At 36.4% G+C, this 72,089-nt stretch overlaps 2 protein-coding genes across 2 annotated transcripts; both read right to left on the bottom strand.

The window, feature by feature from the left end:
• Positions 1-11,364: 11,364 nt before the first annotated feature.
• LOC109045698 (fibroblast growth factor 10) lies at positions 11,365-26,023 on the bottom strand. Its single transcript, XM_042748228.1, has 3 exons — positions 25,017-26,023; positions 13,527-13,630; positions 11,365-12,281 (listed from the first exon to the last, which is right to left on the bottom strand). The coding sequence occupies exons 1-3, from the start codon at positions 25,321-25,323 to the stop codon at positions 12,087-12,089; spliced, it is 606 nt and encodes a 201-aa protein (XP_042604162.1). The 5' UTR covers positions 25,324-26,023; the 3' UTR covers positions 11,365-12,086.
• A 20,079-nt stretch (positions 26,024-46,102) lies between these two features.
• On the bottom strand, positions 46,103-70,923 carry LOC109045516 (ankycorbin-like). Its single transcript, XM_042747858.1, has 17 exons — positions 70,897-70,923; positions 70,112-70,230; positions 65,800-65,888; positions 65,625-65,689; positions 63,554-63,611; positions 61,421-61,491; positions 55,501-55,607; positions 54,781-54,968; positions 54,029-54,054; positions 53,570-53,650; positions 53,308-53,397; positions 50,784-50,912; positions 50,346-50,447; positions 48,519-50,060; positions 48,277-48,426; positions 48,047-48,112; positions 46,103-47,889 (listed from the first exon to the last, which is right to left on the bottom strand). Exons 1-17 carry the CDS (start codon positions 70,921-70,923, stop codon positions 47,812-47,814), a joined length of 2,988 nt encoding a protein of 995 aa, XP_042603792.1. The 3' UTR covers positions 46,103-47,811.
• Positions 70,924-72,089: the final 1,166 nt, after the last annotated feature.

Here is a 72,089-nt window from a genome sequence, read left to right as displayed (position 1 = left end):
AATACATTTTGAGGTTTGTATCACATAACCAGCTCCATATGTATGGCTTTTCTAACACAGTAAACTTGCTTGATAGCTCACCTGGTACAGCACTGCACTTGCCAAAATCACATTAATCTATTTTGGATCAAATTAAACATGCTTTAACTCCACTGACTGGACATTTTGCTTTGAAAAAGTCATGGACAGTGCAAGAAGAAACGTAATGTACAAACCCGATCCCAGAAAAGTTGGGACACTGTACAAATTGTGAGTAAAAAGGAATGGAATAATTTACAAATCTCATAAACTTATATTTTATTCACAATAGAATATAGATAACATATCAAATGTTGAAAGTGAGACATTTTGAAATGTCATGCCAAATATTGGCTCATTTTGGATTTCATAAGAGCTACACATTCCAAAAAAGTTGGGACAGGTAGCAATAAGAGGCTGGAAAAGTTAAATGTACATATAAGGAACAGCTGAATGACCAATTGCAACTTATTAGGTCATTTGGCAACATGATTGGGTATAAAAAGAGCCTCTCAGAGTGGCAGTGTCTCTCAGAAGTCAAGATGGGCAGAGCATCACCAATTCCCCCAATGCTGTGGCAAAAAATAACCAAACAATAACAGAAACTAGAACAACATAGAAAAATAACAAAGAGTTTGAAGATATCATCATCTACAGTGCATAACATCATCCAAAGATTCAGAGAATCTGGAACAATCTCTGTGCGTAAGGGTCAAGGCCGGAAAACCATACTGGATGCCCGTGATCTTCAGGACCTTAGACGGCACTGCATCACATACGGGAATGCTACTGTAATGGAAATCACAACATGGGCTCAGGAATACTTCCAGAAATCATTGTCAGTGAACATAATCCACCGTGCTATTTGCCGTTGCCGGCTTAAACTCTATAGGTCAAAAAAGAAGCCATATCTAAACAGGATCCAGAAGCGCAGGCCTTTTTTCTCTGGGCCAAGGCTCATTTAAATGGACTGTGGCAAAGTGGAAAACTGTTCTGTGGTCAGACGAATCAAAATTTGAAGTTCTTTTTGGAAAACTGTGACGCCATGTCATCCGGACTAAAGAGGACAAGGACAACACAAGTTGTTATCAGCGCTCAGTTCAGAAGCCTGCATCTCTGATGGTATGGGGTTGCATGATTGCGTGTGGCATGGGCAGCTTACACATCTGGAAAGGCACCATCAATGCTGCTCCCATCCAGACATCGTCTCTTTCAGGGAAGACCTTGCATTTTCCAACATGACAATGCCAGACCACATACTGCATCAATTACAACATTATGGCTGCGTAGAAGTTTTATCCGGGTACTGAAATGGCCAGCCTGCAGTCCAGATCTTTCACCCATAGAAAACATTTAACGCATCATAAAGAGGAAGATGCAACAAAGAAGACCTAAGACAGTTGAGCAACTAGAAGCCTGTATTAGACAAGAATGGGACAACATTCCTATTCCTGAACTTGAGCAACTAATCTCCTTAGTCCCCAGACATTTGCAGACTGTTATAAAAAGAAGAAGGGATGCCACACAGTGGTAAACATGGCCTTGTCCCAACTTTTTTGAGATGCCATGAAATTTAAAATCAACTTATTTTTCCCTTACAATTATACATTTTCTCAGTTTAAACATTTGATATGTCATGTATGTTTTATTCTGAATAAGATATTAAAATTTGAAACTTCCTCATCATTGCATTCTGTTTTTATTCACAATTTGTACAGTGTCCCAACTTATTTGGAATCGGGTTTGTAATTTTGCCAAAATGTAGCCATTTTTATTTTTCCATAAGCCTTGGTTGGTTACCTGTATTTTTTGAAGGAATCTTTGAATAATTAAACTGGAATGATTGGACGCAGTTGTTAGGTAACGTTGCATTTTTGCGCAAGTTGCAAATATTTGTCATCTTAAAGGATTTCTGTCTGAAAACATAGTATTTACAGTTTTAGAGGTGTCAGCATGCTAATTGGCACTGGAATTAAAAACCAAAATGAAAGAAAAAACCTTTGACAACCATTGATTAGTCGACCAGCATGACCCTACTTTGTGTCGGTTAGTTTGTTTGAAGCATCAAGGTAATTCTGCCCTTTAAATGGACAAAAATAAGCAAATTATGTCCTTTTAATTTCAACCTGTAGGGCCATAGTTGCAAACAACACCATAACAAACATCCTGGAGATGTAGTTCTTCCGTGACTGAAACTCACAAGCAAACTGCAGAGTTGGCGCTCTCGCTAATTAAATGACATGGCACCCAGCTTCTGTTCCCTTTGTATTGAAGGCTCGAAGTCTGGTCAGACATCCCCCCTTTCCCGTTCCCCCTGGTTTCCTCTCTTGTTTGATGTCAGACCCTCCACGGTTATTTAGCTCTTTTAAAGAAGGGTTGAGGACACTGGCTTTTAAGCTTTGCTGGCCAAGGTAAACTTAATTTGTATTGTGTACATATGGTTAAAAGTGCCTTTCTTGTAAAAACCAAGGGTGATGCCGTGGGCCAATAGAAGCGTGTGTAAATGAGAGCAGCGCACTAAGACATGTGTGATGAAGCGTCGCAGCCCTGCTGAGCCCCAGCAGGAGAGCTCTTATCAAGGCCCAAATGAGTGGAGGTGAGAAAAGACAGACCAACAGAGCTTGCAGGTCCACATTTCACAAGGAGAGGGGAAGAGACGAGGGAGGGGAGGCCGTCTGCTATAAGAGACTGCATTAAAGAGTTTATTGATAATAGTTCTAAAGGAACGATGCATTACAATATTGAGTAACCTGTTATAAACCTATAAAAACTAATTGTTTCATATGTCAAAGTAACACATAACGTTGCTTTCCATTTGCTTTTTCTTACTGAATGTGCACTCACACAGAAATTTTGGTGACATTTTGGAAAAAAATTCAAAGTGAAAAAGATGCATTGTCAATAATGTAGTGATTACAGTATGAGGATGTCACTTTCAAACCAAGCAGTTATCTGCTGGTCAATGTGATGAATCCAATTCAAACCAACTCAAAATCAATGCAAGGAAAGCTTTTGCTCTCACACGAAATTCCTGGTTCCAGATTCCTGTTTAAATTACTGGATTTCACTGGTGAAATTCTTGACAGTGGTAAATTTGGTTGCACTTTGAGACTCTTTGTCCTCCAGAATTTAAGCTTGCCTTTATTTACATGCATTAGAAGTGATATCTTTACTGTAGACAATCGTTTATTGGCTACAATAAAAATAGCATGCAATAACATGTCACAAATTTTCAAAACGTCCATTCAAAACAATTTTTTTTTTTTTATGCAGCATAGGTGTATTTATATAGCAATCACAGTTGCAGAAATTACACATTTAACTTTTAGAACAACTTTTAGAACAATTTAGAGCATAATGGTATATTTCCTGATATTATAGTGTGCATTTTTATTTTTTATATGAAAAATCTGTAAGTAATCTATTTCTTACTGTGGCATTTGTAATTTGTTACCCCCAAGACTGGTTGACAAAGTACAAGATAAAATCCACTTCTTGGTACATAGGAAGTCAATAAAAACGGTTCTTGGCAGACGAGTGAGTTCAGAGCCAGTTTTGTGATCGGACATTAAAGTGGGCAATCTGATTTAAGGTTTTCATAAATATATCACATATCAGGACAGGAAAGGGACTTACTGTATTATAATTAATGCCTACAGGTAATAATGCAAAGCACTACATTTGTGATTGAGATACAAGTTTGCATGATTAGGTCTGTATGCTGCGTGTTTGATGTCACCTGTGTCAAAATATGGCAGAACATTTGTTACGGTATAAATTTAATGAAAGACACATGATTGATGTGATTGGCCTAAACTGTACAATATGGACGGCTGGAGGGTCTAAAATATTTAGGCTTAAAAGTACAGGATTCAACTACACATTGCACTGATCAATCTAAAAAAAAAAGACTACAATTCTGAGACATATGGGATTTGTTACCATGGCCAGACAGTATGTTAGTTTTTAAAGTGCTTGTTGCAATGACTTTGAGTCCTTCATGAGAGGCACCATAAAAAAATTGGAAGAAGGATATTGGAAAGAAACCAGAGGAGAAGAGATAAGGAAATTGAACCCAACGAGAGAGACCTGAACAGGCTTAGCGGTCCTTTCCTCTGTCTCATGTCTCACTGTTTTCTTTCAAAACAAACCTATGTTGCAGGCCAGTCTTTAGGAGGCCTTTATGAAACATCCCTCTCTTAACCTTTCACCCATCAAACTGTCCTTTCCCTCACCCCCACTGACAGAAAGAAACAACATAAAGTTGTTACAGTAAGTTTTTTGGGTTGATTTTACAGCATCATTGCTGTGCGACACAAAATGTTGAAATAATACAAGTCAGCCCTCCCCTTTAATTTGCTAGACCAGAAAGAATAATGACTTGCAGTTGCTCGTAAGAGATCAATACGTGCCACTTGAAATGCAACTTGCACAGAATGACCACACAAAGCGAATGCTACTGCTAGTGCACTACTGAGGGAGTGACAGTGCGGTTAGGAACTTTTTATACAAAGGAAACAAGGCCTTATAAAAAGTGAAACTCTGTAATTTTATGTAGGGCATGCAATCTTTCTAAATAATGTGGTACGCTTGTGTGCTCGTACAAAATGTTGTGTCGCTTTTATTTAATATAGTAAGCTATGTTATTTTACATTATTTCTTTAACCAATGAACTGACTAAGATAAAAGTCTCCAAAATGGGTCTGAAAAGATGTAATTTTCACTTTGAAAACTGTAACTTGCCAAGCTACAAACTACTTATAAAGTAGTCAGGTAGTTAAACTAATCAATAAAATTGAATAGCAATAAAATTGAATACATTTGAGAAGAATATAACTGTTAAAAACATAACTGGCAATATTATTCATAAAAATGATTTTTTTATGTTTATTGCCATGAACCGTCCAACCAATTCTCTAGAACGAATCAGGCTTCATACCGAGAGAGTTCATGTTTGATCAGCTTGCAAGGCTGAAGGCACGTATGCAATACAATGCTATAAAAACGAAACAAAACAAAACTACTAAAGGCAAGCTACTAAAAAATTTACTTAAGTAGAGTTATATATTTTTTTTTTTTACTCCCCAGTACTGGGTTTAACCTATTATTTCTTTCTTTACTGACCTTGTAAAAAAGGGGGAAAAAACTAAATAAAATAAAAATGTTTTGGGCACTCCCTATAGCTATTATCTAAACTGTGATGGCTGAAATTGGGGACATAGGGCCAGAGGATGTTTATTGCTTGCATATGTGGAAAGCATATGTTTTACATTTTCCAAAAAGGCTTTTAAAATGTGTACTCCCTGGGTAATTTTAGCACTAAAGTGTCTCAAGACAAGGAGATGAAGTCCGACACATTTCGTATTATTTGGATGTGCAGATGGTTGTATGTGATACCTTTATTAGTTATAAAATGTTATGCCATAGTCAGCAGAGAAACATACCATAATAATATATTAAAAGCGTCACTGCATGTCATACAGGGTATGTTAAGTATAACCATTCCTCAAAACAGAGGGCAGACAGAATGTGAAATTTGTGTACACTCATATGAAATCTCAAGACGGCACCTGCTGTTTTGTTTTTCTTCTTTGAAATTTATATTTAAGAGAGAATGATCTGCGCTATTTAAATCTTATTTTGAATGGGATATGAATGCTTTTCTAAGCACATGTTTGATCCTCCCACACATCAGGCATAAATGAAAAATGCACATAGTGTTCCAGCAGCATTAATGGACCTCATCATTTCTCAGCCCTTAAAAGATGTTGCCAAATACTAGCAAAAAACACTTTTTTCATTTTTCTTCACATTTTTCATAATTTCAATAGGTTCAGCCTCAACTGTTGGAGATTCAACATATGGTGCAGATTTTTAAGTGTTTGGCAGTCACGCCACTTAAAATGAAAATGAAATATTAACCCTGTACTTGCCACAAATTTTTGCTGCATTTCCAAGGAAATCGAGCGAAGCGCCCAGTTTGCAGGGCCTGCTTTATTTTTCAGTGAACACATTGGAGTGTTTGCCAGACATAATCATTAAAATGATATTTCATTTTGCAGGATTGGGATATTGCGCTGTCATACTATACGAGATGGTGCGAGTCCGAATGATATTGTTGAACTATCACAAGCAAACCCATTAAATTGACTGTGACATTTCAAAACCCTGATTATTAGCATTTGGTGTGTAGTCTGAGGGAGGTCAGGCCTTATTCATACAGCTCTGGAAAGACTCCAGGGTTAAATTCAAATTCCATGAAGCTCTGTTCAATATCCGTCTCAGTAGGCAGACTGATAGAACATCAGGATTTCTGAATAAAAGTCACGGTGACAGATGTTTTATTGTAACAGGATGACCGGGATTTAGTTTGTCCTATGAAACCCGAGCTTAAACACACTTTATCACTGAAATTCTCCATAATCTGAAAATAAAAGGATCCGTGATGTTTCACGTTTTGTGGTCTAAAGACAATATGCTTGCCCCCAAATGCCAAAGACGAGTGACTGATCCAACAAAAGTAAAGAATTCTTATTCTTTTCCACTCTTTTTTCATCACTTGCGGTATTCCCAACAACTCCAACTCCTAAAAAATGTTCATTTTACACACCGCAAACTTTCTTTTGACATCCACTCTTGTTGATTCCTTTGAAATTCTGCCATTAAAACCACGGATAGTCGATCATAAGGAAGGATAGGTGTTGAAATGCTCCAAAAGCCGGCAGTCTCTGATTTGAAAAACTTCCAAGTCTTCCACACAGTAAGAAGTAAGGTAAGACATGCGTCCTTTTGAGAGGAACCAGACTTGTTTTTCTGTCCAATAAGCAGGTGATAAAGGGGAAGTTTCATGTCAAGGCCAGACGTCCAGCGCTAGCATTTTGTAATGACGCAATGTGGCCTTGAAGACGAGAGCTCCCAGACCTCTCACCGCTGAGAGTCCTCCAAGGCTTGCAGGCAGAATCCCTGAGGTTTCTCATCACCCAGACACACGCCATGTGTGACAACACACCAGCCCACCCAGATATTACCCACAGGAAAACAAAATAATGCATGTGGATGGAATGCTGCGGACAGAGCGCCGAAAAAAGTTTGGATATGTGAAATAGCTACGTAACCTGAAGGTATCAAGTTCCTATTTCTTTTTCAGCAAAACCCAATCAAACCCAGCAAATTGCATAGAGAATGTATTATATCTCCACTTTCCTTGAACTAACGAAATCAAAAGAGTTTGTGTTCAAACACCACAGATCTGTTTGTGTTCCTTCTGTCTGTTTGGTTAAACACTTCTTGACATGTTTGATCCAATTCCATTTTTTAAGATTCCTTCAGATGTTGAGCAAGAGGAACTGGCAGGTGGGCTCAGGGTTTCTCGGGAACTTTCTCACCTCACACATTTAATGTATTATCTCTCACAATGAATGGAAAGGGTTCGTGACCCTGACATAATTTCATCCAGCAGGTGAACTTGTCGTCATTATCAATAATATAGCCCATATAGCTTTTTTTAATTCAGTTCGTCTGCATTTGTGAGGTTGTTTATTGTGAAGGACTTGTTTTGGCCGACGTGAATGCTTTCTATATCTTGACTCAAAGGGATTTAATTACAGATAACTGAGGCATTTCTGCGGTCATTTTAATGCATTAAATGTCTCATGCATCATGTTCATACACACATATACACACTCTTAGTCAATGAAAAGCACAATGGTCTGTTATGCAATTGTTCGTGATATAACCCTTTGAAATCAGAATGTGATTCAGAATGTGCTGACTAACTTTAAGGACGGTTGGTGACATAAAATCTATTAAGAAATCTTGCAGTCGCACAACAAGTCCTTGAACGTCTAGTCTTTGTTCTACTGTACATACTGTAGCTGTCAAATCAAATCAGCCCAATTTTCTAAATAAAGACTAAACCAGAGCTGTCCGTGGTTCTGAAGCAACTGTTGATTGCACAGTGACAAAGTTTGATGACTCCAGATTCACAGGTCAATGAAAAGTTCAATTCATTGCGATTTGCTCAATTCTCTGTAGGCCACAACACTTCAGAAGGAATGAAACTGAAATACAAGATTAGTTATTGACTTGTATGCTTAAAAGCAATGCAACTATACTGAAAGAAAAATCTGAAAAAGAAAAAACAAAAACATTTATGAGGAAATGGTCAGTGTGTACTTACAACCACTTAGCTTCAACCACTATAAAATGTTTTTAAAGCCTAAATCAGACCCTTAAAACAGATCACAGTTGTCTTTAATCAAGCTCATTTGCTGTACTAGAAAACAATGTTATTGGATAAAGTGCATTAATGTGGTTCACAGACCAAATAAACACCATTTTTATTAGAAGCATGTTTCCCAAACCCCATGAACATTACACACGCTTTAGTTTGGGCAAGAAAGGCCCATTTGTGAAGGATCTCATACTATCTTGCAATCTAAATTGGATACTTTCATGTTTTCAAATCACATTTGACAAGTAATGTTGGTCTTATTCCAGTACAGATGAAAAAAGCTAGGAAAATACACCCCCGCTTTGGTTGTATTAACTTACATTCAAATGCAGAGTATGGCTTCGTATTAGTTTGTAAATTCAGTTCTCTGTTCTCCTGAAGGGTCGGCATTGCCTGGAGTTGGCAGATGCCTGGTCTCTCTTTTTCTCTCACTCACTCGAGCTGAATTGATAAACACACGCTTCATCTCAGCCAAAGCCAAGGCAAATGTTTGACACACCTGCTGAGCAGAAATTGGAAACCTCGAGAGATCATAACAGATCCAAATCTCAGCCTGAACTGGCCCTGTGTTTAACACGTGCTGTAAGTGCACTCTGAAAACCACTATATTTAGCACTTTTGCTCTTTTATGTTAGCTGACATAAGGTTTCGGAGACCTGTTGATCGCTAATGATAGGAGAGCACCTCTGTTACTGGAACTCCTTGGGTTTGGCTCAATATCACCACATCTAGGTCCAAAAATACGCAGCGGTGCCGCTACCCTCGGGGCTGTTAAAATCGGCCCTGTCTATTGCTGCTCTCCAAGCAACCTTTCTGGAATGAAATATTCACAGCTGCTCCTGTGGTTTGGTCAACAAGCCGCAGATTCCTTTGGGGAAAGAGTGAAGTTGCGAAGCTGTGAAGGTCACAATATATATTTCAGCTAAAACTAACAAATGGGAATTCCTTCAGCGCTGCGCTCTGAATATGTATGATGCATCTGAATCGGCTTCTCCCTGCGAGAGACAAATGACTCTGTGGCTCTTTCATGAGTCAACAGGGGATTGCAGACTTATACAACAGGTATTTGTATGTATCTTCCTTGTTTATTTCTTTATTGGTGTCTTAATGTAATAATTTTGTAGGCTTGGTAGCTACCAAGGAAATCTCTATGTAGGCCTTTTTTTTATTAAACTGTACTTGGAATGGTAAAGAATTATGTCAAAAATGGTTGGGAATGGTAAAGAATTATGTTTTTGGTTGCTAATGGTTCCATTAAAAAATGATTTTAAGGAATAAATATTTGAAAGAAATATTTAGGAATACTTATACAATACTAAAAGTACACATGAAATCAAAATGGACTATTTATTTTGCTATTTTGGTGGTGAACAATTCATCTGTGCAAGTCAATCCACAAAAAAAATAAAAAAATAAAATAGTTTGCTTTTGTAATCTTTAATACAAATCTGAGAATGCTCCTCCCCTCTAAACCGATGGACCTTCTGTGATGACGTCAGTCTGACCTAAGGCATGCACATAAGTACGCCCCTCCAACTGTCAGTGCCCTGTTAGCTCCCCCTCTGCTTTCCTCATTCAATATTCCGATTCTCTCGGAAGTATGTCAAAATACAGAAGTAAAATCGGTCGCAAACTTCCGGTTCACGCTTTAATAATTGTGAGCTATTTTCAATAACAATTACGTTTAAATTGATTCTTGCAAAAGGTGAATTTTAGAGTCTTTTTTTTAGAGGCCGCATAAATACATTTGAATAATTGGCCTTATATTAAACAAACTTAAAAAAAAAAAATAATAATTGTAGTCCTATCTTTCTATCATTTATTTTTATAAAATGCTATTGACAAAACGAATACTGGGGTCATATGAGCAACCAATCAGAAACTGAGAAAAACTGAAAGCGTTTTCTCCACATTTAATTGTAAGGATAGTTTTCTAATTCACTGAAAACAAACGAATCATTCTTATGGCAATCGCACTGGTTGCGTTGTGGTTTTGATTCACCAAAAAGAACGAACTCATTCAGTAATCATAAGAACCGGCTCATAAGGGAATATTCTTTCGGGAATCAGACGTTGTCTGTTTTTGAGCTTCAGATTTACTCAAGGTGTTGTTTCTCTTGAACTATATGTTATTGCTGGAAACTCTTAAGTATTTTAATATGGTTCTCCGTGTTAAAGTACGTTAACGAACCGAACATCATACGACTCAAAAAATGAAACTGGTTCTCGGTTCTCAGACCTAGTCTTGAATCCATTTCGGTGTAATTGTACATGAAAAGATGTTTACAAAACATCCAAAAGAACTTCTAAACAAACACATCAATACTTAAAGTTGAAACATGAGAACTGCTTGGGAAAGTCCATGAGTCAACGTCATGTTCCCTCGAAAAAGAGACTATGATAAAAAGGTGAGACTTCAGCCCAAACCTTCAAAGTTTTTATTTTTGTTAATTGCTGGAACTGCGCCAAAGGTTTGAGGGGGAAAAGCGTTAGGCCTACAGTAGAGATAATCAGAATCAGCCCATAATCTACTGCCAATATTTACATACACATCACATGCCCTTCACACTGACTCTTTGAAGTGAGTGGGCTAGTAGAGCAGAGTCTGATGATTTAAAGTTGCAGGGAAAGTTGAAAATGAAGCAAAAGGGCATTGAGTGTGGATATAGATTTATATGTGGGTTTTGATAACAGCTGAAATATAAACAAAGATGAATGTTTTCAATTCAGAGTACCAGACTTTTTGGGGCACAAATTACCTCCGCTTTAAAAGAATCTCAAAGCACAATGTTCCTTCCACGACTGATATGTGTAGCAGTGACCGAAGACTGTGTTTTGAATTCTTGAATGCTTTTAGAGATGAGTTCATAGTTATGGCTGGGATTTTTTTTTATTGCTTTCTTTATGAAACAGTGATGTGTGCTTTCAATTATGGAATTTTATAATGTAAACAGTGACTTTTTGAAAGTACAGAAAATCAATTAACCGTATCACCCCTTCCCTTCATAAGTGCAGAAAGATCATTTGTTTTTAAAAATGCATTTATCCTCTTGGAAGTGAATAAAAGAAGTAAATGAGCTTTTCTCAGCATCACGGACACAACTTCTGCTAGGTAAGGAGAAATATATTTATTTATTCATGTGTAACCGATAGAATAGCTTTTTAAAAGAGGAGCATAAATGATAAAAAAATGTCCATTCCATGTTTTTTTTTTTTTTTTGCCTAAGTTTTTCTTTAAATATTACATAAAATAAATAATTTATTCCAAAGCAGTCAGGTAAAGAATGGAGATATCAAATACAGTGGCTTTTGCATGTTAATAATGTTAGAGTTCTTTACGCTATGGTGCTAGCTTGACTAAATTCGGATGAAAGATGCGGGGTCTCCATCTCTGCCTCTCAGCCTTGCACCTTAAGCAAGTGCTTCCAGTAAGCATAACTTTCAGTCCACTGAGTCACAGAGTTTGAGAGTCTGTTAGAGTGTTTCGTATGAGTTAGTACAGCATAAATAACTGCATCCAAAGGTTACACGCACAAATCCACACAAGCAATACACTCTGTGAAAGGTCTCTTCAGTTCATTCTGTGGGGATGCAATGTCCGATTCCTCTCCGTAGGTTTTGATCCAACCTTTCCTTTGCTAGAAAAGGGTTTGGCTTAAAAAAATGTCCCATATTTTCCCTGGTGCCAATAACTTAAAAACAAATATGTGACAACAATTGGACTCAGTGAAAAGGAGTTCTCTTAGTTCCTTTACATAGTGCCTTCTCCAAACTGTCCAAAAATTCCAAGTCTTTCCTCAGTGCAGTTAAATGTTCCCTTTTGGTGGGGTTGTAGCTACACAATAGGAATGGGGAGAAAGTGTGTGGCTGTGTTTTTTCTCCGGGTCTTTTTGGCTCTCATCGGCTTCCCGTTGGCCATCAGGCCCACGAACATGGGCTTCTTCCTGTTCCTCCACTCTGCAGAGGCATAGGTGTTGTACCTGTTCTCCTCTATCCGCTCTATCAGCTTGCAGTCAACGCCAAAATCCTTCTGAAAAAAGAAGACATACTTGAGTCAGTTTGAGATATCATATTTGGTCTTGCAGTGCAGTTTGTTGATTTATTTAAAAAGTAATGGATGCAAACCATATCAGTATTATAGTAAAAAAAAAAAATGCATTTCATGAAATGGATATAATATTATACTATAATGTTGTATTATTATATGTGCAGAATATTGTTATAATATAATATTACATTTTGACCCATTAAAAGAATCAGTCCTTACATATTAATATAAAAAAAATTTTACTTTTAATTTTAATTCATATCTATTTTAGAATGGAATGAATGTATTATTAGATAAACTGTGTCCACTATTATCTTCACCTTCTCTCATCTTAACATTATCAAAACTGTTTCCACGACTTTCAGAAAAAAATTATTCAGAAAAAAATGCATTTCATAAAATTAATATTTTATATAATTGTAATTATTTTAAATACAAAATATTTTTTATAAATATTTTCAATATAGTATTGACACATTAAAATGATCAGTCTGTACATCTGTTAAGTTTTTCAAACTTTTAAAAAATTTTTTAAATATAAATGTTAGCGTATGTCACTTTATTGATATTTCCACTGAGAGGACAACAGACCTGAGGCACAGGTGACTGCATTTTTGGACTTTCCCCTCTCACTCTGTTGATTTCACTTTTGGGAAAAGTACGGCACTATTTTTGCCTGATTCAGGTAACATTTGCCATTCATGAGAGCGGATGAATGAGAGGCGATGGGGCTGGAGAGAACTCGGAACAAAGAGCGAGCAGGGGATTGTATGGCTGGATTGTGAATGCAGGAGAACGCATGCATGGAGCAGTTTTGGAGGAGAGACTACAGTGTAAGGAAGAGAGCCTTCTCGGCTTACTTTTTCAAAGATGACAGAACTCTTTTGCTCAAGCCGACTTTTGCTGGGGGATTATTTACAGGCAATGGAGTGGAACTGTCCTTTAAAACAACCCCGGGCTTTTTAAGTGCCCTGAGACATGAGAAATAGAGCAGGCTCTCTGACATCAAAGCCTTTGAGAGGGACTCAAGGGCTGACGGATCTTTCTGGAAGCTTGTGAAGAGCTGAATTTCTATAAATAGTTTAGAAATTCTGAATGTTGTTTAACAGTTCCCGATAAGAAGGACGTCTTCGGCTTGGACGGGATCATGAAACGTTATCATTATTTGCTGTGGAGTCCAGTCATTAACTATAATTAAAAGAGAAATGAAGAGAAAATGATGCTCACCGCCCCGTAGACCACCCCTTTCTTGTTAATTGCAAGGTAGTAATTGCTTTGAATTCCCTTGATGGCAACGATGCCCACATCCACAGACTTGATTTCGAGTGTACCTAGAAAACAAACGTAAACGTATAATTTACATAATGTCCAGATTAAAACATTGCAGGTTTTAGAGTTTTCAGAATTATGCAAATACTTATTTTACATTAAACAAGGTGCACTGCTGGTGTTATATGAAACATGTAATTGCATAATGACATAGATTAAATGCAAGCCTAAAATTATAGAACAGGTAACAAATATAAACATGTAAATATAGGTAAAATCATCAAAGAAATGACCTCCTCGAACTTTACCCACAGTCCACCTCATAACCCCAGTGCTACAGTCAGTAATTCTCCATCTTCCCATGCAGGAGTACTTATGTTCAAAAGTGCTCATTTATGACATGAAAAGTCATATTTTGCTGTCTTTGTAGGAGTTTTCAGAGCTGAAAGGCATGCTGGCAGAGGTTTGTAGCCATTAGTGATTCAAGTTGTGGTAACCATTACTGTTTTGCCTTTTAAAAGGCAATTATGTAAACCCATAAAGCCATCACGCTTTAGATGGGATTAGTCCCAGACCAAAGCATGTCCTAGTAGCAAACAGGGCTATATGATCCTATGTTGTTTGTGTATGGGGTTAAAAGAGCTTTTGCCTGCAGCTTCTGGCCTTTGACGAACACGAGCAGTTCAGTTTACCTCACTGCTTTAGTGAATTCAGTGCTTTTATCTGCAACTATTCAACAACACATCAAAACCATAAAAAACCAAGCTTCTAAAGCAAGTGAGCAGCCTACCAATCCTGCTGGAAAGACCAACATCAACCTCCTTACTAGTTTAGGGTAATTAATGCTGGTCTAGCTGGTGATGCAACACAGTTATGCCGGTTGACTTAGGAAATCCTGCTGATTAAGTTATTAACATTGACTTAATGACAGCTAAAATAAATGTCCAATAACATATTCCACTTGTTGTTTTTGGATGGTCAGAAATTCTAATCACAGAATCTATATACATTTTATTTTTCCATTGTTTTTGGAGACCAATAAATAAAATTGTAAAATAACTACATTTATTTTAGCAATTTTTAAATAATTATTTAGATTACTTAATTTGATGCTGTTCCTATCACTGTGGTATAATCTGTTTCAAATAGTCTAAGGCAGTGTTATTTTGGTATTTTATAGATTAAAAATTAGGTAAATTTTATAGGTAAAAATTTATCAAATTTTTAAATTCAGTTTTCCTTTTAATTTTAGTTTGTTTTAGTAATGTTATGTGCTTTTGTCATTTTTTAAAAATGTTTTTATATTCCTTCCTTCAAGCAATATTTCTATCTTTAATTTCAATTATTATTATTATTATTATTTTTAGATTTTGATAGATATTTTAAATAGGCTTCATTTAAGTTGTACAACAAGTTCTACAACACTGGCCTAAACAGCCAAAATAAATAAATAAATAAATATAAAGGTAAATTGTTCATAAGTCATAAGGGTCTTTTTTTTTTCGAAATTGAGATTTATACATCATCTGAAAGCTGGATATCCAAGATTTTCCACTGAGCTTTCCACTGGTGTATGGTTTGTTAGGATAGGACAAATTTGACCGAGATACAATATTTGAAAAATCTAATCGCCTTTAAAGTTGTCAAAAAAAATACTAAGAAAATCGCCTTTAAAGTTGTCAAAATGATGTCCTTAGCAATGTTGCAAGTTTTTGATATATTTATGGTAGAAAATTTACAAAATATCTTCAGTAACATGATCTTATTTAATATCCTAATAATGTTTTGCATAAAGGGTCATATGTAATTGTTGGCTATAACAAAAAACATAAACCAAAAACTGTTAATACTGGTTTACATGGTAAAATATACATATATATAATAAAAATAATTGTGGCTTTATATGTCAGTAAAAAGTAAATATATTGCATATCTACGTTCAGAACTATGTAAAACCCTCTGTATCTTGGATGGTTTGTAAATGCCTAACATTGACATCAGAGTTTTGTGACGCAAAGGAATTGAATCCACACCTGTGGATCAGGACACAAGCGCTGCTACAACAGGAGGATTAAGTGGATCTGAAGGCAGTTACTCCACATGGGCTCAGGTTGCAATCACCAAGAGAAGATGTAAGGAGACCTAGTCTTCTATCCTCTCTCCTCCCTCGCCTCAGGTTCATGAGCAAGAGCGACAGAATAAAAGGAGGGGGCTCAGAGATGGGATTAGAGACTTTGGTAGGATTAAGGGGGAATAATCCATGATCAAAGAGTAATAGAGTGGACAAAAGCAATTTAACGGCTGCCGAAAATGACACGAGCGCATATAAATTTTGACCAGAAATCCCAAACACCTATCATGCAGTTACACCTATCCCTATGCGAGTGATGTCATGTCATGTGTGCAAACAACATGTCATGTCTACAGTAAATTTGGTGGTTGCTCTTTAAAGCGTGCTATGTCAAAATAAAGCCTGAATCGTCTGGCAGAAAGCACCTGTTTGCTTTCGGCTATTTGATGTGGTCTGTCAAACCAAAACACGCTGGAGTCTTTTTTTGTACGACTCCCTCACAAGTCCCAGGAGTGTTTCTCCTGTCTGCACTGAAGCTGAAATGCAGGTCTGCAACAAAAGGCTGGATTTACAAAACCAAAACATCTCGGAGGCATCTAAGCAACAGGTCTCTCTGCATGCTTTCTTCTTCCACACCATAAACATTTAAGATCTGCCCCTCTTTCATTTCAGATTTCTGCCAAATACCAGTTATTCAATGTGAGATTTGACCTTAAAGTACAGAGAAATGTTTTAAGCCCAGTGTCTGAAATGCAGTAAGCTCTCAGGCACATATTATCTAATCAACATTTTTAAGACATTACCAAGAACAACAGCTGTGCGTGCAACAAGTCTGTTACAGTTTTATTTGACTCATTAAAGTGCGTACGCGCAGTCATGTAAGAGTTAAACCTCAACAAACCTCTACAGTAGTGGTTCCCAAACTTAATCAGTAACTGCAGACCACCTAACACCTCAAGTCTGAGACAAACCCCAACAACATGAAAACAATTACTTGCAGTTTTGAACAGCATACAAATTGTCCTTAGTTTAAAAACTATCTTATAACTAATAACTATCCTGTAGTTAATAACACTGAGTAATCATCAAAGTAGCAGAAGCCCTTCATCACAAATTAATATTTTTAAATTATTTTTAAGATGCTTAATGCTTAATTTATTTTTATTTCACTTTTAATAACTTTAATGTTTCAGTCTAACTTATTTTATTTGCCAAGGAAACATTTCTAACTTTTATTGAAGCTTTAAATCTAATATTTATATTTTATTGGAATTCACCTTTTTTTAAGATCTATTATTTATATTATTTGTATTTTTTATTATAAACTTTTGTTTTAAAAAATTATTAATAATATTTTAAATAATAATAAACGGCTTCTGCTACTACGATAATGTACTTGATGGTTTTAGTTATAAGTGATGTATTTTTTATTCTTTATTTATTATTTTATGTCAGCCAATCAACTCACAGACCCTTATTTTTTATATTTTATATGTATTATTTATTTTATATTATCAGCCAGAATATCTCGCCGGCCACTTGAAATCCCTCACACAGCACAGTTTGAGAACGGCCGCTCTACAGACAGCTAAGTCTTGACTCATAAGAGCGTGATTACTTTTAAACAGTTTTCCTGGCAGACCCAATGTTTTGTTACATCTATATCACGGCGCTCCGGTATTCTGACAAACACGATTTCACTGCATGCATTATTCAAAGCACTAGCCAAGGCATTCTCTTAAAAAAAAAAAAAAAATTGGTACAACCTAATCCTCCAAGTATTCTTGTTTTAGTCCCCGTTAGGGTTCGGATTACAAAGACTTAAAAGCCTCAGCTTTTTAACAAGCCCAGCCTCACCTTACTCAAACCCTGCCTGTAAGCAGCCATGTGTCTGTGACATTACACTGCCCATGGCCCAATGATGGTCCAGAGTGTCCCACCAATAGCCTAGCGTGATCTTCCCTCAGTAGACTAGGCTCTTGCTCCAGGCTCTGTAGGTGGCCGCCCCCCTTCCCGCTTAACGGCGTTCAATGTTTTCTTGGCAGGGTGACAGAACTCAGGTTATCGCATCTTGTGGTAATTACAAAAAACCCCACAGCCTTGTATTTGTAGCCTTGTACAACCTGCATCAACACCAAAGCCTGCAAGAGAGTGAAAGAGACCCCCATCCACTTCAAACGTGTTTGAAAATAACAATTTTTATCAGGCAGACGGACTTTTCCCTAGCAGCGTTCCGATTGGATCATTTCCAGACGTCAAAATAATAATCTTACTTGCACTCGGGAACCCTCAACTGCTTGTCAGCTCTCCACACTGGTGCAAAGACTGAATACGTCAAGTCATATATTACACTAGGGTGCTTAATTGTCCTGGGAACGTCGGACCGCCAGGTCTCTGACACGCACGTATTTTCATTGAACCCCCTGCCTACAGGACCATAAAGGGAAAAGGGTCCCCATTAAAAGGCATCTTTGCTGCTGACCCGTCATTGGCTTCTGATGACAGTGTCTTGGACCTTTGATCTGGGCTCCATGGGCCCCTGGCTCCTGGGCTAAGAGATCAGTGGACGGGTCTGGGGAGCCAGTCTCATTTTCCTATTCTATCTCTGCTGAAATACACTGCAAAAAAAAAAAAAAAAAAAGATTTCCCAGTACAAATATCTAATATTGTTTTATGCATGAAGTCACTTAATTTTATGATATTAAATCTTAGTTTTTTGGAAGTAAATGTTTCTCAAGTAAATGTATCTTGATTTAAGAATGTTTGGAAATTTTACTTAAAAACAAGACAAATACTGTGTAAGAATATATATATATATATATATATATATATATATATATATATATATTTTTTTTTTTTTTTTTTTTTTTTTTTCGGGCATTTCCTGCTCTTGATCATGTAAAAACAAAACCCATGAAGATTTTTCTTGTTTTTAATTAGCCTTTCAAGATGGTTTACAGAAAGCATATGTGGCCTCTGTAGACAGACTCAGAATAACAGCTATACTTTTTTCAGAGCTGTGTTAAAAGCTTAGTGAAGAATGATGATTTTTCTTAAAACAATTTTGTTCATTTTTTCAGCACCTCATAAACAGGCTTTCATTACTGATTTTCCTACTGAAATTTGCTAATAGAGCACAATGCAAACTCACTGGTAAAGAGAGTTATGCAATCTGTTCTCCCTCACATCCACCAGTTTTTCTTCTGAGATCTTGCAGTAACTCCATTGCACATCTGCCTCTAAATATCTGTCTTTAGGGCCCTAGACCCATATCCTTTGCCAAAACATAATGACCAGCTGGCTAAACCAAGCACACACTATAAGGTGCGAGAGTGGGAAGCAAAAGTCAAATGTTGCATTTTTGGATTACAATTGTAACAAAGTCTGCGACTGTGCACACAAGAAACAGTAACTCTTAGTGTGTGCATGCAGTCTTCAGTCTTGTACTGTGCTTAGCCTAAAGAAAAACATTGGATTGTGTTTAAAAAGCTAAAAAGGACACATGATTTAAGGCCAGTGACTTGCCCTATGGATGATGTGTATTTGAATACATGATAACATTACAGTTCTCAGGGGCATATGGTTCAAATGTGCATGTCTTTAGTCTGAGCTTAAAACATAAGAACCAGCTCTATTTCATATTACGTAATGCATCCTCGGACAGTAGTGAAAACAGTAGTGCTGTTCTCCCGCTATAAATCTGCTAAAATGTGACTCATTGAAACAGCACATAAAGAAAAGAAAGTTAGAAAATGAGTACAATTCTTCTTTCTCTCTTCCAGTTGCTAGGCTCCATACTCAGGGCCCCTATATATATAATGGGTTGTTTTGCGATTTACCATACATACATATTTTGTTTCACAGCAGAAAAAAAAAAAGTTTTTGGAACAACATGAGGGTAAATTAATATTCCTAAACTCTTCACATATTTCATGTTATTCCAGACCATCAGAGCATGTTAAGTATCATGTTTTTGTTTGAGTAACTGTTCAGGCATTTGTTAACCACCCTGCACACTGTCAGAGGACTGAAGATTTTGTGCTCAACTAATTTTTGATGACAGTCAGATTTGTTCAGTGTTTGCATTGCATGGGCAATGAAACCACTGAAACACTTTGCGCACATGCAACCTTGCATGCATCATCCCAAACACACACATACTGTAACATACCCAAACATCCAGACAACCTTCTGTGGTGGCAAACAGTTTCCAACCTCCTCCTAAATGTCAGAGCGAACACCCATCCTAATGGGAACCAATGCAAGACCACTCAAACATCCTGCTCACTTCTTTGACAGGCCAGATGCATCTCTACTCACACTGGTCCTCATCTCTCTTCAGTGCTTTGATGCGCCAACCGCCGCCATCTGTTCGAGCACACATCTCTTAGGAATTCCCCTTGGAGCTTGTGAGAAGATGTGTTTGAGGAAAGCTTCATCCTGCTCTCATTTGTCCAGTACTGTAGCGTATCAAACACTTAACAGATTTATAGGACACTGAAAGACCTTGCAAAGTCATTCCCCCTGTCTTTCCTGTTCAATGGCTTGATAAACATGTGTTTGTAGATATCACAGTTATCATAACTAAACTCCCTGTACCGGGCTTCTTACTCCTTAAACTGCTCAATGATCACCTCAAAGCTTATAGTTTCCTGAAAACAATTCCAAAACAATTGTCGTCTTACTGGTTTGTGGGCAAGTGCGCTTTTAGTCCCCGTCTGTTGACAATCAGACAGCAGAAAAGAGACAGTGTTGTTTCTCCCCAGAACATCTCATGGCACAAATGGTGCTCTGCTTTAGGTAATGGGGTCAGAGGTTAGGCATACATCTGGTCTTCCGCTCCTCCAAGTTGGACTTTCAGAAGGGAAAAGCTGGATGTATTAACTAGATGAAGACATTGAACTGCTACTACAAAATATACACGTGTTGTGGGTCTTTAAAAACATGGACTTTTACCTCATTTTACATGTTAAAATGATAAAATACAAATTATGGCACATTCATTTTTTAAATCACACTCCTTTAAACATGAGGTGCTAAAAAACAACTTTCACAATGACTCATATATAATAGTTGTAAATCAGTGTGAGCATCTGTTCAAACATATTAGCTATTAAAATAAATCAGACACTATTTTTAATAAAATATTTAGAACATAAATTACCGATCAAAAGTTTGGTGTCTGGAAGATGTTGAAAGAAGTTTCTTATCTCCTCACTAAGGCTGCATTTTTTAATCACAAACACTATTAAAAATAACTATTTTAATATATTTTAGAATGTAATTTATTCTAGTCATGGCAAAGCCAAATTTTCAGCAGCCATTACTCCAGTCTTCAGCGTCACACGATTCTTCAGAAATCATTCTAACATTATAAATGTCTCTACTGTAACTTTTCATCAATTTATTAGATAATTGTTGCATAAAAGTAATAAAATCTTACTGAACCCAAACTTTTGAACAGTATTGTAGATGGAACAAACATAATAGAACAATGGACAGCTTATAAGTAAACATGTCAAAGCTATCAGCATCTTGCATTTTTGAGGGCTGTGTATCTTGTAGTGATCTTTAAAATGTCTTGTAAAAACCTGCTCTGTTATTTATGAATCAAAAAGGAGAAAGTCTATAAGGATGCCATGGTCAAAGAGAATGAAACACTGACACTAACCTTTTGCACATCAGTTCAATCCTCATAAGTCATTTTTATTACTTGTGTGGTTGGGATTTCACACAGGAGCTATAAACGGGCACCGTAACCACAGAGAGCACAAACACACGCACACTTCTAAAGAGTGCCATCCATGTGGCTAGGGCTGGCAACATGTCATTTAAATTCACACATTGCACGTTCATTCACACCAGTCAGTCATTTTACTAATACATTTGAGCTGTAAAGCAGGAGGGAACTGAATAAACCAGTGTTATGGTGAACATGCAGTCATATAGATTATAAATCTGTGATCAGATATCATGTGAAAATGATCACTAACTAGTAAGTCTGCACAATTAATCACTGTGTCAAAATGTTTTGTTTGCAACATGCGTTTTTGTCATAATCATGCCCATACTAACTAGCATCAGTTGATTATTTTCCATTTTGTCTCAGCAGACATGCCGAGAGCTGCTTGCAGTTATCTTGTTATTGTTCCTGATTAAAGATTTCATGTCACACCAGGCCAGCAAGCTGTGTCCTTCCACGCTAGTTTCTGAGAAACACTTGACAGAATAGGCTTATTCATCTTTCTTTCTCGTTAAAATAGCAAAACAAGTTTTATAAAAGGTAATCTGACAGAAGCTGATGGAACGCAGGAAGAAAAACAAGTTATGAACATTAACATTCATTCAGCAAACAAAAGCAAGGGTTTGTTTGCTTTATAGTTGATAAGGTTCAGCCTAACGCATACAAAGGAACTAAACACCTGAAATAAACCGAGTAATTTATATTCTCTCATGAAGAAAAACAATCTTCAAGTGTGCCACTCTGACCAAAGCTAATGGAGTTTGGCCTGGAAACACCTCATTAGACCAGCAATAATCTGTATTCTTAATTGAGCCCTATTAGATTAAACTGACCCCAAATGGGGTGAGAGACGTATAATGACTGCTGGCCTGACCCTTGTTTGATCTGCTGCCCAAGAGCTGACACGATGATTGGAAAGACCCCTGCACTCTAGACCTTACGATTCAACCAGTAGTTGAACTCTGATCGGACAAATCCCCTCAATCAAAACTGTCAAAGACTAATGATCCTCATTAACAATTTCCTCCGGCCATGCCAACACCAGAGGTTTTGCGCTTGTGTCGATACTGACTTTTTCATCAGCGCCGTATGATAAACACAAAACAACTGCGGAGAAGAAAGAGAAGGCAAACAAGATCAAAACAGGTCAAGAAAGACTGAACTCCGGCTGATCCATGTGAGAGCTTTTGCATCACAGTGAGCTTGTTGTTAGGCTCGCTCAATACACCGAGGACAGCTCCGAGTTCCAGCACAGGGTGCCATTTCCAAAAATGTCTTGGGGGAGACACAATGTGACAAAAGTGATACTGAGCTGATGGATTCTGAAAGGAAATCAAACAATATGGGTGGAATAGGATTTCAAGTTGCACATAGACAGGTCTTTTGTGGACTTGAAAACTAAAGAAGGCTGGACTTGAGAACGCAAACATGGACAAAGAGACTCTCGGACTGGGAGTTTGAATCTGGGAAATGTAACAATCTATCATACTTAGGCTCTCTGCAAATATTTTTCCACATCAAATATGCAAAACAAATATTGGCCCTCTCATAAAATATGGGCTTTTGATTTACTGCAAGTGTTTATAGGGGTGTAAATGTAAATTTTGCATCAAGATATGACATTTTATATGTGCATTGCTGGTAAATAGGCTACATTAATGTCTCATTAAAATAAAATATGCCATTACTTCTACTTTATGCTCTTCCAAAAGTATATTCTGTAACTCATCCAAAACAGAAAAACTACTGACCTTCAGTTCATTCGACTGTTAATTTCAGCATAATGCAAAGTGTGCTTTTCATAAACATTGAACGTGGAAGTTAAAAAATGTTTAAAAAAAATTGAGTTTGACAAAATTCAGCTCTATTCAAACACAAAGATAATTGTCGACATGACGTCAGTCTATATACAATAACACGCCATGCTGTTCATGGGAATATTCTTTTTGTTAACTCGAGAGAAATATTATACCGCAAAAGGGACTGGTTCTTTTTAAAATGCCAGTGGCTCCAACTGGAGTAAAATCATTTGAGGATGTTTTGATGTTTCAAGTACATGATGATACATAACATAGCAAGCCACTAATTTCTGCCCTTTTTACGGGCATTTGTGGCAACAACAATGGTCTCTGATTACAGAATAAATCAAGCAAACACGCTTGTCGTAAACGCAGCACACTAACATTTCACCGTGCTGCTGTTTTAAAGCGAGGGACGCAGGGAGCACTGCTGCTACCTTGTGGGCACCAGAGGCCCTTCAAATTCAATTATAGCGCCCGCAAAAAAGTAGGGAAAGCGGAGGGATGGCAGAGGTCCAATCTGTTTTGGAGAAATGATCCATTCACCAACAAGTGTTTCCCCTTTACTATGCCTCCCGCATGACATTCCAGGCTATATCCACACTTCAGATATATCAGCACTGAAACAAGAAGTGAATCCTCACTGAAACTCAGTGCATCTGGCCAGAACATTATTAGCAGTATGCTTCATGCCTAAGGGTCATTATGGGAGCTAACAAGGACAATGCATTTTTTTACATGTGGTAAGCGAGTGGCGGGAATCTTTTAACATGTACAACATGTACATCTTTTAACAAGTTCGCTGGCATAGGGAAAAGTACAAAAACATGGCATATGATATGTAGATTTTTTTCATTTTTTACAGGCATGATAGATATGAATTTATAATAGTTTTCTATTTAAATTACATTTAAAAAAAGCTAGCACACATTTATTCATTTATTTTCAAACATGCATTAATAAATATAAATGTAAACGTTTAATGTCTACAACACTGGACCTAACAGTGTCCAGCTTTCTGGACAAACTCTTTGATGGTAGTTGAAAGCCTTCCAGAACTCTTCAAGCCTGGTCTTGGATTTATTAAGAGACTTTCTGTGCAACACATTTAAGAGGCAGTTTGGCTAATTGAAATACCCACAGCCATGTCTTGCGGAGTTCCTGCACACCCTAGTCTAAAAAAGCCTAGCAGTATGCACATGGGACCCATATGTCAAAGGCTTTTTTATTAGCGGCAATGTGTGTGCAACCTACTAACGAAAAAGTGCAGAGGGAGATTTGGGAGTGTGGTGACCAGGTGCTTCGAGCTCCCTGCCAGGTGTCTGGACATGCTACCAAGTGTAAAGTAAAAAAAATTCTGATTATTTATGAATGAACACGATAACATGTTCAACAGAAAAAAAAAACCTCCTGACGTGCTCGAAATTAATAGAATCTTAAAAGTAAGCCATTGGTTGCAGCGACTAGGGAGTTACGGCAGGAGTGATAAAGATAACTGATGGACTGCGTGATGTTCAAGAGTAACTTCCAATGGTTTGCGCATTTTACAGAAAAGAAAGACTCCCCTAGTAATTTCAAATTGGTTTCAGGAAACCTGCTTTGAATAAATCTGCACTCTGAAACCTAAGGACCAACATTAGAGCTGACTACCTCTCAGCAACGCATGCAAAGCCCAACTCCACACACAGCAGCTTGCGCCCACCAACATCAGGTAAGGTTTATATTATCTGCTGGATGTTTGACAGCAAAATCAAAGGAGTCAGGAAATAAGCAGTGCCATTTCTTCTATGGGACCCACATGTGAAAGGAAAGAGGAAAAAACGGGCGTTACTCACTATATGGATCGTCCTTGCTTTTGGTGCCATTGACTTCTCCGTTCTGATCGATCCTGAGAAAGAACTTCTGGTAGGAGAAGAGTTTCCTCTTGCGCACGTCCCCCGTGAGGTGGTTGTAGCTGCGCACATGCCGCCCCACCACGGCAGACAGTGAGGAGTTGGTGCCCCTCGGGGCACGTATGGCCCTGTGGGTGTCATGGCAGGCCACAGGCAGAGCTGAACACAGGAGCAGGAGCAGCAGCGGCAGGGAAAGACAGGACAGACGAAACCAGGCTGAGGCACCCTTAGTCACTTTCCATTTGCACATTGTCCTGGAGCTCGGAAGACTGGGAAGAGCCTCACAGAAAGGTACATGCTGAAGAGCTGGCTGGGAGAAAGGGTGATACCAGGAGGTGAAGCCCAGCGAAGTGTCCGTGGCGGTAGTGTCTGCTTGTGCTGCTCAGGCTGGATCTGGTTCTCCTCGTGTCCAGAAGGAATGTGTTAACATCCATAACTCAAAACACCTCCGCAGGGAACCGCTTCACCTCCTCCTGCTCTCCCACGTACAATCCACTGTTGGACGGGGGGTAAATGAGGACAGCAAGAGGCAAAGAAAATGTTCTGGAGAAGAATGGCAAAACGACCTGAATGCAACAGGCCAGCGAATCTGTTCTCAATGAAATGAGAGGAATCCACAGTAGGAAAAAAACCTGTAATCCCTGCTGTGTCCAGCTCTCTCAGTGTCCCTCTGATTAAGAGTGGGTTTCCTTTCTGCTCACCACTGAAGTGCTGAGAGGATCCTGAGGTGGAGCAGACTGAGCTCTGACACTCCTCTCACCTTATTTATTTGGTTCAGGGCCCCAGATGTAATCTCTTTAGCTAATAGGGAGACTATGAAAAGCAGTCGGCTTTGAAGATCCGTGTGTGCGTGTGCAAGTTTTGCTTGCATGTGTGCGTCAGAATGAGAGGCGACGAGGGGCATTTTTCCTCGCCCCTCTCCTATCTGTCTCCCTCTGTTACTCCCAATTGCCTCACCCACTCTCAGTGTCTCCCTCTCTCTCAATGCCCCTCCCACCCTGTTCCCTCCCATCTGGGCTGGGAGCCCCATGCGTCGGCCCGTACAGGTCTCCTCCGGCTAACTGCTGCAGCCCCCCCCGTGGCATGTGAGCCTTATCAGGGACACCTGGATCTGATTGCCACTTTTTCCCTCATTTACTGCCGTCCTCATCAGTCTTCTGTCCTACAGTAGGAACAACAAGACTCAGATGTACCTGAACTGTTTGTACCTTCAATACACATTCGGAATCAGTTTATAGCAGCCTAATAAACTCTTATAGCTATAAAACTAGATTTAATGGGCATTTACGACAACGAAAAGAGACATCAGTGCTGTCGTGGGATAGAGCTCACCCTGAAAACAATCTTTATCTCAAGACTGGTTTGTGTGTTAATTTCCTTTTCATATTGTCCAACAGAATCCGTATCTGGATTTTCGGTGGAAAAATCGAGCCAAATTCAACTTCTGCCAAGTAAATATCATTCATATCATATTTGGGCACATCTTCAGTCCTGAATTCCAACCTGTAGTGCAGCCGAGTGCCAAGTCAGTTAATACTTTAAACAAGGTGTGAGAAGCACATTTCTGGATTTATGTGAGGGGGTGTCCTGAAGGAAAAAAAATATTTATTGAAATTCCCAGGTCATCTTGCGTAACCATTTCATAACAGACTTATCTTACGTCAAAAGAGCTGTTGGAGTCGCGAGGAAGTCGACCACTAACAGGGAGACGTTTACTTATTACGAGTGGGGGGAAGGGCTGCAAAAAAAGAGTGAAAAGAGACATGTGTTAGTGCAACTAAACTGTGCCCAAGGCATTTGAATGCATTCATAAAACAATATGATTTTCTGTTAATATAATGTCAAGAAGTGTAAGAAGTCTCTTTGAAGTTTTGTTAGCAAACATTTCCAATGTGCTCAGAGAAACAATTAAACTTTTGCCAATTTCATTTATAGTTTACTTAGTACCTCATAATTTTTTAGCACAAAGCATTTCTTGGCAAATCACTGTCATTATTTTCTATATCACAAAGTTCACTTTCTCACATTCTCTGTGTCTGGGGATAAAACAAAACTTCACTGGCACTGGTTCCCTCTAGTGAGACAAACTTTAACAACAGGAGAAAACCTGAAACCCTAGACTAATCCTCTCAAAAGCTCATGTTTGAAGATGAATGGCTGTTTTCAATCTAAGGTGTCTTTCCTCTCTCCATAACCCCTTATGAGCTCCATCTACCCAGTGCTGGTCTAACCCAGTGCCCGGGGTCCTCAGAAGTGTTGGTTCAGCACTTAATCTCACATCTCCCTGCAAACACCTTGGTCTTATCACACACTTCCTCTGTCAGACATTTCCTTCCAACACTAGGGACAAGGATCCAATCAGGAGAATGGGATCTCTGGGAACTCTGATTATTACAACTCACTTAATTGACTTTTCCAGAGTTCTACTGGTTTCTAGTGAATGTCGGACCACCCTGGAACAGCTGATAAAAGTACTTTTGTAAAAAAGTATGTTTTATATTTTTATACAAAGGTTTTTGATAAAATGACGTTCTAATATTTGCCAATTAACCTGTTAAAACATATGAATGCCTGTGAAATATATCTCAAAATTATCATCACTATTTGCTATTTTCTAATACACCAAATAACATGTTTTTATGTTTGTTTTACTTCAAAATATTGCTGTAATTTTCAATTTTACAATTAAGTATTTCCTCAGGTATTAGCATTTATGTTTTTCTTCTTCAAAATACTGCTATTATTTTCACTTTTACAGTTCTGCATCTCATGGGATACATTGCCTATCAAGAGTATACATTTATGAATAATAATAATAATAATAAAATTTTGTTAAATAATAATGTTTGGCTTTACTTCTCAGGAGATTTAACTTGTATATAAAATTATACTGAAACCATTTAGAGGTTAATAACTGATATTTTCACATGCAAAAGTAGATTTAATAAAAATAAGAGCAACAAGAGAACACACATAATGTACATGCAACACTTTTGGATAAATCCTAGATAATTCACAGCAAGGTAAAACAACAACTGCAAGTACAGTTTGAAAGCATTTCCATAAAAATTGGCACGTTGTCTGCTTTAGTGCATTTCTCAGGGTTTGTTCAATCAAACTAATTTGATTCATAGATTATATTCTGATTTAGAAAAAAAAAACCAAAATTGTCAATAAAAATCTGCTGACCAAGTTTTTCTTTTTTGTCCTCTCAAATAATCATTATCATATTAAAGCAGAGACTCCAGGGTTACAGACTGCCATTCACAGAGATAACCTATCTATGGAGAGAAAGATTTGTGAAAGGAGCGAATATGAGACAGCCAGAGGATTTTTCCCAGCCAGCCTCTGCCACTGAATGTCCTGCAGTGTTTCTCATTGTTTGCTACCTCATAAGAGATAGCCAAGAGAGCCTGAGAAAACTAAAAAAACAGCACTATTTAACGGAATTCAATCTGTCCCAACAGATTTGAATCGCTAACTTACATGTCTGAGTGTAGATTCTATCTGGCTAATGAGGGGCCTGAATCCTTCTCTGTTACTTCAAAGGGGGTGAAATTCTACCTTTCTTGCAGCGAGGACCTTTGCCTGGGCTCTCGCTCTCTCTCAGGTGTGTCACTGTGCAAGCTAAAAGAGAGGGTTTCAGGCAGAGAACTTCCAAAGGACTGTTTGTTCCTAAGTTCTATGTTGAAAGCTAAATATGGGTAAATATACTGGCCAGTTTCAAAGCCTACATTTATCTTGCTCTCATTTAATCCAAGATTTTCTTAATGATTAATTTACATGCCAACCACAATATTTAAGAGGAAACTCCAATACCATTCCTGCATTTCTATGCAGGAATGGCATTGGGCCCCTAAGCTTGCTACCAATAAAGCAAAACGGTATCTTGCTTCTACATAGTATGCACTACAAAAAATTTGTGCAATTCACATCTGCTACAAGTGGTGCCACCACAGTGGGAAGTGTTTAAAACCTCTGACAGACTTAAATGTGAGAGTAATTTGCCCTAATTTCCTAACTAGAGTTAAAGTTTCCCACTTTCCAAACCAAAAGAAGATTTCTTTTGCATGCTATATGCTACTGAATGTGCAACAACTTCAAATTTGACCAAATTTGTGATTTTATTAACACAATGCATTTGATTTTACATTTATGTGAATCTGAAAATCTGTATCATTTCCAACCAGGTCAGTGAGCTTTAAAGTTTCTGCAAGGCCTTTGACATGACAGATCAAGACCCTTAATTGTCATTGTGCTTTTATGTGTGTGACATTGACCATTTGAACCTCTGACCTGCCACAATCCCCAAGCTCATTCAATAGCACTTAGTGATCAGCACCTCCAAGACAAAGACTCCAGCTGCCTGGTGTTGAAATATGCATTAGGTAAGTGTTCACTAATGGTAAATAATGCATTGGTTAGATTAGTTCTAGTTTCAGAGAAAGCGAAGCGGAATGAATAAATGATAACACAATCTATCTGAATTGCTCTAGCGGCAGCTAACGGGTGTAAGGTCCTCAGCTCTGGACAATGCAATGTTTAAGAAAATGCTACGCTGAGGGGAAAAAAGTAAATGAGTAGAAAAGAAAAATAGGTCAAGGATTTTGTTCAAGTAGGGTCATACAAACCATCTTATTTCAAATAAATGTTGTACATATTGCAAATAGTGTAAACAGATATTTACTGAAATTATAATTGTTCTTGAAGTAATGTGTTGTACCTGTATACCCTCATAAAGCCCCTCAGGGGTTTTTCATTCAGAAATTAATCTTTCGGTTGGCCTCAGGTGTCAGTAGGGCATTTTATCAGGTGTTTTAACTCTCAGTGAAAGATATGAAGTGTATGGAGAGGAAGTGAGGAAATGAGGCCCAGGTGGCTTTAAGTAGGAGGAGACTACAAACGAAAATATTCCCAGGCCCTTTAGGATAAAGTAATCCCCCTCTAGTCAAACCCAACTGAAACTGAGTGTATAAGTGAATTTAGATTCTTTATCTTCTTTTTAAAAGTCTTGCTAATGGGGTTTTGCTTCTCGCATGTATAAGTAATGTATAACTGATATTTCTGAAATACTGTTAGGAGTTGCTGGAAGAGGGTGAGCAATCCACAGTCATCCAGAGGTCACAAAAAGTAGAGCCGAGTAATGACACGAGCGGCTAATTGACGGGATGACACCAGAAGTACCTTTGCCCTCCCTGAGCAGGAGGTGGAGGTTGAATGTCACACTTGAACTGGTGTCAGTGTGTGCAGGATCACTCTATCAATGACTGCCTCAGGTTACTGAGCATTACTACAGACAGAAACATATGTTCTTGCCTTTGTACTAAACCAAACACACACAAAGCTTTGTAACTTTGTAAATCAGGTGTTAAAAATGCCAATGAATAATACTAATAAATATATACCACATTTTCAATTTAACAATATATGTATTTATTTGTATTATTATTATTAAAGAAATAATATTAAAACTTTTTCCATATTCCAAATTTTCCAAACAATAAAATAAAAAAATAAAAAAATAGTATTATTATTATTATAGAAATAAATTACATAAAAAATATGGAAGAGTGGAAAATATTTGTAAAAAATATTTTTACATATTGTATTTATTATTATTATTATTATTATTAGATGATAGTTTATAAAAGTGATGTATAAAATAAATATAAACAATTTAATGATGATGATATTCATAATTAACAAAATAATAATTTATAATATACAATATTATATTTGTATTACTAAAATATATTTTAAAAGTTATCATTACATTGTTGTTACTATTGTTAATAAAAGAAATACAAATAAAAATAAATATAAAACATGCAATGATAATAATAATAATATAATTTATATTATATTTAAAATATATAATTATTATAAATATATTATTATATTATTAAATTTTCAAATATTCTAATAATTGATATTATATTTGTGTTATATAATATATATTAAATTATTATTATATTATTAAATCTACAATAATTCCATTTTATGAATAATAAAACTAAGATGGAAATGATCACAACACTAACGCTATTAGTGGAGTGCATCAGTAAGCACTGCTCCACAATGACAGACTGAAGAAACTGTAGTAAATGCTATCCATATGTATAGTCCCTGATAAACACTCCCATTAATAGAGACCAGAGCAGATGCAAGAGACATTGTTGGTCAGTTTGCTTTCATGTCATGGTGTGAGTCGTCTAAGAAAATAAAGCAGTTGAAGCTTAAATGTAATAAAGTTTGCACTGCAGTTCTCCTTCCTGTTCTGCTTCTAACTATCTGTAAATGTCAAAAATATAAACAATGTATACCGAGGAGTTTAATTCGGGTGAGGGTTCCCTCTTTTCCCTAAAACAAATGATTCCCTGCAGCTTTGATTAAACCACTTTAACAAACATCACAATAAAGTTACTAGCTGTATAATAATCAAACCACTGATTTTCAATCAGTAACTAAATGCACTGGAAATAGCAATGGGTTCCATTCCCAGGGAACAACATGATAGCTTGAATCATGCACTTTAAGTTACCAAATACATACATGCACATTTCAGTCTTGACATTTTTATGCAGTTATAGTTGCCATAATATGGCTTGACCCAAAAACATTTATCACTTGAGTGTCTAACTCATAAAACACCTGATGAAACCACATATGAAATATCAGACATTCCGCTGTTTTCATACCAGACATGTCCAACAAACATATCCTGTCCAGTACACATATTGCGGTGCCTATATATACTCTGTTTCCCCTTTAATATATCAAAGAGTGCTTTCCACCTGTTGCTCCAGTTTGAACTCTCAGCCCTCTCTAGTTCAACAATTACACTGCAGTGATGCAAAGCTAGCAGACCACATGTCCCTCAACAGTTTCTGTGCCCATTGAAGCAAAAAGAAAGATGCTCTGGAACACTGTAATCATGCAGAGAGCACAACAGAGGGAAAAAGTGTGTCCAGTTTACCCTCCGGCAGCTGTGAAACACAACACTCTGTATATTCCGTTACAACGGCATTCTTTTTTTTTTCAATTACTCTTAAATGCTGAGGCCAGGTGACAGTGTGCTTACACTGGTTCAGAGCATGTGTGCCAGTGTTCTTACTGTTAACTAAAACTGTAACTGTAATTTTTTAAGTAATTGGGTTGATTGGATAGGATAAACTTTGTTAATCCCCAAAGGGAAATTTATACATCGCAGCAGTACACACCACACAAAATATATAATATAATATAATATAATATATAATTAGTGCTGTCAAACGATTAATCATGATTAATCGCATCCAAAATAAAAGTTTTTGTTTACATAATATACAGTATGTGTGTGTACTGTGTATATGCGCCCCCAGCTATGACACGACCGACCAAGTCCATGGTTGACACCCTCTCATTAGCATGTTGTGCAGAGGTAAAAATAAACGTGGAACTACATTCAGAAATAAATGAGTGATGAAAAGAAAATAGTTCAGATGAGTTCAGCATTTCCTTAAACATTTTCTATTCACCCACCAATTTATTTCATTCGCTTACTTTCATTACACGTTTAATTATTCATATACGTACTTAAACAAGAATACATGTATTTATACACACATTTATTTATTTATTTGCGTATTTATTTATTTTTAATTTCTGCAGGTTTGGTCCTCCATAACCTGGAAACCTGGATATGAAATGTTGCGAGAATTGGCCACAGTATCATATGCTGCTATTAATTAATTTTTGCTTAGATCTCAGATACATGGTTTTGTTTTCTTTTTTCCAAGGACAAAATGGAAAACGTAATTTTTCAAACTCCAACTGTTCCATCAAATCTGTGCTATATATAGTGCTATACTTCAAAACTGTGCAGCTATAATCAAGGAAGTTATAATTTACCATTGAAACAACTGTAACCGCAGAATTCAAATGTGGCTTCATTTTCCCAATCTGCTTGGACCTCATTGATTGTAGCGTGCAGCTATATTTTGATACTGATTTAGACCATATACCACACATATCATCCACTAAATATATCTTCTTGTGATGAGCGAGATAAGAAGAGGACAAGTTCTCCATATGGCGCAAATATCCTTTGATGGTCATACGTATGCCACATGTCACTCCTCTATGGAATGAACCGACAGACACAAGCCACGCAGGACTGAAGCTGAGAGCCGCTTCCATGAAACCATAATGAGCGTAAGGAGGCACCAACACATGTTAATTACTAAAGCAAGTTCCTCATCTCTAATGTGGGAAGGGGGTTGATTCTACTAAGCTAACAAAAAAAACAATAAGACGCAGTTATAAAGTTGATAACTTCCTCGTTAAATTTGCATTAAGCTGACAAGTTCCTCATGAGATGAATTATGAGTCAAGAACTTCTGATATCAGATGCTGTGCACCTCTATTGATATCGATGAGTGATTTCTAACAAAGCTTGAGTCAGAAGGTCTCCTGCGGTGTTCTCACCCAAAACTTCCTCTTAACTGAGAGACATGCTTGACAAACATACTCACTATTCTGCTAATAAACTGTAATTAACCTGTTAGCTCATGCCTTGGTTTGGTCCGTCTTAGTCATACGTTCTCATCCAGGTAGAAGGGTCTCAAATGAGCCTCTACTGGTCACAAGAATCAAAGCATGCCTGACTCTTAAAGAATGTGGACAAAGATGAAAGCAGCTGTAAAATTTTATGATTCTCACCAAGCGCATGCACGTTTTGAACACCACGTCACGCGTACAGCCGATCCCTTGCACAGAGATTTCAGATTCACAGCTACAGTGAAGTAAAAGTTACAAAAACATATAAATAGTGAAACTGAAATGACAAATTCAAATTCCAAATCCAACTTGGCTGTACCAGTGTATATTTTTCAATGGAAGTCAAAAGGGAAAATGTTGTCCATTCATTGTAATTAAATGGAAAAGTGCAAACAGACAGAAAATCAGGATGACTGAATTGACATTTTAGTGTGAACTTTCCCCGTAATGAATTACGCACAACAGTCAGCCCTGTCCTAAAGTCAGCAGAAGTGAAGGAAATCATCTCAGCCATGTCTGCAGGCTTTGGTCACACCATTAGTTTCAAAGTATTGTTCTGGATTCCTCTCATGCCTCTTGTATTTCTTCTACAGTGCATTCAGGAGATTTGCTTTTGTCTGGAATAATAAAAACACAGCAAACACTCATCGTCAGCATTTTAACAATAGTTTTCATTGATTTCCATTCCAATCGCTCTTTCAGCACATTAGCAGCCCTTTCACATTAAAATACTAGAGTTATGAGGAATATTTGCAGCAGTAGAAAAAAAAATATTATGTGATATATATGTCCTTTAAACGCAAAATATTGATTAAAAATATATGTGAAAATAAAATATGTGAGTGTGCAGATATTTCTGACTTTAAAAAATAAAGATAAAAAACATCCAAGAATTATACTAACTTGTCGCAAAGCATGGCCGAAAATATTGTAGACTATATTGTCTAATACAGCCTATTTCATTCATATATTTTTACAATTTAAAATAACTGTTTTCTATTGTTATATATTTTAAAATGTAATTCATTCCTGTGATGGAAATGCTGAATTTTTTAGAAGTCTTCAGTGTCACATGATCCTTCAGAAATCACTCTAAAATGCTGATATGCTACTAAAGAAACAATTCTTTAATTTCATCAAAGTTTAAAACAGTTGTACTGCTTAATATTCTTGTGCAAACTGTGATGGTATGTATACATATTTTTTGCTAAATTTAATGCACCCTTGCTGAATAAAATATATTAGTATTATTTTTTTTTAAATGGCTTCACACACTGAGCTAATAAATGAGACAGTGGCCTCTCCGGATGAGAATAACTTACATTTTATAGACAATAAATGGTAACCCACTTGTGAATGATCTAAAGCCATGGGAAAGAACTGATGCTGAAGCAGAGAAGGTCTGAAGTTATGACATACTATTACAGCACACTTGTAAGACTTAATAATCATAACCACAAGCAGAGCTGCTTTCATTCCTATAAATGGTGAGAGTGCCAGCTGCTTCACCTACACAGAAACCGTAAAACGCAGACCTCTATTTCTGGAGGAAAACAGCATTCTGGCTGCTGGACTGTCTCAGACAGATAGGATTGTTACTCATCCAGACAGGCCTTTACTCCCCAAGCGCTGTGAACACTACTCTAGAGAGGCTCCCTCAATCTCATCCCGGCCCAGTGTTGACATTCTCTGCCTGGTACTGTCAAAGAAGAGCCTTCAGCACAACCAGCCACTCATATGCTGAAATATAATGAACCACTGTCTGTGAGAACGTCATGAGAGCATCAGGAGATAGAAGCTGCAGATAGATTTCCATTGCTCTGCACATCTGTGACTCCCTTTCCTGAACTTCACCTGCTCAGCATGCATTTATTCTGTCACTTTACAATGCTGATGGTTTATGACTCCTGTGACCTGTGCTCATCATTGTAGTAAATCCACATAGACTGACTGGTGGGCGATCACACCGGTATTATTGTTGGTAACACTTTACAATAACTTCTCATTTGTTAACATTAGTTATTAGTTAACGCAATATATATTTTTACAGCATTTAGTTATCTTTGTTAATGTTTGTTAATAAAATACAGTTGTTCATTGTTTGTTCACAGGGCATTAATTCAGGTTAACTTGTTGAACTGTTGAAATTAACATTAAGATGAAAAAAAATGTTGTATAAGTATTTTTACATTGTTAGTTAATGTTAATAATGGAGTTCACTAATGGTAACAAATGAAACATTATTGGAAAGTGGTGCATTATCATTATACCCCTAGATTAAAACTATTCAAAATAATTTTTGTTCATTTAAATAAAGCTGAAATTAAATAAAATAATCAGATGAAAGACCTACACTAAAATTAGAAATGCTGCCTTGGCAGTGAACTGAAATATAATAACTAAATAGTACAAAAATTACTCAAACTAAAACTGAAATAAATAAATAAAAAATTTAAAAGCAAAAAGGAATAAAAATGACAAGCACATAAAATTACTAAAACTTAAAATAAATAAAACAACAAAATAAAACCAAAATCTAATTTAAATCTAGTTCAAAATATGAATAAACATTATAATATTTAAATAACAGTGGACCACAAATGTATAGTACTGTTACTCAGTTACTAAAAATGTCTTTGTTCTCTGTCTAAAGGGCTTAAAATATCATATTTGGGTAGGCTTCTTTATTTGCTTCTACATCAAGGAGGTTGAAATGGTTAAAATTAGCAATATTAGCAATAAAATTAGCGATATTTCACCCAAAAATCTATCAACACCATCATAATGTTCCAAAAATGACTTCCACTCTTCCTTCCATCAAGATTTTCAATGAATGACTTAAATTTCAAACTGTTCCTCTGGCATAACATTATGGTGAATAAATAATTACCGAATATTAATTTTTGGGTGAACTATACCTAAAATGCAAAAGATTAATATGCTGAACCCAACCATTTGCTTTCAGTTAAACTATATTTCATTTGTTGTTGATTTCTCACACAACAAATATACAACAAATTGTCCCTATAAAAGTGAGGTTAGACTTTTGCCTGCTGTGAGAAACACAAACAAGAAACCAGCAAACCTCAAAACCACTTAGTGAAGAACGAACCAAGATTACTGTCATTTAGAAATGAGTGTTTGGTTGGACACCTGACTGTGGACTTACACTGGGGGGCAAAAAACTGACCAGCAGATAATACTGCCTAATGTGATTATAGTAATATGATTTCCAAATCCCTGGATAAATGCCCAAAATTCCAAAAGAGTGATGATCTGCCTCATTATCTTAAAAACGTATGGGCTGTTCACTACGGGAAATTGGAACAAGATGAACAAAGCATGGCATACTTACAGAGTGGAAAGACATTGAGCATCGGCATAAATATTTCAGAGCCATAAAGGTTGGATTTCATCAGTCTGGAAGTGCTGTCAGAAAACATTGACTGAGCACAGCCTGTAAGACACAACACTGCAATAAATAACAGCAAATGGACATTTACTGTACATATACTGTATCAGCTGCACTGTCAGCTTTGTAATGCTCTGTACTGTAAAATTATATTTAGATTAAAAAAAAAGTGACAGCTATTGTTGCCAGAAAGTAACTCTTAAAAATAGAATAGAATAGAATAGAATAGAATAGAATAGAATAGAATAGAATAGAATAGAATAGAAAGGCCATTTCAGGAAGCATGGGATATATTTTACAGTTAATTAACTGATAAAATGTGATTAACCTAGCAGCCATAAATAAATAAAAGAATACAAATCAATGGTAAAAGAAGGCAACATGCTGACTTGAAGTTAATCAAAACTAACCTTTACTTGCCCTATGACTAATGAACATAAACAGTTTGCATTTCCACACAATTACTAAACATACTCAGGGTAAAAGACATGACATTAAAAAGACCTAATAAACATGAACTAAAAAAAAACATAAAAGGTAACATAATTCATTAATGAACTAACCAAAATAAATTTATATAATTTATTTAATTTAAATGGGAATGCCCTTTCACTGTAAATTACAAAATTTAACACATTATATATGTACATGTAATGCCTTGTAAAATATAAGGCTATATGTTAGTGCTGTCAAATGATTAATTGCATCCAAAATAAAAGTTTTTGTTTACATAATATGTGTGTGTGTACTGTGTATATTTATTATGCACACAAACAGTATATATTTTGAAAATAGTTCCATGTATATATTAATATAAATATAATTGATATTATATATAAATATTTTAAATGTATAAACATAACATATTTTTCTTAAATATATACATCAATGTGTGTGTATTTATATATACATAATAAATATACACAATACACACACATATTATGTGAACAAAAACTTTGATTTTGGATGCCATTAATCACGATTAATCATTTGACAGCACCACTATAAAAAAAAAAAAAAAAAAAAAAAAAAAAAACACACACTGCCGTTCAAAAGTTTGGGATCAGTAAGATTTTTAATGTTTTTAATGGAGTCTCTTGTGCTCATCAAGGCTTAATTTATTTGATCAAAAATACAGAAAAATAATATTGTGAGATTTTATTTCAGTTTCTAATATTGGATTTCTGTTTTAATAAACTTTAAGATATAATTGATTTCCGTGATCAAAGCTGAATTTTCAGCATCATTACTCCAGTCTACACTCTTTAGTGTCACATGATCTTTCAGAAATCATTCTAATATGCTGATTTATTATCAGTGCTGGAAACAGTTGTGCCGTTTCATTTTTTTTTTAAACAAATATTGTAGTCCTGTGAAATCAAATAAAAAAATAAATAACATCCTTACATCATTAGCACCGCTGCAGTTTAATTTTGAAACATGAATGAAATCTGCTCAATAAATAAAAAGAAGAAAAATAAGGAAAATAAATAAAGAAGCATTAATACTATTTGATATCTGAACCACATAATCTGTGATACACTTCTCTTGCTTTAATGCTTAAAAGCTGCATGCTGCATCCATTAAATCTTATTGTGAGCAGACACCACAGGAGGTTATTTATTAGGCACTGATGAGATCTTTATCTCCAGCTTTCAAATACTTCTGAAGCATTATCTTCTTCCCCCCGGTAGTTTTGCCGTATACCCATTTACAATGACATAGTGGACACGTGGTGCTTTGAAGTGTTCGGTTTGTATTCTTCCCTTCGGCTTATCTCGCCTCCCATAACCTCCACTGAACGTCAGTAGCACCCAGTGTCATCCAGAACAGTTTACTGCAGGACACTTCTTCAAGACTGTATCTAAATGCTTGAAACTTACTGTGGCTTCGGTGTGAGTCGGTCACGATCATGAGACTCTAATTTTGTGGAACGGAAGAGCGTGAAATATGCAGGAAGGGTTAGAAGAGTCATCAGTGTCAGTTTTCCAAGAGAGATATGTTGTCAGGTTAAGGTATAAGTCATGGATGAGCTCTGGGAAAGCTCAAACACATTCTTGTTTTAATCAAAGTTCTCTTTGTCAACTTCTAGACTTTGCAAATGAGAAAGACTTAATGGACAGACCTCACAGTGGAATTCAAGACGTCTAATACTGAACTAAAACATACTTTGTCTAAATTCTAATGAGAAAAACACACCTAGCGGCTAAAGGCATTAAGAAATGTCATGAAAACAGCATCTTACATTTAGTCCTGTCTATCTTTGGTCCGTTTTTACCCAGACGCCAGTGGGAGGTCTTCACCTCCCTGACGGATCCTAAGCTGAAGCCTGACCACTTGTAGGAAACTCCACCGCAGGGCTCTCAAGTGTAATAAAGGCTCAGGATGATCCGTTTACATGAGCAGCTGTGTAAATGATGTCAAGATTTTCCAGGAAACCGCTCCGGGTCGTATTTGCAAAATATTCAACCTGATTCATCATTTACTAACGAGACTTGACGTTGCTTCACTTGATTTATCTTTGCACAAAAACATCCAGGGCCCACAGATTAGTCATCTTGCTTTGACTTTTCTTCTTCCCGAGTTTCTACAACAGACATCACATCCAAGATCCATTTCTACTTGCGGTCTCAGCTGCACAAGATCTCAGACGTTCTGGGTTGTTAGAGTGTTTTTTGCGGTGTCTCACATGTTCAGTTATGAGCACGGTCCAATGGACCTGATAATTCCCTCTGTTTATTTCTCCTGTGTGGTATCATCTGCTCATATTTAATTGCACTGGATTTTTAAGACTTCTTCTTCTTTTTTTTTTTTTTTGCTTGACCCTAAATGCATTCATTTAAAGCCTGCAAATGTAAGGCTTATCTAACAGGTAATAAACAGGATTTTTTTTGCATGAAATTGCATGCCAATTTAATAAATGTTAAACTTTTATATGAGAAAGAGGGACTCATAAATCAATGGTGAAACTCGCAAGAGACTGCCAATAAAATTACTAATAATAACATGCTAAATGTGAATGGGAAATATAATGTGGTGTCAAATATTGCACTTTTCAAAGACATGCAATAAGTCCTGATTCCATTTCCCTTTTTTTTTTTTTTTTTTCAGGCCAAAACATATTTCAAATGTATGCTAAATATAGATGTTGTAAACAGTGACATTGGACAATTTTTAAATATATATATATATTTTGTTTCAAACTTCATATACCAAAATATTTTTCAAAATGTATTTCAGGGAAAAACATTTCCAATCTTACAGAAGCCTACATTTAGGCTAAATGTAGTTTTTTTCTATGTTCAAATGTAACATACAGTATTTTCTTGAAATATATACACACACATTCAAATGAAGAAAAAATAAAAGAACAAAGTGATTTCATTCATGTTACATCTGAAGAAAAACTTTAAATACTAAATACTTTTTAGTGTTTAAAGTTTATTTCAAATGTAACAGACAGACAGACAGACAGACAGACAGACAGATAGATAGATAGATAGATAGATAGATAGATAGATAGATAGATAGATAGATAGAAAGATAGAAAGAACATTATACTGTCAATGAACATATTACAAATTTTACCAAACGTTACTTTTAAGAAATTAGCAGTGGTTCCCATCCCTGATCCTGGAGGCACATTTTGCACAACACTGCACATTTTGCATGTCTCCTTTCTCTGACACACCAGTTTCAGGTCTTGGGGTCTCTACTAATGAGCCGCTGACCTGAATCAGGTGTGTTTGATTAAGGAGACATGCAAAACGTGCAGTGTTGGGGTGCCTCCAGGATCAGGGATGGGAACCACTGCTCTACAGTATCTGAATAAATGGTTGTGGATTGCAAAGCATGTGTTATCTATTGTGAGCTCCGGTGAACACATCAGGGGTTCTTACCTTTGTCTTATGGGAAGCAGGATGTGGGATTTCCTACAAAAATCAATGGCTGCTCATAAACATTCAGCAGCACCTGTGTGGAAGAGTATGAGAATAAACAATTCCATGTTTTGTTAAACAATAATTCAAGGCGACGTGGAAATATAAAAATGATGACTGGTATTAAAAAGTTTCCAAACTACCATTAAAAAAGTACATTTGTGGCATTGGTAATTTGTACAGATGGTATCTGGATCATTCCAGTGAGAGATAAAAGGAATGCAAGACAAAGCAAACTGCAGCTGAAAGGACTTTCAGCTGAAAGGAGATTCCAGATTCAAAATAACATTCACACTCATGTGAAACACATGGGTCTAGTGCAGTGTGATGGATCCAGCCTTCCTACTTAGACTTACAAAATAAATAAATATATAAATATCCTAAAATAAGAAATTTGCTAGTTAAAAAAACATGCCTTGACATTTGACAAGACAGCGAAGGCGTATTGGGTTGGGTGACGTTGTTGTGGAAATTTGGAATAAGCAGTAAATTATTTTTTTATATTAGCCATAAAAATAACTTGAGGGAGATATTTGTAATGAAAAATTAGTAACATTTATTATACAAATGTATAATGTTTATATAACGTGTTATGTTGGTCTACTATTAAGTGTCAGAGCCTGCAGAGAAGGCTGAAATACTTGCATGCTAAAAAGAACAATTATTCAATGTATACAATGTTTTTCTCTCTAATCATTGTCAGATCCCTGTCAAAGATTCAAAAGCTGAAAGATATCAATTAATAAAAAATAAAAGGCCTTCAGATGTTGAATAAGTAGCCAGACTTGGTCACTAGAGAAAAAGCCTTTGAAGTAATAATACTTGGCTATGATGAGGTGCTAAGTGACAATTTGTAATCAATCTCTGAAGATCTCCAAGAGATTTCATAACTACACAAACACTTTCTATCCTTGGTGTGCTATTTTTATGGGGGAATCATCTTGTTTCATTTAAAAAAAAATTAAAAACAGTTGACTGTAGCCACTGACTACCACAATGTGAAAAAGAAAAAAATACTATGGAAGTCAAGGACTACCGTCAGCTGGTAGGTTACCAACGTTCTTCAAAATACCTTCTTTTGTGTTCACGGAAGAAAGAAAATCATACAGATTTGGAACAGCTTGATAGTGAGTAAATGAAGAGAAATTAATAATAGGGTTACAGTTATGTTAAAAAATATTTTAAAATAGGTTTTTGTCTGTACAATAAAAGTCAGTGAGGTCCAAGGACATCATACAGGTTCTCAGAATTGATCTCAGAATTGTCATGTTTGGGTGAACTATCCATTTAAGGCTTTTCTGTATTAAGTGTCCCATGACAAACCACATCTGGAGTAGTTGGAATAAAATCAATGGAGACCATAATTTTGATATCACTGCCTAATCCAGTGAGGTTTTTTAGTAAAACCCCTGATACTTGTCTCTTTACCTTTATTATCCACTAAGGGACCATTTGTAAGCCACTGAATTTACATCACCATTTTATAATACCATGAATAAATTTGCAGAGAACATCTAATCCCTACTGCAGTGGAGAACCAGCAAGGGAAGGAAGCTTGGTTGTTTGCCAGCCTCTGCAGAACAGACCTTGAAGCATTTTCTGCTGTAATAACGAAACTGTATATCACCCTGAAATCAAGAACAAACTGCTGGTAAGAGCCCAAAACATTACTATACTCTCTAGTACAACTTGCGTAGACTGTAATTATTATCCATGCTACAGTAGGCTAGTGATTACAAGGCAAACACAAAACAATTTTTTTTTTACAACTTTTCACGGTTGCAACTAGGTAGGTTGCATTGAGTACCTAAACTAAATTTTTAACTTGTAACTAAATGTTTTAAATAATGTAACCAAAAAAAAAAAAAAAAAAAACATTTCAGAATCATTGTGAAAATAGCCCATCAACCAGCTCTAACTGCAACTTTTGGGAGACTTACACGTTGTTTATGTATAAAAAAAAAAATAATAATAAAAAATAACACAATTAGTAAAATAAAATACATAATAATAGACAGTAGCCTACCACAGCGATAGTCTATGTGAACTCTGCTCCTGATAAAAACAAATGATCGACCTATCCATATTTTCTTTGAGGTTTATTAGCTAACTTGACATTTCGAACTACTGGTGAAGATATGGAACATTGTGAAAAATGTATTTAATGCAAAAAAAAAAAAAAAAAAAAAAAAAAAAAAAAAAAAAAAAAAACATCTGTTGCAATAAATACAGTACGTCGGATTTTACGGTGTGAGAAAAGGCTTTTACAAGGTAGTTGCGTTTGCTGCATAATCTTGACAAACGAACGTAGGCTACTGAGTGATTGAGTGATTTATCGCTAGTGCAGATCATAACCAACCCTATTGCGCCATTTTAGCACGTTTCACGGAACATAACAGCAGGGAGACAAATGTGGTTTCACAAAACGATGGACAAGAGGATAGATGGACATATGGTGTCTGCCGTTCCTCCGCCCCAGACGGTTTGATCCACCACATGCGATAGCGCGGCAGACCCTCGAGAGCCATTTCCTTCACACGTTGCTAACGGTTTTCCGACACCGACACGACTGGCCTTTTGAAGTCCCTTTTAAGAGAGTAATTATTCCCCCTTCCAGACAGTACACTCACTTCTCACCTTTTTAATAAGCCACTCATAGACAAGTGTTTGCATCTTTTACTCGCTCTCTTCCATACTTATTTTCCTAGAAGCCTAAGTGCTCCCATAAATTCCCTCTGTCACTTGGCTGCAGACAGGGTTGCCCCCCTCACCAGGTTGATTCTCCTGTTAGATGTGAGTCACTAGAAGGGGCCTCCACACTTTGATTTTCAATGAGTCAGGTGTGACTGAATATAAAAGAAGCCATTAAGAGGCTCGAAAGTCCCAAAGCTGCATTAAGAGAGTTCACTATAGTGAACTCACCAGTTTATGGTGTTCTTCTATATACAGTCTGCTTAAATAAAGAGAATGACAGCAGATCTGAGAATGATGTCATTAATACTATTATCTTATTATCATATCATCTTATTATCATAAACTATCATAAACTATAATTATCTTATTATTAGAAACTATTATCTGTTTTTATATGCAGTTACTACATTTGATTCCATTTAGGCGTGTAAGAGTTTGATGGTGATGAAGGTTTAGAGAACACATGGAACTGCATCTGCAAATACAGAGAAATGTAATTCAAGTTATTACATGCCATATTCGTCATTATCATCATATAGTTCACAAATGGCGAAGAGTCCAAATTTAGCTGAATTCACATCTACTGCATTGCATTTATTACATATATAGGCCTACTGCATGGTCACTTCGGGTATTTAGGCATTTTTAAACATAAACATATTAAGCTTTTTATTCCTTGTAATGTAGGCCTAATACAGCATGAAAATCTCAGGATAAAAATGGAACAGTGCAACTAGATATAATTTTACTTTTAATCCGAATTATATTTGAAGAGTTCAGATGCAAAAGCCTCTAAGTGCCATCTGAAATTTTCTTCTAAAATAACCATTTTCTCAGGCTCCTATGTTTAAACTCAGTTATTTTGCTTTAATAGCAACGAAAAGAACCTATTCATTGCCATTCATGTGAAATTACTGAACCTACACATAGGAGCCTGATAAAAATGTTAATTTTAGAAGAAAAATTCAAACAGCACTTAAGAGACTTGGCAGCTGAACTCTTCATTTGATTTACTGAATAGAATTTGTTGTATAGCTTACTTTTGACTAACATGTTCCTAAGAATTTCTCTAAGGAATATTGGTCAACAGCACCATCTAGCTGAGACAACACTTACTTTGGCGTAGGATACTAAGGGTCCAGAGCAGAGGTGGTTATTCAAGATCATTTCTTGGGACAGGCAAAGAATAACAGCTGAAAGTCTTTTAAAATTGATCTGTGTCAAGCTAAACAGTTTCCCCCCAAACAAAGTTCTAAACCTATAAAACCGCTACTGGTATTTCTGCCATGGCAGGCACTCCAGTGTTTAGTGATGTGTTGTCGATTTGGTTGAATTAGATGGTATTCTCTATGAACAGAGTTCGAAAGTGACATTTTAAAGGGGCCATACATAGGGTAAAGTGGTGACATTACCCAGTATTCAGTTGGCATGACATCTAAGAACATTCTGCTGCTGTGTGCTCAGAGCGAGATGGACTCTTGTCTTTGGATCGGCCTTCAGGCGCTGACAGTTGTTCTGCTTGCCAAAATGGCATCTAAAAACATTGACAGCAGCCTTCTTCATCAAATAAATTCTTCAATTTGTACAGCATTACTTTTACAGCTTCAGGAAATGTTTTCAAATAGTTTTATAAAGCATGACGTGCAACTACAATTTATCAATATTGATAAGAATCCTACAGCGCTATTAAAAACAATGCCATTACATTACATTATTGAATTGGTGACACCTTACAATAATGCCTCAAATGTGACGTGACACATCAAATGTTGCTTCAAGGTGTGCACCTAAGTCAAAGAGAACATTAGTTAATTTTCTGCCGGCCCGCATTAGCTATGTTAAAACAAATATACACATATACAAAAATAACATTACCTAGCAATATCTTTTTTTACAGCATTTATTCATTTTTGTTAATATTAATTGATACAGATACAATAGTTCGTTGCTCAAATACATCTTATTGTAAAAATGTATTAGTAGATTTTAAACATAAGAAATAATGTATTGTTCACTGGGTACATTTAACTAATTTAGCTAACTAATGAAATTTTATTTTAAATTGTTACCACAGAACTGTTAGTCAAAGTTTAAGGGCTAATTTAAATTCACAGCAAGTTTATTGATGATGCACAAGAGGCTTGAGCATCAAGGTACAGTGATCCAGCAGATTATAAAATAAAATAAAATAAAAACTCAAAGCAGAATCACCATTTGCCATGACATTGAAGCCAGGACTGAGCTCTTCCTGCTTCAGAGAAGCTGTATTCACATTTGTAGAATACAAATTATGAATCAGTGGCTGGAAAGCATTTTGTTGCACAAAATGTTCTTACATAAGCGACCTGTAATATTTCTACATTATTTATCTATGCTACAGTGACATAACTCACTCCTAATCCCGATATAATTAAGATTTTTTTTGTGCTTCATTGAAGACAAATAAATACCAATTCAAAAGTTTATTAACTATGCAAAAAATACAACAGCCAACAGCATGTTGTCTGACTCAATAACATACAAATACATTACGAAAAACAACTGACTGAAATAATAATGAAATATGACAAGAGCTCAATAACAATATCATGGGCATTCAACAGGGCAGTTATTTTTGCATTTAAAAATTTCACTTCAGAAACTCAAGTTATCAGATATTTGTTGAACATTCATGTTCCTATGCAATTCAGGCTATATGATCTATGACAAATGTGTTTTGTATTTTTTGAACTTGTTTAGTAATGCAATGGCACTCAGCAAGCAGCTGTAATGGATAAGAAACAAAAAGCAAACATGTAATGGACACGCAATACTTAATACAAAACTCTGCTATATTTTCTAAGAAAGCAATTACTCCTTATAAACAAGTTTATATCGTAAGTGTCCCTCAAATTACATTCAAAAGCTACAAAACCATACTAAACCAGGTAATGAGCTAGGCTTTATTGCATGAATAAAATGACATCTACACCATGCTCTACAGGTGAATAGCAAGTTTTCAAGTGCTACTATATATTTCTTAACACTAACAACCATTTAGGTGTCAAAAATCCTTTGTATGGCGCACATTTTAGCAACTCCTAAAGTGGGGAAGTGTGTTTATCCCTACACTGATGTAGTAACATGTACGCTGAATGTTTACCAAATTCCATCTCATCCTTTCCAATCCTTATTTGTTGTAAAAACCACAACTACACTGAAGTGCTAGGGCTAACTCACCCTCACTGTGTCACTGGAGGACTCTTTAGTACACTACTAATTACTGTAATTGTTTAACATGCAGTGCCTTCATTACTATAACAGACAACATATTAAGGATGCGCAACTCTAAAACTAAAATGTTTTAGTGCAGAAAAGTGGTTGGACCAAGCATAATGCAAAAGAAATGTAGTGCAGCTTCATATGTTATGGCCTCCAAAATATTACCACGAGCTTTAAAAATGAGCAGAGGCACATGGACACAACCCTTCAAGTGTCCTAGAAATGGCAGGTTAATGCTGGCATCAAAGAAAGACCGACTACTGACTAAGAAAAGTGCATTTGCGCATGGACATTTTTTCAAAGCACCTACCCTGAAAATGTGGAGAATTCAACACTACTCAAATAGGTCGCAATGTCCTAGAACAAACATCGAGCCACTTGACTTTTCACAGCATGCAGATATTACAGGTGGCTGCACTACACTACAACTGAAAAAGACAGAAAACACGGTAGTAAAAGGTGCATTGTAATGGACTGCTATGCAGGCAAACACACATTGTGCTTTGTTTTTGCATTCAACCCCAATGCAGACTGACAAACTAATTATAATTGCCTCACGACAGGATCAAATACTGATTATTTTTATAAAATGTACAAAAATAGAACAATTTTCAAAACAAATTTCAGAAAATCATTGAGTATAGATTGTGTTTCATTGTCTGGCACTGTGTGAGCAGAGATATTGTGCACATATCAATTGTTTTCCCCTTTTCGTAAATTACTCAAGTTTGCAATACATTTCCAAAATATCAGGGGTAAGCCAATGGTGATTTCAATTGCAGTGCTTGAATACATGTGTCTTTCTGATTGAAGGTTTCTGGACTTTAGGTCTCAGATGAATATCCTTTGATCACTGTTTTTTGGCAGTTCATGAACAACTGCAATACTGGCTCGTTCACTTGGCCTCGGATGGCATTTTGCACATTACAAGTATCTGCTTCAAAGCCTTTTGCACATCTTCATCCATCTGGCCCTAAAAAGAAAGGTTAGAGAGTTTAGGGCTATTTTGTACTAAGAGAAAAAAAAATACATTTCATAAGATAACAGTATATGGATGGAATCAAACTCTAATGAATAACTTGTTGATATTTGTACACTATAATATGAACTGATTGTAAATAAATACAGACCTGGACAGCATAAAGAAGGTGCATCCGGTAGACTGAGACAACTTCATGGTGACGTTTCTTTGACTCCTATTGTGAAAAAAAAGCAACTTTTTTTTAAGAGTCTTCTTAAAATTCATTACAAAATTGTATCATCCCCAAACTTTTAAACAGTTCACTTGCTATATTCCTTGTAAAGAAACAGAAGATTAGATGCCTTGTTAATTTAAAGCAGAACAAGGATTGTAACATACAGCAAGCTGATATTGCAGTTGTTTGATCTGCTGCTGGAGCGAGTCCACCTGCTGGCTTTGCTGTCTCTTAGGGGTGCTAGTGTACGACAGCTGTGAAAGGCTGTTCAGAGCATCCTTTAACTTCATCACTTCCTTTGAGAGCTCATCAATCTGTAAATAATTAACAAACATAACACATTAGTTGTTAACATGACACATCTGCATCAGCTGGACAGAAATGAGAGCGGGAGAATCAAAATCACCTTTTTATTCTTCTCTCGCTCAGATATCACATGGTTTTCCACCTGCTTCTTCAGCTGGACAACAACCTCATGAGCCTCTCTGTACTTGGTATTCAATGCACTGCACTCCTGCTCCCTGCTCACTGCCAGCTCTTGTGCTGTTTCTCTCTCATTTCTGGCATCCTTCACCTCCTGCCAAGTGGCGGTTACCTCCAGAGCCATCTCATCCTGTTTCCTGAGAGCATCCTTCAGTAGGTGGTTCAGGTGACTTATCTCACCCTGCAGCTTCTCCCTCATCTGCTCATATTCCATTCGGGATAATGAATCATCTGGAATTACATCCTTCTTTACTGTCAGTCTGTTCTGCAAAGCGTCCACCTGCAAGGTCTTCTGGTCGAGCTGCTCTTTAAGAACTTCAACTTCTGACTCCAGGTTCTTGATGGCGTTCCCCAAGGATGCCACAACCTGGGTGTGGTCTGCAATAGCTACAGACGATTGAGCTTGGATTTCGGCGTCTTGTTTAACCTGGGCTATTTCTTTAAGTGCCACTTGATGCTTAGCCTCAGTGTCCTTCAATACCTTCTGCATGTCCTTCATCTTGAACGCCAGCTCTTGAATTTTCTGCTCATGCTCCTCCTTGGTGATACAGGCCACATCTGCCTTGTCCTTAGGCTCTGAAGCTTTGGACTGCAGCTGGTTGCGGGCGACGCTAAGCTCGCTTTTGGCCTCACTGTATGATTTTGAGAGCTCCAAAAGCCGCCGCTGCAGCCCATCGATAATCTCGCCGAGCTCTGCCTTCATCTCTTCAAAGTCTTTGGCAGCAGCCTCCACTGGCACAGTGCCTCGAAGGGCCTCCTGGAGCATCCTGATCTCCTCTTGAGACTCTTTGTACTTCTCAATCAACAGTGCTTTCTCCTGGTTGATGTTCTCCACCAAAGTGCTGTAGGTGTTCTTCAGTTCTTGACGCTCTTCCTCGGATAGACGGCCACTTTTGAGCTGAGCCTGAAGATCCCTTATCAAACAAGCATCTTGCTTTTGCTCCTCGTGCGATACTGCCAACTTTCCCTTCAGTTCTTTAACCTCCTGCTCCAGGCAGCTCTTCAAATACTGAAACTTCTGCACCACATTGTCCTCTTGTGTACTCACAGAATCTCCCTTCATCTGTAACTCTTGCAAAGCTTCCTGGCATTTTTGGGTATCTTCACCCATGCTTTTAGATGCAACTTCAGCTTTCTCAAAGTCAGTGTTTAGTCTGGTCTGAAGGGTGCGGTTCTCCATTCTGGACTCTAGAAGTTTGGCCTGCAGATTCTCCAGTGCGCCCCGTAGCAGTCCGATTTCTTTATCAGCACTCAGTCTTGTGTCCTCCTCAATCTCATATTTGTTTGACGAACCACTGATGTCCAGAACAGACAACTCTGAAAGATCATCTTCGTCACCAGTATGGATATGCACGTCGCTGGATAGCTCGAAATCAGCACGGGTGGAGTGGTATGAGGCATTAGACTCAATGCTGTTTGGACGGGAACTTCCCTGGCCTTCCTCTCCTTGTGGAGCTGGACGTTTCTGCTCGGTGAGAAAAGATAATGACTTGCAATGCACTTCCTTATTTCCAAATGCTCTTTGCCTAAAAGTGCTGTGTGCAATTTCCACCAACCAAACAAATTTGTACAAATTTCCAAACAGGTTTCCCAGTGTTTACACAGGCCATCTTAACTCAGAACACTCACAGTTTTAATGGCCTAACATAGCAATATTTTCTCCAAAATAAGTCATCCTACAAATATTTAATTTAAGTGAAAAAAATTACATGTCATCTGTAAGGCAATCACAATTTTTACGGTGAGTTACCTTTATTATTTGGGCAAGTTGCTGGTTTTCCAGAGAGAGAGAGGCTATCTTTGCTTGCAAGGCTGCAATCAACGTTGAATCTGCGTTCCCAGAGTGCTCAATCTGTTTCAAAACAGGAGGATGACAAGAGATAATTTTACAACATATACTTTTTTATTGGGACTTGGACAAGGTCACATAAAAAAGACCCAAAGGTTTGCGTCACCAGTTAAAATTCAAACATTATGCGCAAACTGAAACAAAACTCATTCACAAGTTCGAGTCAAAAACCAGTGGTGTGGAAGAGAGGTCTGCTTTTGTGTCCCCTAAAGCAAGGTCCTTCACCTGGCCAGGGCCAGTAAAAATGCAGCTGTTAAAATGGGTTCCAGAGAGCAAAAGTGGCTGAAGATCAAAGCAGCTGCCACATGAAGGAATATTAAAGGGCTGTGCTGTACTCGCCTTGGGCCCAGTCTGCTCCACAATCTGCTTCAGATCTTCAATGGTCTCGAGTAGCATGCTTTTTTCCTCATGCAATTTTTCGATCTCTTCCTTCAGTACAGCACTTTTTAGCTCCTCCTCCCCCTCCCCCTCAACAAACAGGGAGTGAAGAATACTCAGTTAAACATGTCATCGAATAATGAACAAAAAATAACAGCAACATGGCTATGGATTTGCTAAGATAACCTAATATGCTGCCTACCTAGACTACATTTCAAATGGTAAGAGCTGTATGAATGTTTGGTAGACAGCAAGGAATAAATAAATAAATTACACACACAACCGGTCAAATGTTTGTGATCAGAATGATTTTTAATGTTTTTACGGGAGTTTCTTATGCTTATCAAGGCTGCATTTATTTGATCAAAAACACAGGAAAAAATTTAATATTGTGAAATATTCTTATGATGTAAAATAATGTTTTTCTATTTGAATATACATTAAAATCAAATTTATTCCTGTGATGCAAAGCTGAATTTTCAGCATCATTACTCCAGTCTTCAGTGTCACATGATCCTTCAGAAATCATTATAATATGCTAATTTATTATCAGTGCTGGAAACTGTTTTGCAGCTTAATATTTTTTTTGGAACCTGCTATACTTTTTTTTCAGGATTCTGTGATGAATAAAGAGTTAAAAAGAAGAGCATTTATTTAAAATAGAAATATTTTCCAACAATAAACACTACAGTTCAAAAGTTTGGGGTCAGTAATTTTTATTCTTTCTTCTATTCTTTTTTTTAATTTTTTTAAAGAAAATTAAAACTTTTATTATGCAAGGATGTGTTAAATTGTTGAAAAGAGATAGCAAATATTTAGATTTTGAATAAATGCTGTTCTTTTTAACTTTTTATTCATCAAGGAAACCTGAAAAAAGTATCGCAGTTTCCAAAAAAATATTTGGCAGCACAACTGTTGCCAACATTGATCATTCTAATAATAAGTCAGCATATTAGAATGTTTTCTTAAGGATCACGTGACACTTCATACTGGAGTAATGGCGGATGGAAATCCAGCTTTGCATAACAGAAATAAATTATACTTTAAAGGATATTAAAATAGAAACCATTATTTTATATTGTAATAACATTTTGCAAGATTACTGTTTTTTTCTGTATTTTTGATCAAATAAATGCAGCCTTGATGAGCATTAAAGACTTCTTTGAAAAACATTACAAGTCTTACTGATCCTAAACTTTTGAACAGCAGTGTATATACAGTATATATATATATATATATATATATATATAAATAAATATATATATATAACAAACAAACAAACTTGTCCCTTTTAGACTTGCAGTCTATTCTTTTACTGATTATTTTCTTTAAAATATATATATTAAAAATATATTTTTTTATTTATTATACAACTAACAAAAGTAAAAAAGGCCTCTAACACTAGCTTGCTCTATTCTTTTTCTATTCGGTTTTCTTTTTATTTATTATATAATTAAAAAACTTGCTACGTGTACTGCGTTAAGCTAACTGAGACTTGTTATAGCACTTGCGTATCATTGCTCTTTTGTTGTTTTTGATTGCTTCCACTGTCCTCATTGTAAGTTGTATATATATACATATGTATATATACACACACACATACACTCACCGGCCACTTTATTAGGTACACCTGTTCAATTGCTTGGTAACACAAATTGCTAATCAGCCAATCACATGGCAGCAACTCAATGCATTTAGGCATCTAGATGTGGTGAAGATGACTTACTGAAGTTCAAACCGAGCATCAGAATGGGGAAGAAAGAGGATTTAGGTGACTTTGAACGTGGAATGCTTGTTGGTGCCAGACGGGCTGGTCTGAGTGTTTCAAAAACTGCTGATCTACTGGGATTTTCACGCACAACCATCTCTACGGTTTACAGAGAATGTTCAGAAAAAGAGAAAATATCCAGTTGTGTGAATCTAAATGCCTTGTTGATGTCAGAGGAGAATGGGCAGACTGGTTAGAGATGATAGAAAGGCAACAGTAACTCAAATAACCTCTTGTCACAACCAAGGTAGCAAGGTTTACCTAGTACTACTAGCAAGGTGTACCTAGTAAAGTGGCCAGTGAGTGTGTGTGTATGTATATGTGCGTGTGTGTATACATATATATGTATATATATATATATATATATATATAGAAATATATATATATAGATATATATATATATATATATATATATATATAGAATATATATATATAGAAATATATAAATATATAAATACTTTTAGCTTTTAGAAATAAAATACTTTTAGCAATAAAAAAACATATTAGCTGTTAAAAATGTAAAAAAGTTTGAAAAAATGATTTTTTTTTCAGCATTACTTTTTGTAGTAATTTTTTTTTATTATTTACATTATTATTACAATCATTATAATTAATGATAATAATAAATATACTTATTAGACTCAATATTATATTCTTAATTTGCACTTACATTTTTAGCACATCTTACTAATACACCTTAACACTTCACTATTTTACCTTGTAATTGAATCTTTTGGATGAATCACTTTTGCTGGACAAAGGAGTTTCAGTTGGAGTAAAATATGGTGGAGAGATGAAACCAGCCGACTGAAAAATAAGACAAAGGAAAACTTGAAAGCAAGGCAAAGATTAAGGACAGAATGTACACAGAAAAAATGGTTCATTATCAGCTGTACATTCAGAAGTCATCAAATAAATAACTGCATCCAAGTCTTTTAGAAAGTGCAAAGATCACAGATTCAGCACTATGTGCCTTTACCTGGATTGGGCTAATAGGAGGAGGAGGTGCTTTTCTCTTTTTGGGGGTGGAGCTTCTGTCCTCATTTAACTTTTGACCATGCTGAGATTGTGTGCGGGATAAGGAGAGTGGCAAAAAGAGATAGGAAGACGAAGTAAAGTGTTTAAGTGGTTAGTGAAATAAACACTGTATACTTAGTTTGGAAAAAGAAAACATTTATCACTACAGCGTGAGGCGAACAGCAGTGCATATTTCTAACTGTGCATTGCAGGAATGTTTGTCAAATGTGAGAAAGGAATATTGAAACAAAAATCCTGGCTTGAGGTTGACACTACTGTTACTAGTGAACTACGCATTCAGTTAAACTGTGAATTTTAAGCATCTACGCAGAACCGTTGCAGGTTCTGTCAATCAGAAAATGAGGAAAACCATCAAGTCTGAGGGGAAGAAAATAAATGAAATTAAAATTAACTTGCTTACCAGAGGGGTACACGCTGAACTCTTATCTGCTCATACAAAGATACAGGAGGGGAAAACATGGAGTGTGGGGTTATGATGGGAAAAATGAAAATGGCATGTCATTGCTGGGGCTAACATTAGTCATGCTGTCCTAATCTTTCCTTGTTTCATTATTTCACAAACACATCTGAGAAATTCTGCAAAAATACTGACCAACTCTCTTTCGTTCCCTGGATATGTGTGAAAGCAAGAGGCATGTTTTTTTAAAACGCCACTAGATGGCAATGTTGAGCTAAAAAGCTCTGAAGGCCACAGAAAGAAAAACATTCAAGATGACAATCCACAAACAAATAATATCAACTGGCTTCTTTTATTTAATACCACTGGGAGGAAAACAATGTTGCAAATCCCAGGGTTTCCTCAGTGTATCCCAGTGAATATTTTACATTGAACAACAACTGGCTTGTGGTTAATCCCAAATCGCAGTTGTACTGATGTTATATTCAGTACAACAGCACTAGCTCTGGCAATAGTATGTGAAGAAATGTTACTGCTATTGTTGTTCAGTTTTAAGTGGAGTGTCATTTGGTTATTATAGAACAGCATCACATTATATATAATGTCCATGCTACATATAACAACCTGCTAGCAATACTAACACCAATAACTATATGGAACTGCATAATGACAAATGGAATTTTAATTTTAATTTGGAATTTGAGTTTTACAACCAAATTGTGCTAATTTGCATGACATTGGCATTTATAGATTACCTGACTCAGACTGCTGTCTGTGAAGGGCTGTGTTGAGAGGGGTTCGGACCTCGCTGCTGCCTGACAGTTTGGCGTAATGGAGCACGTCGTGGCCCAACGAGTCCACCATTTGCAGGTCAGCTCCCCTCTGCACCAGCAGCTCGACAGCAGCTGGACAGCTGCTCTCACTGGCCAACATCACTGCGGTTCTGCACAGATAACAGCATGTCACTTCCACTTTCATTCAAAAGGTTGGTGTCAGAAATCAATACTTCAATTCGCCAAGGATGCATTACTATTATATTTACTATTTTTCAAACTTTCAGAAAAAACATGTAGCATCGTATCCACAATAAATAAATAAATAAGCACCAATTGAGAATGATTTCTGAAGGATCATGTGACACTAAAGACTGGAGTAATGACTGCTGAAAAACCAGCTTTGCCATCACAAAAATAAATGACTTTTTAAAATATATAGAAACTGTTTTTAATTGTAATAATATTCCACAATATGGTGTAAGCATACAAGACTTTTTTTTCAAAAACGTTTGAATGGTAGTATACTGTATGTACTGCCTTAAGATGGATTATGCTATTATACCACAGTTTAGTTACACTGTTGGCATCCCAATTTAGTTTATTCAGCTTGGCACTTTATGATAGCAGGAGTTAATGTTTAAACTGAGAAACGTTTCTTAACAGCAGTCTCAGTATTATGACTGATGTCCAGAACCATACCTGCCATTATTGTCTCTAGCGTTGATGTCAGCGCCCCAGTCCAATAAACTCTGGCAGACCTCTGTGTGTGCATGCCTAGCTGACAAAAGCAGGGGTGTGAAGCCATCCTAAATGAAAAAGAGCTTTGAGTCAACATAATTTTTCTTCAAACACCATCTTCTGCATGTTAGGTGACTATGTTATATTAAGACAGTACATTGGACAGAACTGGCATTTAAACAGCAAGACATTTATCACCAAAATGTATTACAGCTTTAGACAACTAATGTCAGAGGTATAACCTGATGCATTAAATTATACAAGATAGTAGTGCACAAAGGTGATCATTTCCCCTTTTCATTTCCAAATTACCTTGGGCAAACAATACTCTGAAAGGAAGAGCTCAACGCTCCCTGCCGGTGACCCCAAAGTAGGGCTGGGCGGTATATCGAGTTTGTACTATATATCGATATTTTCTTTATAAGCGATTCGGTATGAGGCAATACCATTTATATCGATATGCAGTAATTTGATACGAGCGCATCTGCGAATATAACAGAGGACACAGACTGAGCTGCTGCGGAGAAAGTGCATAACCCAATTTGTTCTACACATGTGACAAGCTTCATATTAAGGCCTTTAAAAACTAGTAAGACATAGTGTATAGTTTCGTTTGGCATATTAGTTTAAGCAGCTCGGCCCGTCATATGCTCTGACAGAAAGGCTGTGTGTGCCACAGACAGAGACACTAGGCTACACGCGCTGTTTATTGTGTCTGAGATATGCTGTCTTCCTGAATGCATACCTTAGATTTAACAGGTATATTCTCCATCTGTAAATGTTAGAAAGCCATGGAAATATTTCCATTTTTCTGTCAGAAGTGCATGAGCCTTCTGGGATTCTCAGCTAAACTTCACTTCAGTGAACGAACAGACAGAGCTCAATTAAATAGGAGCTCAATAATTTTAACTAAAATATACATTTCGCTGAATTATTTGTAGTTGGACAATAAATGTGACGTAGAATTTTAAACCTACAAGTAGGCTGTCTATTTTTATGATAGCACTTTCTGTAAAATGACTGTAATGGGGTAATCAAAATAGCCTAACGCAACTTTCTGCTTTTGTTCTCATTTATTTTCATTTTTAGTTTAGTGAATTTAACTTATAAAGATATGAATTTTTGCCCATATGGCCCAGCCCTACCCAAAGGTCACAGGGGATCTGCCAATAATTCCAGAGTGAGAGAAACTGACACCTCATCAAAACCACATTTAGGGTGACAGGGCTGAATTTGATCTGCAACCTGAAAATTAACACCATGATTCTGTACAGCTTTGCACGAATGCATAGGTTTTCTCAGTTAAAACCTCAACAACAACAACAACAACACAAGAGGCTGTGCATGCAAAATATTGTGAGTCATAAGGTATTATTTAAAATTCTGCTGATGTTAGAATGAGATTAAATTTAACAAGCTAACATTTAAGACATCTGGCAGGTCAGCGCTTAGCCCAACAGGTCAGGGAATGATATAATTGCAATTTAAACTAAGAGGAACATTTGTGCGCCCAGTATTTGGGAGATAAAACATAAAATAATTACCTATTTTGTAGCTATTACACATCACATCAAGATGTTTTAAGTCACAATTTTTTGTACATTCTAAGAGCGACCTTTAAATCAACTGACATTTTGTAGGCAATAACATAATAGTTTAACATTTTTTCACAAGCCCAAGCCATTTCTCTCCACAGAGCAAACCACATCAATCCCAGTTAATTAGTTTATAACTGCATCAGCACTGATAAACAGCACAAGTCTGCTGTGGAGAAAGTGTGCTTACAACATATACCTCAAGGGTATTCACAACTATGCCAATTGTGTAATGGCTAAGTCACTGTAATAAAAACATAAGGATAATTGTATCAGAAATGATTGGTTTGTTTACATAATGAGGAATATACATAAATCAATCTTAACTTAAAACAGGTTTTCAAAGAACACTGTATCCAACAAACCATTTTATAAGGTGCTGCCATGCTCAAAGAAAGTAAACACCCTAACTACTAAGTATAGGTTCTTCCAGGCATGATATTTTAAACTGTGCATATGAACTTACACCCTCAGAGTTATTTGCAGAGCTGGGTAGTAATTGATTACATGTAATCTGGATTACATAATCAGATTCCAAAAATTAAATTATTGTAATTAGATTAAATTACATTTTGAAAATACTTGGGATCAGACTACAGATACTTTATTATTGATTACATATTATTCACACAATAACAAATTATTCATAATTGATTGATTCTCCTTAATTTTTCCTTTTCATCTTTTACATTTTCTTTTTTTTTTATAACATACCACTAATACACATTCAGAAAGTCTTCCACTTTTGTATGCATACACACAAAGACCAGTCGCTAGTCAGGTGGTTATCATTACACAGAAAATTAAGAGGCCACACAGCATGACCACTGTAATGCGTAACAGTGATTTTTTTTCACATTTTTCTATAAATTTGGTAAGATTATCTTATTTAAATGAATGTGATAAACAAGTTAGGTGAAAAGTAATCCAAAAGTAATCATCTAATTATATAACCTAAAATGTGTGAAGTAATGGATTATCTTACTAACTATAATTTGTGTAATCAGTAACGAACTACAATTTGTAAGTAATCTACCCAGCTCTGCTTATTTGCTCCTAAAAGTTTAATAGTAGCACCTTAAGTTATAAGCATACTCTATGCACTTTTTAGGATAAAATAAGTTACATATGTGTCCCTTCAAGTGACTGCCCCGTAAGTTTTATCGAAGGTACAGTTTTGGCACATTTTGGCAGACAGTGTATAAACTTATGAAAGCATCTAAAATGAAAATTGTTATTTATTCACCCTCATTTACCCACACAATATGATTTTTTTTTTCTGGTTCTTTTGTGCGTCATTTGCTATTCATTGAAACTGCAAGAAAAACAGCCTTCAAAACGACTTTTTTGTTCAATGGAAAAAAGTCACAGTGTCAGTTTGCAATGACATGAGCAACGGAAAATGATGACGGAATTGTCTTTTTTTTTTTTTTTTTTTTGTGAATTATCCTTTTAAATATATCCACATTTTTGCAGTGTAAATTAGAAATCTATGCACACACTGTATGTCTTATACTCCTGAGGGTATAAGCATCCCATATGCTGCAAGGGAAAATAAGAGGAAAAGTAGCAGGTGTGAGTTTTCTAAATTAGACCCAGTAGCTTTTGCTAAGCTTTCGGTGGTTCAAAGTTTTCCATCCATTTTCCAGCTCAAAGGCAAACTCCAAGATGAGTTTTGAGTTTTAATCGGAAAAGGAACACATCAGTGGATTTGTCTACTGCTGCTTTTTAACAGCCTGCTTTTTGAAAATAAGACCCAGTGTTTTCTAAGCATCCATCAAAAGACCATTATTTGTGCTCGAGCCCAGAATGCTATTGCAAGATTAGTTGGGCTACGTTTAATAATTTAGCAGTGAAAGCTGGTATTTCTGCATGTTCAATGCAATGGGCTAAGTGGGCGAGAATCATCAGAAATGTGCCAAGCTTGCCTCAGAGGATGACGGTGGATAATCAGTGACCAAAAGCAGAAGCAGCCTCTGATGCACATTAACTCTGACTCTCTCTCTCTCTCTCTCTCATTCTCGTTTCTGTCTGCTGAAGCTCTTCAGTCATGGTTGTCTAAATTAGAGAGCCACAGCTTGAGGGTTCGTTGCCTCCCACACAGACCCTCTGTCTCTGAGTAATTTACAGCTTGAGAAGAAACAAATGCTTTATTTTATTGAAGCTGCTGACATTATGACAATTGAGATTTGTGAATTAGAGAATAGGTGATAATGTAAAATTGAAGACAAAGGCTGTTAAACTAACAGACAAGCACAGCACTGACAAGCTAACCCTCAGGTCATCCAAGATGTAAATATTATCTATTGTTGCTCTTTTGTTGTTTTGATTGTTTCTATTGTGTTTGGATAAAAGCGTCTCTGCTAAATGATTAATGGAAATGTAATGGAAATGGAACAGATTTTAAGAAATTTAGCAAGACATCACTTGTTCATCAATGTGTCCTCTGCAGTGAATGCAGTAAACTTTTCACTTTACAAGATGTTAACTAATGAAATTAAGTCTTGTGGATAATTGTGATGTTTTTATCAGCTGTTTTGACTCTCATTCTGATGGCACCCATTCACTGCAGAGGACCCATTGGTGAGCAATGGTGTAATGCAAAATTTCTCCAAATCTGTTAAAATGAAGTAAACTCATCTACATCTTGGAAGGCCTGACGAAAGTATATTTTTAGCAGATTTTCATTTTTGAGTGAATTATTATTTTAAGTGCTTTTGATTCACGTAAAAGAGGCAGGGAAATTTTTCATGCAAAATGCAAAACTATATCCTGCATTTTGTTCTGCTACCTGCAAAAATGGATTAAAAGAAATTTGACTTTAAAGGAAGTTATGCTTCTGTTTTCTAGATAACAAAGCGGCTCATTATAAATCATTCACGTCACAAGCCATCTTTCTCTACCATACATTTTAGAGAGGATGACTTAATGAATGTTGTTTAGCTGTTGCCTCTTTCCACCAGCAGTCTCCCCTGACAGAACATAGCTATTTGATGCATTATTAGCATGAAATATTTCTCTGGAGTTGCATCAGGTTCGTTCATCCTTCCCCGCAGTCAGTCTAATCTCTGGGATAAAAGTGCTATGGGTCTTAACAGAAGACACTACTATTAAAGGATAACTGTGAATAATTGTGGATTTATTTCTCAATTAAAATATACACTGCAGGGAAAGCTCCAACCATCCAAAGAATGTTTTATATATAAGAATAATTTGTATACTTATAGATGCCCAGATAAGTCAGATGCATATTAATGATTTCCTGACATAGAGAGGTAAATAAGGTCAGTACGATGGGCAATAGATAAAAAAGTTGAGTTTTAGCATTGTGATTGTTTCACATTACAAGAAACCTTTTAACAAAACATTGAGGTGTAAAAAGTATGCCTGGATGAGCCTGCCTATATATATATATATATATATATATATATATATATATATATATATATATATATATATATATAGATATAAAAATATAGATAGATAGGCAGGCAGGCACATCCAGGCATACTCAAAACTATATTAAATATAAATACATATGTGGAATGATTGTTAAAAGTAAAAATGAATGACAGATGCTAACACTAACCAACCACATATTTTTCCGCAAAATTTGGGACATTAAACCTGGATGTAAACAAAATTTGTACAGAATGTTTCATATATTTACATATTCTAAGAGAACAGATAGGAATGTATTTAATGTATAACAGATATATATTTTTTATATGTATATATTATACATTTTAAATACTTAATAAATATTTATAACATATTAAATAATAATTGATTTTTAATTGATAAAAGTTATTAACACTCTCAATATACATTTTTATGGTAATACAAATGTTTCATTTACCAAAATATGCTAGATATTTTTTTGTTGTTGTTGTCTGAGTTATGAAAATAAAATCCCTACTACCTGTCAATACAGAAAACAAATTCTTTTTGTAGTACTAGTCAGTGCTCTTGTCATTACCCAGACAGAAGCCATTTAAAAACAGCATGGTGAGACTCTCAGAGGAATAAAAGAAAACACATTGTAGAAGAAAAACTAAAAGACAAGAGCAGAGCAGAAAAACAACCTCGGACAAGCAATCTCCAAGTAACAGGGCCGAACTGGAATTCAAACCCACAGAGAACAGAGTCTTTGAGGAGTTGTGTCTTACAATGCACATGTTTGAGGTAGACCACAAGCAGTTCTGAGATGCAGCAAAACACATTCAGAGAAAGATGAGAAAGCCATTTTCTCAGCAGTTCAGGCAGTATAAGACTCACATACATACCGAATCCTTAAGATTGACGTGACACTTGTGCTCGCACAGAAGCTGAACTATCACAGTGTCTCCGTTGGCAGCTACAGAAGAAAGAAAGAGAGGACAGATAATCAGAAGCAGTTCTTTATCCCCACCGAGACACAAACAAGAGTTTAACAGCTGGCTAACAAACTTCTTAAAGAGTAATTACCGCAAACACTTTAAACTTTCCCACAGAGACCAAAAACCAGGCTCATAGTGTGTGACAGCACTTATTCCCTAACAATTATTAGAGGCCCATTAAAAATGACAGTGTTTCCCATTTCTCAACCAATCATGGCAATTATTCTCATGCAGCAGATGGGCATATATGCATCTTCCAATCAACTGTAGGATTTCTCTGCTGTGTAGTCTGTATGAAACCATGTTTTGCTTCTTGTTTTTCATTGTGGGATAAATGACACCCTGCCAGCAGACTTCTGACCTCCTGGTGACAGAAAGCTCCTTGCTCTTCGTGGCCTATCCCACCCCAGTTCAATCCATAACAGCTGGCAAAAGGCTCAATTATCAACAAACATGCTGTCAATGTTTTTTTCCCCTACACCACACTTTTTTTTATAGAGAGTGAAATGGGCTTGCTAGGGAGCAATTTTCTGAACGAAGAGTCTCTCCATAAATAATAACATGTTTTTTTGTGTGTGTGTTTGCCCTCTACACCTGGCAATTTGGTGCAAATGGTCCACAATAACACTCTGTGCTTGGGAGTAGAGCGGCGGCAGCAAAGTCGTGGGGTTAATGTTTGGAAGTTTAATGTTTGGAACATTTACACCACAATACCACTCTGAGCAAACAATCAATCCTCAAAAAGGTCTATTAAACCAAAATAATAAAAGAGAACAAGTCATACTGAAGATAAAGCCTGTTGCTTGTCCTTGAATGGCTCCTCTCAGTGTTAAGGCCCCGATATACTTCAAACGAAATCGAAGAACAACCTGATATGACACCATTTCAAACAAAATCAGGCCAAACGAAGTTCGTTTTGAGTTCCTTTTGGCAGTTCGAAACAGCTGACGGACCAATGGAAGCTGAAAGGTGTTTAGGAGCCAAAACGAACTCCCCCAGAAAGTTCGCTTTGGCTCCTAAACACCTTTCAGCTTCCATTGGTCCGTGGCAGTTACGCAATTGGTGGGTGTGTTCTGAAACTCCACTTTCTTTTGACATGCACATTTTTTTTTTTTCTGGTTTGTATCTCATTCAATGGAGGTCAGGCAAGAGAACAACATCTCCTATCACTAGCAACATAAATACAATGTGTCGAATCGCTGAGCTGGCACAGATATATCCGCACCTGTATGATCGCTTGCAGACATACTTTAAAGATTCATAGAAAGCATTTAATTCCGACGACCCGGAGTTATGCAAAAAGCGAGGCAGAGAAACATCAGATGCAAGTTTCCCAAAGCCATGAAAAGAATGAAAGGAAAGAGTAAAGATATAAGATAGCAAGTACCAAATACATGTGTTTCAAATAAATGTTACACCATACTGCCGCTGCTGCTGTTGTTCATTTAATAAGCAAATTTAAAAGGTATACAATAAATGAAATGCCAAAAGAACATACAATAATAAACCTTTGTTTTTATCGAATCATAACACCACATAAAATATAAAAAGGTGTAATAATTTATCCAATTTAATAAAATAAATGAACACTGATAAAATAAAATAACAAACAGGTTTGTGTTATTGAGATGACTCCAATATTTGTTCCATATCATGCTAAAGTTTTCAGACTACGAGAGATTCACACTTTCCATAAAGAACTGGTTCTGGAAATTGTATGGTTGTTTTGTATTGCAAACATGATACTTGACTCTAAACTGCTGCTAATCATTATTCTTTTGTCTATAATATTCTGACCACTGGTGCCCGTCTCACACCTAGATTGCCTACACTTCATCATTGTTGTGTTTAGGGGATACACGTGAGCATCGCGAGTCATGTTTACATTTATCTAAACCCCGCCTCCAGCAGCGCGGGGGTGTTGGAAAGTTCGAAAACAGTATACCGTCGCTCAGCCTTTTCAAACTTCTTTTAGCCCCCAACGAAGAACAAAAAAGAACTTTGTTTGAAGTATACCGTGGCCTTTAATGTAAACCTCACCTGCGTGATGGAGAGCCGTCCTCCCTGAGCTGTCTAGAGCATCCACCACACACTTAGTCTGTAGAAGGAAGCACATTAAATTATTTCTTCAAACACTTCTTCTAAAACCACCATGACATCATCTACCCAAAAGGAACAGCTAGACACCAATTACAACCTTTCAATCAAAACAGCTACACTTTTCACTAAGTAGGTTTTTTTTTTATGTGAGTTAATGATGTGCGTTCTTATTAAACATTTAACAGCATGTCATGCTGGGGTTCATGGATGAACAGGCACAAGGCATTCATTTGACAGGCATTATCAGAAGAGAAGTGTAATACAGTATATTAAATCTGACCGCAGCAGCCAATCAGACATAAAATTGTGCCTAATGTGGATGTCCAATTAAATGTGATTACTAACTCACAGAAATTAACCCTCTAGTCCATACTGCCACTATTATGTAAACAAGATTCCATATGTCCCCTTAAATCCCTCAAAAAGTTTTTAACCAATTTAACCAGTAAAGGGACCATTTTGTTGTCATTAGAAATGACTAGCCTTTCAATCTACTCTTTGGCAAAATAAGCCTAGAAAGTATTTTCATGTTCATGGAAAATTTCAGCAGAATCTCAAGGCATTGGGGACATTAGAACATTTGTTGTGCTTAGGAATCCAAGTAAGGACTTTTGGTTTATGACTGCTGGATGAAACTGAATTACTACTGTCAGGCCCTTTCATTAGTGCAGCAGTTAATTTTTCTGTTTCACAGGATCTCCAGGGGAAAAAGGCTAATGAATTCAATGCTGGCCTGGCTGTGTGAAGGGGAATATATTTCCAAGGCTTTCCTCCATTAAATGACACCATTCAAAACTTCTGATTTTTCACTTGACGAAAATTTTTAAAGGTGGAAGTTTAACGCTTGTAAAAAAGAATAGTTTGGGGTTAGTATTGTTTTTTTTAATGTCTTAAAAGAAATGTTCTTCATGGCTGCATTTATTTGATCAAAAGAGAATTCTATTTTAATATATTTTACAATTTAATTATTCTTGTGTAAAATATGGTCACTTTATTTTAAGGTCCAATTCTCGCCATTAACAAACCATTAACTATGACTTTTGTCTCAAACTCCTAATTTGCTGCTTATTAATAGAAAGGTAGTTGTTAAGTTTAGGTATTGGGTAAGATTAGGGATGTAGAATATGGTCATGCAGAATATGTGCTTTATAAGTAGTAATAAACAGCCTATATGTTAATAACAGGTATGGTAATAAGAAACTAGTTAATAGTGACAATTGGTCACTATACTAAAGTGTAAAATTTATAATTGATAAATGTGAAACCATAGATTTGATGTTCAGAAGAAAGAAAAAAATTGTTTTACTTGAAAATCTTAAAATTTATTAAATGAATTATGTTTTTAAAAAAGATAACCGGATCACACTTTTCATGCAAAACATTTGACAAAAAAAGTTGTATAGGTGTTAAAATTAGATAGCCTGTTCAAACAGAGACTAAAAGTATTTTGGATATTTTCTGGATTTTGGTGTCCAATAAAATAATATTCAAACATTTTAAGTGGCTTACCGTGTCCAAACTCTTTTTTTGGGGGGGAGATTTATGAGTACTACTGTGTGAATACAACTTCTGATGCAGTGTTAAATAGCTAATATCGATGCCTCTTTTAATCCATACTGGCAAAGCCAATACTGGCACCCTTTAGTGAAAAGAGCTGACAGGCCATGGTTAATTCAGATCTGTGCAGCTCTGGTAGAATCACACGGAGGGGAGAATTAGTCGTCCATGATGATAAAAGAGAAGTGCTAGATAAAGTAATCGGCGCTTCACCAAACCGTCTTCGAACATGCCAGCCTGCCCACACACATCCAAACATGCAACACTCTCCAAGCTCACAGAGGGAGGCCGTGGGATTTGCTAGTTTACGAAACTGCAGAAATCTGCTTCCTTTGTTTAGCTGGCACACATTTCATGGCAACAGACATGGCTGTTGTTCCCATTTGAATTCGCTCCATCTGTGTGCCTACATCGAACTCTCAGTCTATGATTCACAATCAATCAAAAACATTACCTGAAGCAACTTTTTGGCACACTCAGAATGGTTGTTTTTGGCAGCAAGGTGTAAAGCAGTAAACCCTGATGTGAAGAGGAGAAAACAAGACTTGTTATTTACGTTCTATTCATTTTGTGCTATTAATGTAACATAAAAGCAATGCAAGAAAACACATTGATCTAGTTGTAACGACCTGAAGTGTCCTGCAGAGAAACATCAGCCCCGTGAGCCAGGATAACAGCAAGGCACTCAGCTTGACCTCGTGTGGCTGCTACATGCAGACTGAGAAAGAAAGGAGGGGGGAAGTGTCATGAACACTTAATTTTAGTTGCAGATTAGCCATGCCACTCATATTTAGTCAGTTTGTACATCTTGTCTGTAACCTACATCCAGTAAATAGAGGGCTCTTTGATTTCAAAGGTAGGTCAATGACATGCTCTACATATATGCTTGTCCTAAGGCAATTGTAAAGAATTCTAGTGTGAATGAGTGACATTAGATCAATGCTTTTCATTCTGTGTAGCAAGTCAAGCACAACGTAGCAATTAACATTGTTGTCAAAATACATTAAGACCTTCAGAATTTAAAAGGCGGCTGCATTTATTCAACCAAAAATACAGTTAATAATATGAAATATGAAATCTTAATTTTATTAAAATAGCTGTTTTTTTTTATTTTAATATATTTTAAAATGTAATGCCATCATGTGAAGACAAAGCTGAATTTTTAGCTGCTCAGGTATTCACTGCAACAGTTGTGCTGCCTAATTTTCAAGTGTAAACCATGATACATTTTCTCAGGATTCTTAGATGAATATAAAGTTCAAAAGATCAGCATTTATTTGAAAATTAATCAATTTTATGCATCCCAACTGCAAAAAAAAAAAAAAAAAAAAAAAAAAAAAAAAAAAAAAAAAAGAAGAAATTTCTTTCAGTAAACAGGGCCCCAAACTTTAAACGGTAGTATACAGTATGTTTTTAATGCACATTTTGGAGATTTTCTTTAAATCTTGAGGTTTCCATCCAATATTAACCTAAATTTACTAAAAATAAAATTAATAAGAACACCCCATAATTCATATGAAAATACATGGTTGGAAACCCAGCTAATGAGGAAAAATATTCATGTGTGGGTGAATGATTCCTTTAAATTTTTCATTAGTAATGAAATCTCTGACCTGAGGGCACAGAAAAAATGTTCTCTATCACTTAATAAATAGCTTCCACTGAACCATGAAGGGGTGATATCTACCATCTCTTCATTAATAGGCTCTTTGGAGGACAAACTTGAGAAAACACATTAATCTACATGAAATCGATTACAACCTACCTAGAAGATAAGGATCAAGAAGCACTGGGATCTCTCTTTGGGCAGCAATAAAGCTAACTGCAAAAGCTATGCAAGATGTCCTGATAATGACCTCGATAATTATGTCACTCACGTCAGCTACCTGGGTCTGACCTTTAAATGAACAAGCCAAGAACTTTAAATATTCAAATATGGCAATTTAAGTACAATATACATCACTCTAATGCTATTAAAGGTCAGTCCAGAAACAACTACACTGTTTTTGGAAGAATTAAAGCAACACGGTATGGGCGATATGAACAAAATCTATCGCTATTGGGCGATATGAGTAATTTTGTATCATGATAACGATATCACAATATAGGTTTTTTTCTTTTGAAAAGCTTTTTATGATATTAAAATCTTTGATACCATCGAATTTTCATAATCCTTGTCACCAATGTCAATACCAAACTAATACAAGCCTAAAACAGACAAAAAAAAGATAAATAAACAGTCAGTGATGAAATAATTTTATCTCAGTAATGAGATAGATAATGTGTGTTAATCTATCTATCTATCTATCTATCTATCTATCTATTTATCTATCTATCTATCTATCTATCAAAAGTGATTTAGTCAAGAGCAGTGAGAGATTCTCACTGTTGTTTGAATAATATGAATGGCAGACAGGACGAATATTGGACAGCTTCCCCTTTAAGACCGAAGTCCGGATCCAACATACTTTTACATATGTGTTTTCTTTTTCAGCTGGTTACTCTCTCTTAAGACCTAAATCACTGTGTTTTTGAGGATACTTGCAAAACTGGGAATTATGATGCATATAAGTGTGTTGATGTAATCATTCAAAGCAAAAAAAATAAAATAAATGCGTGCTCCTCTTACACAGAGATGGCGCACACATATAGCTCTGTTGTTTATGTTTCAACAGTTTAAAATCCATTATTTTAATACTGCAGTGCTTAAAAATGTGTGTCCATGCTACAGATCCCTCGATTATGAACGAGCTCCTCGTTTTGTCCTAGTTGGTCGTTCTTGTGCTCGAAGCCACCTGGTTCTGTCTCCACTTCGCTCACCATGATGTTATTCACGTTTCTGCCTGCATCCCCGTGGCGTGTAAGACTGCAGTCATCCAAATGATGAAAAAGTATTACCGTCAACAATGTATTTTGCGACACCACGAAATAAACAATAGAGCATGATATGAAACGATAGACTTTTTATTTCGTCCATTCAATATATATAGTCATATCACAGAGCCCTTCTGGTGCTTTTAAATTGGCCTGAAACACAATATTTAAATAGATCTTTTACTAAAAAACATGAAAACTGTTATTTTTTTGGGATATGAAGTAGAAAGCAAGCCATCACCTGTTTGACTTTTTTCTGCTGAACATTAAAGGCAACCAAACATTCTGGTTACCACTGACTTCTACTGTATGGGGAAAAAACTGATATATTTTTAAAAATATCTTCTTTTGGGTTACAAAGATTTGAAACAATATGTGGGTAAATAAATAAATGGCAGAATTTTAATATTTGAGTAAACTTTAAATTAAGAACAAACTTTCTTGGTAAAGTTTTAAAATTATGAATCTTAATCACAGGCATCCTTAGATTTAATTAAATGTTCAAGTCAATTAAACCTTTAATCACTCTGCATTCTCTACAAGCTAGAGAGCAGATTCTTGTTTTTAACCCTGGAAGGTAGACGCATTTGCTGCAGCCTTTGCCTTGTGTTTTTTTAATTAATATGATCTAGAGCTCTTTTGCAGTCCTTTTCAAGGTAAATAACATGATCACCAGAGCATATGATTATCAAATCGCACAGGGTCTCGTGTCCGACTCCATTATCAGGAAATTATATCTCCATGGCGACTGTGACGGTTTGGAAATACAGCGAGGCTCTGTGTTCTGCATGTGCCTCTCCGGCTTGTGAACCCTCTGGAGCGCAAGCACTCCAACACAATGAACTCCTCAAATGGGCAGATAAGGATTTATTGTGAGCCTATGAGAGCGCTTCGGCACTAGCCATCGTAACACAGGACACTGGAGACTCATTCAGGTTGGCAGTGTCTGAGTTCATTATTTACAGAGTGAAGAGAGCAAGCTCGTCTCTCTGCATTCACTGGAGCTCGCTCATTGATTCATCTCTGCTGTGCTGCCTATAGGAATGTTTCTTTTCTTTCTTTATAACTGATGTTTTGAAGGTATGTGTCAATAGTCCATCTAACATGCATTACATGAGACATTCTGTCAAACAATCCTTAGAAAATCACTCAAATATTGTGGACAAAATCTCGCTGTGCAAACTTAGGTTAAATCAAAGATCAGTAAGAAGTCACTCAGAACATCCTAGCAAGACCCTAGCAACCAGATAGAACTGAGTTTAGCATGAGAAAACTAAACTTTCTTGCTAAAATATCACAATCTTATGTCAGACTCTAAAAATGTGGAGAACAAATTCCTTTATGGCGGATTTAAATTTCCTGTTACTCTCACAAACACAATAAATCTGTCCACAACATTTCAAAACATGTATATTTTCCCCTAAAAATGTAGACACAAGCATGTAATTATTCAGGTTGAGACTCCAATAAATCTAAATCCTATTCATCTCTGCCAAAACAAAGAAACAAAGCATTCAAACTTCTTTGAACTAGTATAACATATATTTAATTGCCCTTCCTATGACTTCTAAGCAAGACAACAGAAAATTGCTAAACGAGAAAGTCAGAAAAGCTAAGCTCATTTTTGTAAGATTTCGAGTGTTTTAAGTCATTGTTGGTTGAAATGCGTGTCATGCATGATTTTAAAACTGGATGACTTGCATAAACAAAACGAGCATTCACTTCTGAACATCTGTGTGCTTGTTACGGTAAATAAGAGAAAATGAAGGCTGATGTAAATGCAATGAAAGAAAATGCTGATGGAGTGAATGAAAGACTAAATTTGTTTGAGTGGGGTTTAGATTATCATTTCCACAGCTAAATAAACACTATGATGAATGGATGCAAAAAAAGCATAACTCGAATCTCTCTTTCAGCTGGAGTGTAAACACACGCATGCAAATTCATTTTTATGCACTTCTCAAGTGGTCTACATAAAATTCTCTCAAAACACTGCTGAAGTCACAATTAGAGCAGTCAACATCTGATTAAAATAAGAATAAGGGCAATATCAGTTCCAGTACTCACGCAGACTTTCCCTCGCTATCAAGCTTGGTGGGACAGGTTCCTTTCTTCGACAGGAGGGAGGTGACTTTATCTGCTTCTCCATGCTCTACTGCACTCAGGAGACGCTCATCATTCTTGGCCTAAAGAAGAAAAAGTGGGGGAAAACAAATTAAAAACATGCACACAGCTCATAGATACAGGACAGATGTCACAAGAAACAAAGCACAAAGCTATTGCCATTATTGGATGAGACGCGTGCTACAAATAGTTTAGTGACATTCTGTTCAGAAAACAGCATAGACTAAATGATCTTTCTTGGGATTTAAGATTCAGTACTGGTTCATCAAAAAGACTGATTCAAATTGAGAAATCTGTCAACCCAATTTGACTCATTTGTAATGAGAAAAAAAAAATTTAATGTGAAAACACACAAAAGAAAAAAAAAAAAATTCACTGGTGGCCTTAGACTTTTTGCCCACATCATGTCTAGCCTAAATTATCAAGACTTGAACATTAGCAGTAAAAAGCGACTTACAATAACAAACAAAAATATGTGGTTAAAGTGTTCCCATAAACTGATTTCTTTAGCCCAGAAACAATGGCTATGGGAGCTGTTAAAACACCATTTCATTGTCCTCTTTAACAGATGGAACAAATCCGGTCTTAGGCAGTTAAAAATTGTCTGTGAACTGGAAATAAACTTTAGAATTGTTTTAAAAGAGCCAATATTTCAAGTTCATGATTGACATCAGATATTAGCTAACAACAGTTTTTCCTCTCTTCAGCCGACCCTAATGGAAATCAACCAGCTTTCCCCATTTGTCTTCACCCATGACCTTTGAAGAATGTATACATATGAGTCAAACTCAAAGAACATGAGTTACTAGTCTTTGAACAAATGAGAGAGCATGTTGATAGAGCTTTTACACACTCAAGGAGAGGTTGAGGAGAGAAAGACGAAAGAGTTAAGATCAATCACAGAAGCCGCTCTTAGCATGACTAAAAGGGGAATAAAAGATACGCCTCCTCCAAACTTCCAGCATGAAACAATGATGCAATGACACCAAAAGCCACTGGATCAGTCTTTGCATCTCAAGCTATCTGATTCAAATAAGGGTTGGCAATGCATTAAATATGACAAGAAATATACATTAGAAATTATTTACAGGAGGCGCTGAAGTCTGTACACATTACTGCCTGCTTGAGCTGTGAGTTAATAGCCTATACCAGTCACAATTGCTCATATACTTTTTCATTGCATTCCCTTTGTAAATGGGAAGAGTGACTGCTACTGACACTCGTGGATCCATACAAACAAACAATTTCCATCAAAAGCAGTGAGGTCAAAATTAAAGCAACCATGTGAAACAACGGATGAAGTCACCTGAATTTCACCTATAATTTACAGGCATCTCAAAGGAATGAAACGCTTGTGGCATGAATCATATTATTTCCTTCCAGTTCTTGAAACCTCTCAGGAACCACAGGAACGGATGGAACCGTTTCCTAACAAGGGCTTATTCACAGCTGAGATTCAAATGCAGACAAATCTAGTCTTTGTAGCTGTGCATAACAGTGAAACAATGCCCAGTGTTAAACACAGTAAAGCAGAGCAAATGTTTAAAGAACTCCTTTGAAGTTGTCAATGCAGGAAATCATTTTGAGAAGTCCAGGATACTAAAATGTTGAAGAGTTCTGCACAAACCAGAATGCAATTGCTCTAAATGTAGTCTAGGCAGTGAGCTGAAAGCAGACCGCAGAGGTCAGTGGGCGAAACGTGGAGGCCACTGCTTAAATCTGTCACTATTTTTGAATGCAGTGTAACATTACACGAGCCACAGTATACCAAGCACTATTTTTGGGAGCTGTTTGACTTTGGCCTACTATCTGCAATCAGCTGAAGCTATTTAAAGTCAACTCATGAAACAAATGAAGATCATTTGTAAAAGAAACTGACGACATTTGTAAAGAAACAAAGTCTGAATTAGGCTCCTGGCAT

The sequence above is a fragment of the Cyprinus carpio genome, chromosome B21 (genome assembly GCF_018340385.1).
Source record: "Cyprinus carpio isolate SPL01 chromosome B21, ASM1834038v1, whole genome shotgun sequence".
NCBI classification, from domain to species: Eukaryota; Metazoa; Chordata; class Actinopteri; order Cypriniformes; family Cyprinidae; genus Cyprinus; species Cyprinus carpio.
The sequence above is the reverse complement of the archived record's forward strand: the minus strand, read 5'-3'. Positions and strand labels throughout refer to the sequence as shown.

Bases quoted from the DNA above. Each gene is read 5' to 3' on its own strand.
- LOC109045698 (XM_042748228.1), bottom strand. From the start codon at position 25,323: ATGTGCAAATGGAAAGTGACTAAGGGTGCCTCAGCCTGGTTTCGTCTG. The intron at 13,631-25,016 runs GTGAGTAACGCC...TTTGTTTTCTAG, and splicing joins AAGCAAGGACGATCCATATA to GTACACTCGAAATCAAGTCT. The intron at 12,282-13,526 runs GTGAGCATCATT...TTCTTTTTTCAG, and splicing joins AAGGGGTGGTCTACGGGGCG to AAGGATTTTGGCGTTGACTG.
- LOC109045516 (XM_042747858.1), bottom strand. From the start codon at position 70,923: ATGGGTGAAGACAAATGGGGAAAGCTG. The intron at 54,055-54,780 runs GTAATCTATAAA...TTGTATGAGCAG, and splicing joins CAGACAGCAGTCTGAGTCAG to ATAAGAGTTCAGCGTGTACC. The intron at 50,448-50,783 runs GCGAGTACAGCA...GTTTTGAAACAG, and splicing joins TGGAGCAGACTGGGCCCAAG to ATTGAGCACTCTGGGAACGC.